Genomic DNA, 72,089 nt, shown 5'->3' with positions numbered 1-72,089 from the left:
TAACAACACAGAAAAGGAGTTATACATATAGAAAGAAAGAGTTTGTTCACAAGAAGGAGGGAAATGGGGTAAGGAAAAGAAAAAGTTGAGGAAAATTAAGAGAGAAATTTTTCCAGTTGCAAATTAAATGAAACACGGACAAGAAATATACTGTATGGGGAATAGTCAATAACTATGAAATATCTTTAAATAGCAACAAATCATAACTACATATATTCTGGAGAAGAGTTTGAAATGTATTAAAAATAGTGAACTGTATGTTGTGTAGGGGAAACTAACGCAGTGTTATAGATTAAAGTACACTTCAAAAACAAACAAACATGCTTACGGTAAATGAAAATAGATTTCTAATTAACAAAGGCAGGGGTTGGAAAAGGAGAATTTGATTAATGCACTCAAAAGCTACAAACCTCCAGCCGTAAAATAATCGTGTTCTAGGGATGCCGCATATTAACTTGAAAATTACAAGCAATACTGATTTATGTTCAATATAAATGTTGTTAAGAGAGTAGACCATAAGATTTCTCATCACAACCAAAGACAAATTGTATTTCTTTAAAATTGTATCTAAATGAGATAATGAATTCTCCCTAAAGTTGCTATGAAATTTATTACATGATAGTTGTATATCAAATCACTATCCTGTGCACCTAAACTTACACAATTTTTTATGCCAATTATATCTCAATAAAAGCAGAAGGAAAAATGGAAATTCAATGGTAATTTTTCCCATGTCATTTCTCATGTTCGTATTTGCAGCAAGTAAACTTATGTCATGATATACTTATCCTAGGTAATGATACTAATAAATAGGTGATTCTAATAAGTTATAAATAAAGATAGTAATAAAATTAGTGTTTTACTATGTCTAAACTTTCTTCATTTTAACAGCCCACTGCTTCTGTAGGCATCAAAATTTCAATTTGTGTATTCGTCTGAGATTAGGGAATGGATACAAATTTTAAACTGGCTGCTCTTGCTGTGAGTGATAAAGTTCACTGTCTCTGACCGATGGTCTCATCTCCCCGACAGCATCTGTAAGAAATGAACATGCTAGGTTGCTAAAAATCTCAGCATGGTTAAATCTCATAACTCCTACAATTCTTAACTGTTTTGCAATGGGAATGCAATACTGACAAAGACTTGATTTTGGATAACAATGTGGTGTTTTCTCATGGTTGCATTACGGAATGTGAGGATAATCCCTGAGATCCACAACAAATATTCTTGCTCAAGTGCTGGGCAAAGAAGTGTAAAACTTCTGCATTATTAGGACTGAGGACTGCTTTCAAAATGATGACTATGCTCACTCTATTCCAGGTAGTCCAAGGGAAGAAAAGTTATTGCAATTTCTGTGTGAACGGGAATAATTCAGTGGTTGAGACTCTACAAAGTATTCAACTTGTGTTCAAAGCCAAAATATGTTGTGTAAACAATGAGAATTAAAAGAAAAAAGTTAGACATAAGCTTAAATTAAAAAGGTGATACAGTCCTGTGCTGGGCTCTGGGGACTGGAGAATGTGTATGCCTCAATCCCATTCAAGGGTTCAGAGGCATGGCCCTAACATCAGCTCGGGATTCAATGAGCAGATAACAATTAGTATACTGGGAGAAATATAATCTACCTCTCCCTGATCGGAAGAAAATCTGGTGGCTCAATGAAAGTCTTAATTCAGAGAGATTCTGACAGATGCAGAGGAAAAATTCACTGATGACTCAACTAAGACAAACTTAGTTACTGCTTAACAATCCATCTTCACACACACACACACAGTGTTTGAGAGATTTGTAGTATTTTGTGGGAAGAATTTAATGGGCAGAGCTCAGAGAATAGATTTCATAGCACCAGCAAACTTTTGTACTTTGATCAAAACTCTAATTTTCCCAGGTAGAAAATTATAGATGGACAAACAAACAATATTCTTCTTTACGATATCTAATTTTGAATGTATACTGTAGCTTTTAACTTATCAGTATAGAACCTTGTTAAGATGATCACGGTAAGACCCACTGTCTTATAAGTGAGCTGGAAACCAGCTGCTCAACCAGCCCATCTGAACCCCAGACTGCTAATGTAAGCAACAACATAGCCACCATCAGAGATCAGCAGACAAATTTAAAAGCTTGATGTATCTGTTGTAGGAAGAACCACGGCTGTCCAGACACAATTCTCCAGCTGCAAGTGGTCTCTATTGTTCTCTTGGTATAGGTCATATTGGTGAGATGTTGCTAGAGTTCACCCTGGCCCATTTGCCCATTCTCCAGAATATCAAAAGCTTTCTTCACAACAGGTGACAAATTTTCAGTACACAATTCTGCCATTCTAGACTTATCAGCTGACACTGGCTGCATCATCGTGAGTAGAAGTCTTAGGGTCCCTGACCTTACCTACAATTTTCCAGTAATTCAGGGTATTTCACATTCTGAAAATGCTTCGTGTTTTTTTTTAAATTAATGGGAAAGAGTCAAAGACTTCCATGAATATTTTAAATTTCCTAATATCTGCAGAAATTTGGTATTCTTGCAGTTGGACAAATTTTTAATTCTATTACCCTCACCTCCTTCTAGTCCATACATTTTACATCGCAATTTGATTACTGAATACCACCACCCCATCCAAGGGTCTAGTACATCTTAGAAATTTCCCGTGTGAAGGTAAGAAGGGGCAAATGTTATGTGGGGTATATAAACCTACATTAAATGTTTGCAATGGCACTGTCTCTTCTGGAAAAAGCTCTGATTCTAAGAAGTAAATTAATTTGGAGTCAGTATAGTTATTGGTATGGGGAAGAGTATCAGCTATTTTGGGATGGGTGGGTGATGAAAAGACAGGAAAATATCCAGCAAATGAGAAAGGAATGATTTAGACTTATGGAAGTATGAATTGAGAAGACAATGATACTTTGTCTTCTGTACCTACCTTCAATTACTGTCTTGAGTGACTAGTCCTTGCGCTGTGAAAAGAGCTAGTTTGTGGTATAGAGTAAAGAACATAACGAAATAGTTTGAAAACCATGACAGTTTTGATCTTTCAGGAAAGTAGATTTTGCTTAAAGTCAACATGTATTTTTCATTCACTAAATACTAAAATGCATCCTGTGGCATATGCTGTGCTTACTGTGCTGTTATCCAAGGCCGACAAGGAAAGCGGGATAGACATAAAACATCTGGAGGAGGTGGTTTCTGTGCTGAGAGGAGGATAGTCTAAGTAGGTAAAAGGAGGACACCCAACGTCCAAGGATGAGCTGGAATAAAACTGTTGAGTTTGGAGCTAACATTGTTGAGAAACATTTGGCTGGATATATATCCAGATACAGTGAAACATAAAGATATGCCAAGGTAGTCAGATGCCAGATTTATAAAGAAATGACTAAACTAAATTGAGTTAATTTTGTGTGACTAGAGTTGGAAATGCATTAAGTGCCACCCTGAGAACGTAAGCTTTTCTTTGGCTGGAAGATAATAGCAACATAAATTATTAACTAGAAAATATAGTGTAGACTGTTGAGGGCAGGAAATGAAAGCACCAACTGGAATGCTTTGAGAACAGCACAAAGAAGACCATAGATAAATTACTTCTTAAATTCTACCACATGCTGAATGTGCCATCTGAGACTACATCATGTGACCTTTTTGATTCCAGGGATGACATATTAGAGAACATGATCCCTGGGTGGTTCCTGCATGTATCTCCTGTTCCAAACTATCCTAACTTAACACATTTAATACTTTCCAGGAAGAACCAAAAACCACTTATTACTTTTCCCTCTCTCCATGTTTTATTATTTTTCCAAATTCTTCCATTTTTTTCTTCTTCCTTACAAGAAATTATTTAAATTTACTCCCATATTGTTCCATCAAAAGATTTTATCAATCAAATATCTCTTTTTTTTAAATGGCAAGTTAGTCTCCTGTTTAAATCTTAACTCTATTAAGAAATATTAAGGAAAATACAGGTACACATCTATGTTTATTGTTCAAATAAGAAAATAGCAGATAGTTGTCGACATTTGCCAACTTCATTTATAATTTTTGTTTCCTGCATAATCTGGTAGTTCTCTGGTAGATCAGTTGTAATTAGGATGACATTCATAAACTGAAGATGGCTGATGAGTTGGCCTTGAAAGAGAGTTAGCTGATGTATCAGCTATCACTGGCACTGGAAAGCGTGGGTTGCACCCTGGTTGAAGTTTAGGAAAACGACCTTCATTTGCAGATATGTTGTGATATGTATTTGGAAAAGTAGAAGGCTCCAACATCAGTCCATAATAATTGCCCTGTATGGGAGATAAGATACTCTACTGAGAAATAGAAGTTGTAGTTCAAATGGAGTTCACAACACGGCCATTTGTTTCATTGTAACTGCTTTGAGAGTGCCAGTGGAGAGTGGTCAACTTATTTAGAATAGCTCGTTGACCCACTGCAATTTGTTCTGGTGGTCTGACATTGATGATGGAGGAGAAAAATCACCTCTGATCGGGGTAGTTGTATCACCAATTATGTGGCTAGTAGAGGGCTTTCTTTTTAGAAATTTGCAGAAGGTAATCATGGACTTTCTCCAATAGTGTCAGCCACAAATCCAGAATTATTATTATCCACATTATACCCTGCTTTAAAGTGCTGCTCTTTGAAGTCTTCAACCAATGAAGACACCAGAGAGGCATTTTTAATCCCAACTCTTCTATTTATTCTCACTAAAAGCTGGGGACAGCCTCGTTTAAAATTTGGATTATGATAAAAGTGCAGCTACAACCAAAGGAGAAACATTTTAGTAATATTTATACCAAAATACAAGACTACAATAAGCCTAACGTATAAAACCTGATTCCACGTTTACTATGTAAGGATAATATCATCAAAATATGAACATTGCTAACAATATTTTGAAGTTCCTTATTTGGAAAATACACATTTAAATATTATAGTCATCAAATTTAAATGTTAGCATTTGCGGTAACGGTGAATGACACTTCTGAAAGCAGCTTTATTACCTTTATATGGATTTCTGGAATGATTCATAGTTGTAAGCAAAGTTTCTCATAATCTTGAATACTTAAGTCACTGTCCTCATTTTTTAGAATAAATAAAGAATTTTAGACTTAATAGTATAATACAATTTTCAAAATCTTGCTTTACATTTATATTACCATTGATTGATGTGCAAAATAAAATTTTATATATAAGTTACCAAGTGGTAACTAAAATTTTTTATATCTTTCTTAATACAGACACTTCTTTTTCTTCTGCTGGAAAGTCAGCTAGACAAGCACACATTTGAAAATTCTGCCTCACTTTCCTAAACCCATAAAAGTTAAGCTGTCTAAGTAAACTTTTCATGCTTCCAGTTTCAAATATTCTGAAAGGGGCCTTTCTTTCCAAAACTTCCTTCTTCAAGACATCTTCATCAATCACTACGGAAGACCCATGAACACCCCACCAGATGGATTTAAATTGGTCACTCCAATCTGTTTTCCAGAATTTTCTTGGAAATGTCAGAGAACGAAAATCATTATCTTCTTCTGGTTCAGAGACACAATATGTGTAACATGGTGTTTTTATCAAGGATTCTTCAGACAAAGTCTGAAAGCATTTTCTTCAATCATAAAACTCATGTCCAAATCCCCAGAGAATGTTTGATCACACAATAGAGATCTACTGGAGTTTCCTGAGCCACTTGGTCCATCTTTATGAGACACATCTTGAATTTCTGAAGAAACATGTGCCATCTCAAATAACGTTTTCTACAGCTCCTTTTCTAATCTGCATGATTTTGACCACTGCAGCTTCATATGCTGCTTTGGCAGGCCTGCACAGATAAACTGCTAGGCCTTCAAAATGGTTCTCAACCTGAGTAGCTGTGACATCACAAAACGACTGGTATCCTAGCAACTCAAGTGTAACATTCAGCCAGTGTTTACTTGTCATTCATCCAGTTAAAATGAAACATATATGATGCTTATTTTTAAAGTGTAATTTGCAAATATTATCCCTACAAAATCTTTTTAAATAATTTAATTTTGGGGTCTATGAAATAAAACCAATCTCCATCCTTTTGTATTAAAATTTATACCAGATTTGTGAACAGAGTATAAATATTGCGCAAAATATATAGAATAATTTTAAAGTTTTGGAATTTAAAGTGAAATTCGTGTAAAACATGTACAGAGAATATATATCTATTTCTATATCATTTGTAATTAAAGTGAAACATAATTTGATTAGGAAATTGAAATACGTATTTATCTGTGTACTATATAATAAGTAATTCAATATTCAAAACATGAGCAGATTAAATGTCAGTTTATTTGTTTTGTATATAAATAAATGTTTAATAATTATGAAATAAAATAAGATAAAATAATGCATCAAATTAAGAAATCCCATAAGGCGAAATTTTTGTTTTAAATTGTAATCCATTTCTATAAGTAAAACAAATTTAATTTAATAATCTACTCTAAAATTACATAAGAGAAAATCTTATTGTATATTTACAAATGTTTATTTTTGCCATTCTTTCAATCAGAGGTTTTTCAGTCCCTAGAAGCAATAAATTTTCTTTTCATCTTTATAATCCATTCACTTGTGTCTTCTGTTAAGTGTTCCAAAATGATGTTGATAAGTACAATTATGCACAAGATCCTGGGTTCAATAAGCAGTGTCTCCATTAAGGGTCAAACAAACAAACAATCAAAAAACAAAGAAATAACACTATATGTGATTTGGGGTGGAAAAGGCCAGGTAATGCATTTTTGGAAGGAATATGTATCTCAGTCTTGAAACAGTTGACATTGTTAGTAAAATACGGCATTTTAAGGCAAATGTTTTGTTCACTAAATGTAAATAATAGCTATGTTCTGTATCAGTAAACTGTAGTAAATCCAGTTCTACCAAAATTATATTCTTTATTTAAAAATAAATTCCATTAAACATAAGCCAAATTCAAAATGAGGGATAAATTTTTTAAATAAATAAATGTAAACTCAAGCTGTAATGTAAATTTTTCTTTCAGTATGTGAACATTCCATTCTAAATAAACACTAGCAACCTGAATTCATTACATATTACAAGTATTATAAACTATAGTTTAGAGGGATTTAGGCCTGATTCATAAATATTACTTATCAAATTCAAATCAATATATGTGATACAATCCCTTAAATAGCAGAGAATTCAAAAACATCAATCTCAAAAATTGTAGGAAATTTATTGACCGATCTGATCTTTACATTTTATAAAAATATTCTTAACAAATTCACTTTTAATACATTTCAACTAAACATAATAAAAGTCATATATGAAAAACCCATGACTAACATCAAGTTCAATGTTAACGTACAGGAAACTTTTCCTCTGGTCCACTAATAAGAAAAGGTAGCCCATTCTCACAAGTACTAAATTACACTATTTGAAGACCTAGCCAGAACAACTAGTCAAGAAAAAAATATAAAAGGCATATAACTTGTAAAAAAGCAGTAAAATTTTTAGAAATGGCATAATTATGCATAGATAGAAAACTCCATAGACTCCTCCAGTGACTGTTAGAAATAATGAACAAACTTAATAAACTTGCAGAATACAAAATCAATATACAAATATCCGTTGCATTTTTATATATTAAGAACAAATTATCAGCAAGAGAAATTAGGATAACAATTGTGTATATATTTATACCAAAAAGAATAAACTAGGAATACATTTGATAAGTGAAATAAAAGATCTAAATATAGATCTATAAATTACAGGTGCAAGAAATGAAAGTAAACCAAATAAATAGAAAGATATTCTCTGCTTATGGATTGTAAACAATGTGAGGATCTATTCTAATCAATCTTTTATATGTTCAATCTCCCTTGCACTAATTATTGAGGAGAATGTCTATTTTCATTTTATACTCTTGCTTCCTTTTTCATGGGTTAATTGATCATAGGTGTGAGGGATTTTATCTGGTTGCTCTATCCTCTTCTATTGATTTGTGTCTGTTTTTGAGCTAGTTTCATGTTGTTTAAATTACTAAAGCTTTGTTGGACTGTTTAACTTCAGAGAACTATACACTATTAGATTTAATACACTTTTTCAAGATTATTTTTGCAACTCATGGTCTATGTGGTTACATAAAGATTTTGAAATTACCTGTTCTATTAAATGGAAAAATCTCATGGTTACTTTGACATGAATCACACTAAATGTAGATTGCTTTGTGTAGTATGTTTGTTTCAACCACATTGTATCACATCATTAACATAAGAGAAATTTTCATTTCTTTGGATCAGTTTTAATTTCCTTCATCAATGTTTTCTATTATTTAACATATAGGTTTTCTCCTTATTTCCTAACTTCATTTCTATGTATTCTATTCATATATATGTAATTATATATATTATATTTGTAAACATGTTTCCTACACAAATACAACAGGCAGAAGACAGTGGCATGACATATTCAAAGTTCTGAAGGAAAGAAAGCTGTAATCTAAGATAACTTATCAAGCAAGGCTATTCTTTAGAATAGAAGGAGAGATAAATAACTTCCACTAAAGCAAGTACTAAAAGAATTTAGCAACAGAAAAAGAAATAATGTAAATCGACTCTAAAAAAAAAGAAGCAGGATTCTATAGAAAGGAGAAAGGCATAATTAGAAAGGCAATAGCTACAATGTCTTACAATATAATAAACATGATGTTGCAGTACAGTACATTAAAAATTTTAAGAGTCAGTGAGTGAAACAGGACAATACAGAGTATTTTCTTCTTGTTTCTGTTCTCTATAGGAGGGGTTAGAATTTCTATTCTTATCAGTTAAAAGAAAAATATATAGTAATGTGTCAATATACATACAAGACAGGGTGGCCATAAGTCAAAACTTACAATGAAGTAACAAAGCCAAAAAGAAACCAAGATAATAAAAGAAAACTTATCAAGCAACAGAAAGAAAATGAAATGAACAAAAAGGAAATACCAAATCAACTGGAAAATGAAGTTCAAAATGGAAATAAACACCAGTCTATCAATAATTATCATAAGTGTTAATGGACTTAGTGCTTCAATCAAAAGATATATATTGTCAGATGGGATAATATAATGAGACCCTACATTATGAAGCATAAAAGAGTCCCACATTTGTAAGAGGAACACAAATTAATTGAAAGTCAGAAGATGGAAAATATATTGCATGCAACTGGACATGACAAGAAAGCAGGACTAGCAGTACTGACTTCACACAAAATAGACTTTACAAGAAAGGTCATAGAGAAAGATAAACAAGGACATGAAATAATGATTAAAGGAGCAATAAAAAATGAGGGTATTAAACTCATTAATATATATGTACTCAATATAGGAGCACCTAAATACATATAGCAAATACTAATAGATGAAAAGGGAGAAATGGATGGGAACACAATCACATTCGCAGACTATATCTCCCCTTTACCATCACTAGACAGGTGTTTCAGGCAGAAAATTATTAAGGGAAGAAAGATACAAAAGATACGATAAAATAATTAGAGTTGGTGATATTTTCAAAACAGTACTCTTCCCCAAAACAGAATATACATTCTTTTCCAGTTCACCTGGAATATTTTCTAGAAAAGATTATGTCCTCAGGCACAGAAGAAGCCTCAACAAATTTAAGAAAATAAAACTAATTTGAAGCATCTTTTCTGAGTATAATACTATGAAAATAGTAATCTTTCACAGAAAAACATTGTGAAAAAATGACAGCATGAAAATTAAACACCATGGTACTATAACAAGTAGGGGAGGTGAAGATGTAAAAGAATAAATTAAAAAATATCTTCAGAAATATGTCAAAATACTACACAAAATCTATTGAATACATTTAAAGCAGGCTTAAGAGGTATGTTTATTGTGACAACACTCCTCAAAGTAGAAGAGCAATTTCAAATAACTAATCAAAGGTTCTATGTACACTAATCATGAAAAGAAGAGCAAACAAAACCAAAATTCAGCAGAAAGAGAGAAATAAGAATGATCAAGGAAGAAAGAATTGAAATACACATTAAAAAATAGAAAAAAAAAATCAAAGTCTTGTTTGAAATACTAAACATAGTTGACAAAACTCTGGACAGGCTCACCAACAAGAAAAGAGAGAGAACACAAATAATATAAGAAATGAAAATGGAGAAACTAAAAAAAGTACAACAAATTTGCATATTATCATAAGTGAATAACATGAGCAACAGTATGGAAACAAAATGGATAACCAGGAATAAATGGAGAAGTATGTGGAAACAGTCAGCCCACCAATATTGCATCAAGAAGAAATTAACCATTTGAACAGTCAGATCACCAGAAATTAAATAGAATTATCAATAAAATAAAAAATATCTGCAAACAAAATTGAAACCCAACTAGCTTCACTGGGGAATTATACCAAACATACAGAGAAAAATACATACCAGTCCTCCTCAAACTCTTCCAAAAGATTGATATGGAAAGAGTACACCCAAACTCACACTGTGAGGCCAACATCAACCTGATACAAAAACCAGACAAAGACATTACCCCAAGAGAAAACTATAGTCCAGTATCATTGATAAATATAGATGTAAATGTCCTTAAGAAAGTATTAACAAACAGAATCCAACAGCATGTAAAAAAAGATTATGCACCATGGTAATGTTACTTCATTCCAGGAAAACAAGGATGGTTTAACTTATGCAAATAAATCAATTGTAATACACCATATCAATAACTGAGAGGACAAAATAACACATGATCATCTCAGTATATGCAGAAATAACATTTGAGAAAAATTAACATCTATTTGCAGTAAAAGTTCTTGTAACAGTGTGCATAGAGGGACCATATCTCAACATAATGAAAGCTATTTATGACAAACATATAGCCAGCAAAATACTCAATGGTGAAAAACTGAAACCCTTCCCACAAAAACCTGAGACAAGACAAGGTTGCCCATTCTCACAATTTCAATACAATATAGTCTTGGAATTCCTAGCCACAATGATCAGGCAAGGAAAATATATAAAAGGATTCAGACTGGAATAGAAGAGGTAGAATTGTCATGATAGGAAGACATGACACTATATATAGAAAACTGTAAAAGCTTCACAAAATATTACTTAGGCTGAAAAAGGAACTGGGCATGGTACCCAGAGCAATGTAAAAAAACCAATTACATTTCTTTACACTACCATTGAATCAACAGGAAAACAAATTATAGAGACAACCGCTTTTATAACTGCACCCAAAGCAAAAAAATGCTTAAGAAAAATTCTGACCAAGGAGGTGATGAAATATACATGGAGAACTAGAAAACATTGATTGAGGAAATCAAAAAAGAATGAAGAATTGGAAAGTTGCCCAATGGTCTCGTAATGGAAGAAACAAAATTGTTAAAATGGTCATATTGCCCAAGGCAATCCCCAGACTTAATGTGATTTCCTATCAAATTATGCCAAAATTTTCTTTTTGGGACTGAAACAACGATTCTAAGATTTACATGGAGTCATAAAAGATCCATAATTTCCAAAGCAATATTAATGAAAAAGAAAGAGGCTGGAGGAATAAACTACCGGTTCTCCATACACTATTGCAGAGCCACAATGAACAAAATGACAAGATATTCATACAGAAAGAGGCATATGGACCAAAAGAACAGAATACAAGGCCTAGGAATAAATTTACAGGCCTACGTTCTATTAATCTTTGACAGAGTAGCCAGGAATATGACAGAGAAAAGACCATCTCTTCACCAACTGGTTTTGGGAATCTGGATAGCAGCATGCAGAGCAATGGAGTTAGAACACTCCTTCACTCCATACACAAGAATAAACTCAAAATGGCTTGAAGACTTAAATGTAAGGCAAGACACAGTAAATCTCCTAGAAGAAAATATTGGCAAAACACTTTGAAATAAATCTCAGGAATGATCTCTTAGAACAGACTACCCAGGTAATGAATGTAAGAATAAAATTAATAAATGGGACCTAATAAAACTTATAAGCTTTTGCACAGCAAAGGGAACCATAAACAAAGCAAAATGACAACCTGCAGTATTAAAGAAAATATGTAGAAGTGTGCAACTGACAAAGGCTTAATTTCCAAAATATAAAGAGTTCATACAAACTAATAATAATACTTAAAAAAAACAAGAAACCCAAATTGAAAATGGGCAGAAGCCCTGAACAAGCAATTCTCCAATAGAGACATACAAATGCCACATAGATATATGAAAAAAAAATTTCTCACTATCATTATCAGAGAAGGGCAATTCGAAACTCTAATGAAGTATCACCTCACAATAGTCACAATGGTCATCATTCAAAATTCCACAAACATTAAATCCTGGGGTATCTGTGGAGAAAGATGACCCTCTTACACTGTTGGAAAGAATGTAGTTTGGTGCAGTCATTGCGAAAACCATTGTGGGGATTCCTCAAAAGAATAAAAATAGGCTTAACATACGATCCAGCAATCACACTTCTGGGTATAAACCAAAGTGAACCCAAATTCAAAAAGACACCTGTACCCCAATGTTCTTTGCAGTGCTATATACAACAGCCACGACATGGAAGCAACCTAATTGTCCAACAACAGATAACAGTATTCAGAAGTTATCCCGTATTTACACAATGGAATACATTTCTGCAATAAAAAATGATAAAACAATGACATATGCAGCAAAATGGATGTCCCCAAAAAGTGTCATCTAATTGAAGTAAGCCAGAAAAATAATACATGACATGACATATGGGGAACCTTAAAAAAAAATTTGGATGAGAACACTATGATTTCATCTACAAAATTGAAAGAAACTCACAGATCTACTAAGCAATTATATGATTACAACGGAAAGGGGCTGTGAGAGGATATATTTGGGAGCTGTAGATTCATAAATTTTTTCCTCTATATATAAAAGTAAATTTTTTCAAAATTTCTCTTTATGACACAGGGCAGTAAGTTAAATATTGTGAAGTAATGTTTAATAGGCACATAAATATATGCATGTAGGGGGACACTGTGCTATACACCACAGATTGACACATTGTAAATGGCAATAATTCAATGATAAGTAAATGAATAAACATGTAAATAAATAAATAAATAAATAAATAAATAAATAATAACTAAATAAAAAATATTTAATAATAAATCAAATACTAAGATTCACACTACTTAACTTTACACCTTATGGATTTAGGAGAAATCAGAAAGAATAAAAAGAAAATTGAATGAATGAGAGTATGGCAAATAACAAGAGATGCAATTGGAAAGCTAGAAAAAAATATACCTAAGTCTGTTTCTTTTAAACATAAACTGGACAAATGTTTAGGTTGGCTAATAAAATACAGACTCAAATAAAATTAGAAATAAAAGATAAGATATTACCACTGATGTTGTAGAGATGCAAAGCATCATAAGAAATTACCACTAGCCAATGTTTTGAATGACCTAGAACTAAAGACAAATACCCAGAAACATATGTCTTCCAATACTGAATCAAGAAGTAATTAGAAAGATAATAGAGCAAAAATGTGTTTGAGTAAGTCAATAATTCTAACTTCCAAAGCCAGAAAAAATTTACAAAACGACTTTACTGGTGAATTCTGTCATACATTTGAAGACAATTTTTCACCAATTCTTCCCCAAATCTTCCAAGAGTTTGAAGGGGGTGAAAGGTTCCAAACATATTTTATGATGCGAGCTTTATTTGCTTAACAAAACTAGAAAGGACATTATATGCAATAAATAGAATATTATCCCTGATGTACATATGTGCCAAAATTCTCAACAAAACACAAGCAAAATGAATTCAACAACACATTTAATGTATCATAAACATACATGAGTAAAGGTATATATCCCTGGGTTTAAGGATACTTCAAAATATTCAAATCGATAAAGATGACATGCCACACTAATTGAATGAGAAATAAAACTCACACAATCATCACAATAAGTGCGGAAAGAGCATTGTATATAATACAACATCCTTTTAAGATACTCCCAACAAATTAAATTAACCCTGTCAGTGGCACGATATAATTTACACACAAACACTGTGTGGATAGAAGCGAAGCAGTTCTCTGTTTTTTGATTCTTAGAAGAAGGGTTTATATAGGACATGCACAATGCCACACATATAATCTAGGTTATAACAATGTTAATAATCTTAAGCTATTTATGTTCCCATGATCCTGCAGTAAGCGCAGGATGTTAAATGATCAAGAATTGTTTTAAAGTTCACCACGGGTCTTCATTAAGTAGGCCATCTCTTATCCAGCCGGCTTTGCCTGTCTTAGGTTGTCCTCCTCTGACGATCTTACCCAGCATAGGCTATCCAGCTTTCCATACTGGATACATTGAGTAGGCCATTACTTATCCAGCCTGGATACGTGACATTCCTCACAGCTTGTTTATCAGTTCAGCCCAAGGGCTTATTTTCTAGAGCCTTCAGACAGGGGCCTACAAACCCAACATCCCTTGACAGAAAACTGGATGAAGAAAATTTGATGTATATATGCAATGGAATCAATACTTTGCATTCCTATCAACAGTGTACACGCTGTTCCTTTTTCTCCACAATCTCACCAACATCTATTTGTTTTCTTTTTGATGAGAGCCTTCTGAAAAGTGTGACGTCTTGTCTCATATTAGGTTTATGACTTTCCTAATAATTTGTAACTCTGAACACATTTTTATGTGTCATAAAGCCTACTCTATGTTTTCTACAGAAAATTGATTCAGATCTATCTATTTAGTTCCTATGGACTTTTTTTAAATTGGATTGTTTGCTCTTTTTTATGTTGTTTTGGGGTAAGAGTTTGCCATATATTTTGGATATTAACACTTGATTGTAAATTATCACTTAAAAATATATTCTACCATTGTGTTGGTTGACTGTTAATTTTATTGATCATTTCTTCTGCAGTGTAAATCTGTTTAGTGTGACACAATCATATTTTGTTAGTTTTATTTCTGCTTTCCTTGACAGAGGAGGCATATGCAGAATCAAATTAAGTCCAATATCAGAGTGTACTTCTTATGTTTTACCCTAGGATTCTTTAATTTCATGTTTTATGCTTTATGTGCCCATGAATGGGATTGCTGTGTCATATGATAGGTCTATTTTTATTATTCAAAGGAACTTCCATACTGTTTCCAAAGTTGTTTCACCAATTTTATTTCCCACCAACAGCATTGGAGAGTCCCTGTTTCTCCACAACCTTCCCCAGTCTTTATTATTTGTAGACATTTTAATGACAGCCCTTCTCGCTAGTGTGAGGTAAAACATTATTTTATTTTTGTCTTGTCTTTGTATAATGATTTGCATTGTGAGCACGTTTTTATATTCCTGTTTGTCATCTGTGTGTCTCTTTTTGAGAATTGTCTTCTGCTCATTTTCTGGCTGAGTTGTTTGTAGATTTTCAAAACGGTGTTGCATGAACATTCTGTGTATTTTAGAAATTAGCCTCTTGTTGATTGCAAAGTTTCCTAATGTTTTCTCCCATTTGGAAGCTCATCTATTGATTCTGTTTATTTTTCTGTGTAGAAGTTTTAAGTTTAATTAGGACCTACTTGTTTATTTTAACTTTATTGTTTTCAGCTTGGGAGTGTGACATAAGTAAATTTTGCTACAATTTTTGTTTTGTTTAACCTATGTTTGATTCCAGAAGTTTTATTGTGTCACGCATTAGATTCATATATTTAAAACATTTTTAATTTATTCTTGTACAGTGTGAGGGATTGTTCTAATTTCATTGATTTTCATGTGGCTGTCTAGCTTTCTCAACATCACTTGCTGGAGACTGTCTTTAAGGCATTGTATATTTTTGTTTCCTTTGTCATATTTTAGTTGACCATAGTTGTGATGTTTTATTCCTGCATCTGTGTTCTTTTCCAGTGATATAGATGTTTGTTTCTTTTCCAGTATTGTGCTGTTTTGATTGCTGAATTTTTGTAATATAGTCTGAGATCTGGAAGGGTTATGGGTTATGAATCCAACTTTGTTCTTTTTCCTCATTGTTTCTTTTGCAGTTCTGGTCCTTTTTAAGATCCATTCAAATCATAGGACTGTTTTTAGTTCTGTGGAAAATATCATGTAGTTCGATCTGAATCAATTTGTATCTGTAGACATATTTTGTAGTATGTATATTTTAACAATATTAATTCCTCTAAACGAAGACCTTGAGATTTCTTTCCATTTCTTTGCATCATCTTCAAATTTCTTTATAAGTGTCCTATAGATTTTATTATGTTGGATTTTCCTGAGGTTTTTCATGTTTTGATCTGATTTCATATGGATTTTTTAAAATAATGGAATATTTTATTGTTAGTGTAAAGAAATGTGACAGTTTTTTATATTAATCATGAATCATGCTACTTTGCTAAATGTCTTTATTAGTTTTAGTTGTTCTGGTGTGGAGAATCTTTAGGGATCTCTATATAGATTATCATGTCATCTAAAATAATAACAGTTTTACTGCATTCAATTCAACTTGAATAACTTTTTTTCTTGTCCTATTGCTGTTACTAGGACTTCCCATACTGTGTATAATAGAAATGGTGAGATTGGGCATCCTTGTCTTATTCCTTAATTTGGCTTTCAGTTATTCACTTTTGTATACTATATTGTCTGTGGGTTTGTAAGTAATGACTTTAGTTATGTTGAGATATGTTTCCTGAATCCTACTTTGGTAAGAGGCTTCTGTTGTTGTTCCTATTGTTGTTGTTGTTGTTGTTGCTGTTTTTGCTGTTTTAATGAATAAAATGTTCAATTTTCTGGAATACTTTTTATGTATTTTTTGAGATGACCACATCATTTTCTCTTTTCCTTTTGTTAGCGTGGTGTATCAAACTGATTGATTTGTGCATGTTGAACCTCTCTTGTGACCCTGCCATGAGTACAAGTTGATCATGGTGTATGATTGATTTTTGGCATTGCTGGATTTAGTTTGCTAATAATATTTTGTAGAATTTTTGCATCAAAATCTGTCAAATTTATTGGCTTGAAGTTCCCTTTGCCTGTAGTTTGTTTGTTGGCTTTGCTATCAGGGTGATAAATTCTTCATAGGATTAATTTGGGAGTTTCCCACATCTTCACTATTTTTGAATAATTTGAAGAGTATAAGTTATGCTTTGTATTTTTGTTCTCCACACAATTTGTTTAAATCTGCACTTCTATTTAATGACTTTTTTAAATGCAGATACTTTCTTCTAGAAAATAGTTTGTTCAAATTATTTGTTTCTCCTTATTTCTGTCTCTTTCTAGACATTTGTCTATTTCTTCAAAGTTGTCAAGATTATTCGAATGTAAGTGTTGACAAAATGATCCCTTTTTTGTATATCTGAGGTAACAATTGTTATTTCTCTTCTTTTATTCCTTACTTAATTTCTTTGGGGTATCTCTTTATTCTTCATGATGCACCTACCTAGAGGTTTTTTTTATTTTGCTTATCTTAAAAAAAACAAAAATAATCTTTGGTTTTACTGCTCTTTTGCATAGTTTTCTTTTTGTCTCTAATGTATATTTACACCTGTAATATTTAGGATCATTTTTTTTAATTTTTTTAAATTTTCATCGATTTACTGTCATTTTACAAATTTGTCTCCAATCCCAGTGTAGAGCACAATTTTGCAGTTGCAATGAACAAAAATACTTTTTTTGTCCCATTTTTTCCACTGTGGGCTTCCATAAGAACTTTTATATATTTCCCTGTGCTATACAGTACAATCCTGTTTATCTATTATAAAATTTAGACCTCCTAGTCTATCCCTTCCCACACCCCGCCCCCTTGGCTAACAAAAGCTTGTATTCTACGTCTGCATGTCTATTTCTGTTCTGTATTTGTGCTTTTTTTGTTTTGTTTTGTTTGTTTTTTTGATTCCACTGATGAGCCATATCATATGGTATATTACTTTCTCTTTCTGGCTTACTTCACTTAGACTGATTTTCTCCTGGACCATCCATGTTGCTGAAAATGGCGTAATGTTTTCGCTTTATATGGCTGACCAGTATTCCATTGTATAAATATACCACCTCTTCTTTATCTAGTCAACTGTCGATGGATATTTAGGCTGTTTCTATGTCTTGGCTATTGTAAATAGTGCTGGCTATAAATATTGGGGTACAGGTGTCATCCAGAACTAGGGTTCCTTCATGATTTATGGCCAGGAGTAGGTTTCCTTGGTCATATGGTAAGCCTATTCCTAGGTTTTTGAGGAATCTTCATCCTGTTTTCCACAGTGGCTGCACCAATCTGCATTGCCACCAGCAGTGAAGGAAGATTCCCTATTCTCCACAGAAACTCCAGCATTTGTCATTGTGATTTAAGAATGATGGCCATTCTGATTGGTGTGAGGTGATACCTCTTTGTAGTTTTGTTTTGTATTTCTCTGATAATCAGTGATATTGAGCATTTTCTGATGTGTCTTTTGATCATTTGTATGTCTTCCTTGGAAAATTGCTTGTTTAGGTCTTCTGCCAATTTTTGCATTGGGTGATTTATGTTTTCTTATTCAGTTGGATGTGCTGCTTATATACTCTGGAGATCAAGCCTTTGTCGGTTTCATGTTCAGATATTTTCCCATTCCTTAATTTGTATTTTTGTTTTACTTCCAGTTTCTTTGCTGTGCAGAAGCTTGTAAGTTTCATTAGGTCTCATTTGTTTATCCTTGCTTTTATTTTTTCTAGAAGAAAATTTATGAGACGTATGTCAGATACTGTTTTGCCTATATTTTCCAATAGGAAGTTTATTGTATCTTGTCTTATGCATAAGTCTTTGATCCATTTTGAGTTTATTTTTGTGTATGGTGTTCTAGCTTCATTGGGAGTGTTCTACGTTCATTGATTTACATGCTGCTGTCCAGTTTTCCCAACATCAGTTGCTGAAGGGATTGTGTCTCTTCCATTGTATTTTCTTGCCTCCTTTGTCAAAGATTAATTGACCAAAAGTTTGTGGGATTATTTCTGGCTCTCAATTCTGTTCCGTTGGACTCTATGTATCATTTCCTACCAATACAATGCTGTCATGTTGACTGTAGTTCTATAGTATTATCTGAATCATTAGCGTTAAGAAATGCCACTGATTTTTGAAACTTAATCTTGTAACCTGCTACATTGCTGAATTCTTCGATCAGCTGTAGTAGTTTTTGCCTGGATCTTGTACGGTTTTCTATATATAGTAACATATTTTCTGCATATAGTGAGACTTTTACCACTTACTTTCAAATTTGCAATCATTTTAACTCTTTCTCTTGTTTGATTACTGTGGCTAGGTCTTCCCAGACTATTTGAGTCAGAATGGTGATAGTGTGCATCCTTTTACTGTCCTAGATTTTAGTGTGAAGATTTTGACTTTCTCACCATTCAGTACAATGCTGGCTGTAGGTTTGTAATCTATAGCTTTTATGATGCAGAGATATGTTGCCTCTATGCCCAATTTGGTGAGATTTTTTATCATAAGTGTGTGTTGAATTTTATCAAATGCTTTTCCTGCATCTATTGAGATGATCATGCGGTTTTGGTCCTTTCTCTTGTTGACGTGCTGTATTACATTGATTAATTTGCATATGTTGGACCACCCTTGTGTCCCTGGCATGATCCCCACTTGGTCATAATGTATAATTTTTTCTGTGTTTTGGGGTTCTTTTCGCTACTATTTTGGTGAGGATATTGGCATCTGTATTCATCAGTGATATTGGCTAATAATTGTCTTGTTTGGTATTGTGTTTGCCTGGTTGTGGTATCAGGGTGATTGTGGCTTCATAGAATGACTTTGGGAGTATTCCTTCTTTTTCAATTTTCTGGAAGAGTTTGAGAAGGACAGGTATGAGTTCTTCTATGCATGTTTGGTAGAATTCCGTAGTGAAGCCGTCCGGTCCTGGACTGTTATTTGTAGGGAGGTTTTATATTGCTATTTTGATTTCATTTCTAGTGCTCTGCTTGTTCAAGGGGTCAGTTTCTTCTTGATTCAGTCTTGGTGCACAGTATGTTTCCAGAAACTTGTCCATCTCCTCTAGGTTATAAAGTTTGGTTCAATATACTTTTCATAATATCCTCATATGATATTCTGTATTTCTATTTTATTAGTTGTAAATTCTACATTCTCCTTTCATATTTTGGCAATTTGTGCTGTCTCTCTCTTCTTGTTTTTGAGTTTGGCCTGAGGTTTGTCCTTTTTACTTACTTTTTAGACAAACCAGCCTTTGGATTGGTTGAATTTTTCCTATGGTCATTTTAAACTCTATTTTATTTATTTCCTCCCCAATATTTATGATTTCCTTCCTTCTGCTGCCTTTGGGTATTTTTTTCTTCTTTTTCTAGTTCATTCTCCTGATAGGTTAAATTGTTTATTTGTGGTTGTTCTTCATTTCTGAGGCCTTTATTGCTATAAACTCCCCTCTCAACACTACTTTTGCTGTGTCCCATAAATTTTGTGTGGTTTTGCTTTCATTTTCTTTTGTCCCATGGTAAATTTTCATTTCAGCTTTGATTTCTTTTTTGACCCATAATTTTTTAATAACATATTGTTTAATCCCCATGTTTTCCTTTTGTTCTCCTTTGTTTCTCTGTTGTTGATTTCTAGCTTCATGGCATTCTGGTCAGTAAAGATGCTTGAGGTAATTTCTATCTTCTTAAAGTTGCTGAGGTTTCTTTTTTGCCCAAGTATGTGATGAATCATGGAAAAGTTCCACGTGCACTTGAAAAGAATGTTTGTACTATTTTGTGGGGGGTACAATGCTCTGAAAATATCCACCAAGTGTAATATTTCTATTGTATCATTTAACTTCTCTGTTGCTTAAGTTATTTTTGATCTCGATGATCTGTCCAGTGATGTTAATGCAGTGTTGAAATCTCCAACAATAATTAGAATCCCATCACTATCCCCCTTTATATCTGTCATTAATTATTTCATGTACTTAGGTAGTCTTCTATTTGTTGCCTATGTATTAACGAGTGTGCTAGCCACATCTTGTATCACTCCATCAATTATTATAAAATGTCCTTCTTTATCTTTCTTTATGACCTTTGTTTTAGAGTCTTCTGTCTGAATTCAGTACTGCAACACCTGCTTTTTGGCTTTTCCATTTGTATGGAATACCCTTATCCATCCTTTCACTCTCAATCCATATGTTCCCTTCTCGCTGAAGTGGGTCCCTTGTATGCAGCATATTGAAGGTTCTTGCTTTATTATCCAGCCTGCAACTCAATGACATTGACTGGAGCATTTAGTCCATTAACATTTATAATAATCGATGATATGTTTGTGTTTATTGCCATTTTGACCTTATCTTTCCAGTTGATTTGTTGTTTCCTCTTTGTTCGTTTAATCTTCCTTTTCTGGTTTGGTCATTTTCCTTTGTATTATCATGAATTTTATTTAGTTTTAGTGACTCCCTGAATATGTTTTTGTCTTGTTTTTGCCCTTTTATACAGTCTATTAGACCATTACTATAACTGATTTTATTAAACTGATAGTAACATGATCTCAAAACCATCCTACCAAGAACAAAATATTTTAAAATGAAAGACCCCCAGAAAAATTCTCTATTTTCCTGCCTTCCTCTCCCACTCTCAATGATTTCTATGTCTTGTTTTAAAATTTTGTGTTTATTTTATTAGTAGCTTATGAGTTATCTCTTTTCCAGCTGTGAGTTTCACATTTCTGTAGCATCCTGCTGCTTTTCTTTTTAGAGTAGAACTTTCAATATATCTTTTAGCATGGGTCTAGTGTTGCTAAACTCTTGTAGCTTTTTTTGTCTGTGAAATCTTTTATGTCTTCTTCTATCATAGAGTATAGCCTTGATGGTTAAAGTATCCTAATGTATATAATTGTTTTCATTCAGGACTTTGAATTTATCTTGCCACTCCCTTCTGTTCTGTAGTATTTGTTTTGTGAAATCAGCTGTGAGCCTTATGGGGATTTTCTTGTAACTCTCTGTTTGAGATTCACTTGCTGCCTTTAGAATCATTTATTTATCCTTGAATCTGGCCATCTTTATTATATGTCTTGCTGTGGGTTTGAGTTCTTCCTGTCTGGGACACTCTGAGCTTCCTGTACGTGGATATCTGATTCCTTCTTTAAGTTTGGGAAGTTCTCAGTCATGATTTTTTCAAACACCTTTGCAATCTACTTTGATCTTCCCTCCTCTTCTGGGACTTCTACCACGCCAAGTTTGGCATGCTTTTTATTATCCCATAGGTCTCTTGTGCTTTTTTAATTTGATTCTTGTTGTTTCTCATGTAGCTGTTCTGATTGGGTGCTTTCTATTTTCCTGTCTTGTAGATCACTAATTCATTCCTCTGCATTATCTAGTCAGCTTTGCAACACCTTTAGATCATTCCTCATCTCAGTTAACGGGTTTTCCTATTCTACTCGGCTCTTCTTTATAGCTTCCATTTCATTTTTAACATATTTTACATCTGTAAACACTATCTTTTATTTCCTCCAGTAATTTGATCACTCCTCTTTTGAAATCTTGATCTAGTATGATATTGATGTCTATTTCACTGATCACACTTTCAGGGAATTTCTCTTGTTCTTTTAATTGGGAATGGTTTGTCTGCTTCTATATCTTGCTCCTACCTCTCTGACACTGTGGTTTATGGAGTATATGTTAACTACTGTGGTCCTAAAGGAGTTTATCTACCTAATGCCTATGTAGTAATACAACTAAGAAAGAGAAAAGAGAGAGAGAGAGGCAAAGAATTTTAAAGAAGTGGTAATAAATGTTTGAAAACATTGTATAATACATAATAGAAGAACAAGCTGAAACAGAGTTTTGAAAAATGATAATAATAATAAAATTATTTTTATAAATTTAACTGGGATTTAAAAGGGGGGTATATACAAGTGCCCAAGAAATAATAATTAATAGGATAATAGAAAATGGAATAGGTAAAAACAGATTAAAACAAGGGGGTGGTCAGAGTGTCCTGGATACTGTGTACTGTTAATGTGAACTCTTTCTGTATTCATCCTGGTTTGGAAGCTCAGCTTGCTTTTTCCAGAATCCCTCCATTGGAGCCCACATCTGTTCAGCTCCCAGGGTCTGTCAGCAAGCAGAACACTCCTACTCCCAACACTGGTTCCAGAGCAGCTCTCTTTACTCTGGGCTGTCTTGTCACTGCCCTGACTGATACCTCAGTCACATGTTTCAGACTGACCAGGCAGTAGTGGGCATCAAGCCCTCTCCCAGCCACATGGTCATGGGCTGCATTACAGCCCAAAATTTGGCGGGCCATCAGCCCGCTCAGGGTGCCGGTCTCTCCACAGCTATGTGCCCTGTCACTGGTCTGGGTCAAAACCCAGCTCCTTGTTTGCATTGTCAGAGCAAGTTCTCTGAGGGAATAGGACAGTAATATCTTATATGTCTCAGACTGTAGACAAGTCCCCATTAGGCGCTTAAGGCTGCTAAGTCCTTAGGAGTGAATGGAGGTTTTGCTCTCGCTGCTGCCAGGGTGCAAAGCACCAGAGGCTATGGTGGCTGTGTCTGAACCCCAGGTCTCTTGTCCTAGATACTTTTGTGGATTTTCAGAGATTCGGAATGCACCTTTCCCCTCACAGGGCTAGTCTGCCTTGTTGTTTAATGGAGGGCCCAGGTTGTTTTCCCTTTGCAACCACAGCAATGGCACACAGCCCCCTCCATTCCCCTGGGCTGCCTCAGTGCAACCATCATCATCTTCCACCCAGGTCGGGCAGCATGGCCCTGCCCCCAGCTGCCAGGTTGCCTCTTGGGCTTGGTGTCAGAGGGATCCTCTGTGCCTGTTTAACTTAGTACTGTCAGTCAACTTATAACATATAGAGGTTCAATTCTTGGAGGCTCCTCCTCCATCCTGCCGACCTCTCAGTTGGAGAGGGGAAACTCAGTGAATGAGCACCAGTCCTTCTTTGCTGCTCCCTCACTATGGGACCTGTCCCAATCTGTTTTGCCTTTTCTTCTTTCTTTCTTCATTGTCTTCTTCCAGATTTTTTGCATCTTTACCTTTTGGGACCTGTCCCAATCTGTTTTGCCTTTTCTTCTTAATTCATTTTGTTTTACCAGATTTTTTGCATCTTTATCTTTGAAGAGGACAATGTTCTATCATAGTTCTGCAGGTTCTCTGGTTAGTTGAGTAGGTCTGTGGATGTGAGTCTTGATGAATTTGTGGGAAATGGTGAGCTACGAGCATCATTCTTCTCAACCATCTTCGCATCCCCCACAAAAAGTCTCACTTTATGGTGGAAGTTAAACACAATCAGTAAATAGATGGAAAAGATGTTTCATGGAAATGACAAGAAAGTGCAGTTTGCAGTGCTCAACTCATACAAAATACGTTTTAAAATAAGGGCCCCAGTGAAAGTGAAATATGAGATTATATAAAAAAAGAGATCAATATAAAAATACAGTATTACACTCATTAAATTATATATGGACCCAACACCGTAGATCCTAAGAATAAAAAGAAATATTAGACATGAAGGAATTAATTTATTATAAAACAATAATAGTAGATGTGTTGAACAACTCACTATTCTGATGGCCATATCATCACAAAAGAATATCTGTAAGGAAACAGAGGTATTAATGGCATATTAGATCATTTGAACCTAACTCAGGTATTGGACATTGCATCAAAAAAGGAGAACACATAAACTTCTCAAGTGTGCTCAGGATGTTATCTAAGGAATTAACCATGTATTATGTCATAAATTGAGCCTCAGGAACTTTAAGCAAATACAGATTACAGCAAATATTTCTCCATACATAATATTATGGAAATATGCATCAACTCTAGAAAGTAAAACAAGATAAGCACAAATATGAGATTAAACCTCATCCTTTAAAAAATAAAATAAAACAAGGTCAATGATGAAAACAAAGAGGTAATAAAATCATACCTGAAGACAAATTACAATGAAAACACAGGTTTATCAAATATATGGGATGCAGCAAAGCAAATCTAAGAAGGAAGTTTAGAAAAATTGAGGGCTTCTACAAGGAAAAAGAAAAACCTCACACAAAGGAAAATGTTAACCAGCCAAAATAAATAGATATAAGAATAAACAAAACACAAAGACAGTAGAGTGAGTAAAGTTTAATGATTAGGTTGAAAATAAATAAAATAAAAATTAAAAATTAAATAAAAATTCATAAAATCAACAGTTTTTTTCTTAAAAATATTAACAAATTGATAAGCATTTAGCCAGGATTATAAAGAAATACAGAGTCAACCCAAACAAAATAAGAAATGAAATGTTAGAAATAATTTCTGATAGTACAGAAATGCAAACAAAGATTATGAAATCACTCTGAGCAGTTACGTGACAACTAACTGGATGACCTTAAAGAAATGGACAAATTTCTTTAAAAGTACAGCCTGTCAACACTGAATAAAAAGAAAACTGAAAACTTGAAAAGAGCAATCAGCATAATTTAAATAAAATCTATAGTTTTAAAAACATCCTTTGAACAAAATGCCTGGATGTCTTCACTAATACCTCTTTCCTCTAAACTATTTCAAAAAATGTATTAGGAAGGAAAATTCCCAAATTTATTCTATGAGGCCACTAATAACATGATAACAAAACCAGTCAAAGACACTACCAAAAAAAAGAAATGAAAATGTAAAGCTAATATCCTTGATGAATATACATTAAAAAATTCTCAACAAAACATCAACAAATTAATCCAGCAATACATAGAATTTATTATACACGATGATTAGTTGGACTCCGTCCAGAGTCACAGGGATGTTTCAACATACACAAGTAAAACAGCATGACACATATTTTATAAAGGAAGTACAAAATTCACAGGACCATGTCAATACACACAGAAAAAGCATTAGACAAAATTCAACATACATTCATAATCAGAACTCTCATGAAAGAGAGTATAATGGGAACATCTCTCAACATACTATAGGTCACTTATAACAATTTATAATACTTAGGGGAAAAGCTGAAAGCCTTCTGGGTAAATTCGGGAATAAGACAAGGATTCCTACTCTCAGCACTTCTGTTCCATAGTAAAAGAAGAAAGGAAAAGGAAAGAAAAAGAAGAAAAAGAAATGCAAAATGGAAAGAAAGAGCAAAGTTGGCACCAGTACTGATGACATAACAATTTACATTGAGTCCTAAGTTCTCCACACAGACTAATATCAACAATAAGTTATTTCAACAAGGGAGCAGGGTACAATATTAATGTAAAGTTGTCTCTGCATTTCTACACGTTAATCATGAGATACCCTAAAATGGACGTTGAAAGCAATACTATTTAAAATCCCAGTCTCCCGAATATCTTGGAATAAATGTAACCACATATATGAAAGATCTAAACACTGAAAATTAAAAAACATTGACAAAGAAATTAAAAATGTTTCAATAAAATGGAATGATGTCTTGTGCTCTTGGATTGAAAGAGTTAATATTGTTAACATGGCCGAACTGCACAAAGAAACCTACAGATTTAGTGCAATTCCTGTTATGAAGCTGTAGTATTTCCCACAGAACCAGAAAATAAATAACTCTAAGTTTTACATGAAACCATTAAAAATTGTCAAAGTGATCTTGAGTAAAGACAACAAATCTGGAGGAATAAGCCTCCCAGATTCCTTACTATAGTACAAAGCTACAGTAATAAAAGCTGCATGGCACTGGCACAGAGGTATAATCAATAAAATCAGATAGAGAGCCTAGAAATAATTCCACACACCTATGAGCACTGAATAAATGATAAATGAGGCAAGAGTACACAATGGAGAAAAGACAGTCTTGTCAATGGATGGTGTTTGGAAAGCTGGACATCTACATGTAAAACAGTGAAATGAGAGCATTCCCTGACATCATATATAAAAATAAACTCCAAGTTTATTAAGGACCTAAATGTAAGACTTGATACTATAAAACTTCTAGAAGGGGATATAGGTGATACACTATAGGATATATATCACAGGAATATTTTCTTGTTTCAGTCTCCTAAGGCAAAAGAAATAAAAGCAAAAATAAGCAAGTGAGACCTAAATAAACTTGAAAACTTCTGCACAGATAAGGAAAATTTGAATGAAATGAAAACACTGCCTGTGTAATTGGAGAACATATTTGCAAATAATGCAAGTGACCAGGGGATAATAGATGCAAGTTAATAGATGTAACATGGATTTAGGTTACACAACTTAATGTGAAAAACAAAAACCCAATCAAAAAAAAGCAGAGTACCTGAGTTAATATTTTTCCAAAGCAAACCTACAGATAAGTAACATACTAATGATAAAAATGCTCAACATTACTAATTATTAGTTAATAGCAGTTCAAAACCACAATGAGGTATCACTTCACACTGGTCAAATGGCTATTATCAAAAAGTCATAAAATAGAAACTGTTGGAGATGACTTTGAAGAAACAAATCACTTGTATACACTTGGTAGGAATGTAAATTTGTACAACTTTTTTTTAAAACAATATTCAGATTTTTTTAACACCTAAAACAGAACTACCATAAGAAACACTAACACCTCTCCTTGGAAATATCTGGAGAAGAAACCCTAAATGAGTAAAACCAATGTTCACAACTGTACTGTTTATAATATGCAAGACAGGGAAGCAATCCAAGTGTCCACAGTAGACTATGGACTTAAGAAGATAGGATGATTCTGGAAATATGCAATGGAATATTACTCAGCCATGAAAAAGTATAACCCATGGCTATTTCAGCATCATGATTGGACCTAGTAAATATTGTGCTTAGTGAAGTAACTTAGACAAAGACAAAAGTATATAATATGATATATATGTGGAATCTAAAGAATAACAAATATATGTGTACATCTATATATAGATATCTGTTGATAGATGACAGATAAGTAGATACATAGAAGGATAGATACATAGACACATGATAGATAGACATATAGCTAGACAGTTAGATTGATAGATAGATAGATAGATAGATAGATAGAGACATCGTAGAGAGATAGAGAGATTAGATAGACAAGACTGAAAGATATGGGAAATAATTTATATTTACCAAAGGGGAAGGGAAAGACAATTTAATGGTAGGACACTGAGAGATAAAAAGTAGTATACAAAAAGGAGATAAGCATCAAGGATAATCTGTATTGATCAGGGAATTACAAGCAATAACTTAAAATAATTGTATGTTACAATTATTGTAATAATTTATAATGCAATCTAATCTAAAAAGTGGTTGGAGTCACTATATTGTACATCAGAAACTACACAATATAGTACATCTACTGTTCTTCAATTAAAAATAAAACATCTCATGTATAATTTAGTCCTTTTTCTGCTGATAGCATCTTCCTTTAATATTGTTTCAATTTTAGTCTTTACCTTTTATGAATACTGACTCAAATTATTTCTATTTCCGTTGTGAACATGTTACCAGATTGATGTACCTATATTTATTGCAAGTGAATTACTATTTTTCTCTCTTTAAATCATATAAAATAGAAGCATTTAAAAACATACCTAAGGAAACAGTTGCAACATTCTCATGGTCTTTGCTTAGTATTTTGTTCAATATTTTGCGTATATTTGCCATTTTATTTTTCATAGAATAGCTCTTTCCTGAACCTCTTGTAAGGTGTCTAGGTTTTGTTTTTTACATCTCATTCAGGTTTCTTTGTCTGGTAAAGTCTTTATTTTCACTTTACAAATAAGTGATAACTGTGCAAGTTAGAGTATTTTTGGGTGGGAGATTTCTTATTTTAGTAGTTTGAAAATGTCTTTATAATTACCCTCGGCGTATGTTTTCTGCTCAGCAATCTGCTGATAGCCTAATGGGGGTTTCTATGTAGATTAACATTACTTTTCTTGGCTGCTTTTAAAATTTTACTCTGTCATTGACTTGCCAATTTGCATATGACGTATCTTGAAGAAGGTCCCATTGTCTTAAAGTTATTGGTGTTTTGTTGGCTCACGGACTTGTATATCAGTTCCTTACCCAGGTTAAGGAAGTTATCAACTATATCAACTTTAAATAAACCATCAACTGCCTTCTAACTTTCTTCTCCCTCCAGGATTTCACTCTAATATGCACTTCCTGAAGAAGTCTGATGGCTATTGTAGAATATCCTCACTTTTTAATATCTGGAATCTCTGCCCTCTCCTATCATTTCTTGTTTTGTATTGGTGAGTTTGCTAATCTCTCTTCCACAAGAGAGTCTTCATCCAATACTTTCTGTTGCATTCTTCATATCACTTATTAAGTTCATGTGGTCCTCCAATAATGTTTGGTTGTTTCATAGTTTCAGTCTCTTAGGTAATGTATACATTATCAACATTTATTTTATTCCTGAGCTCACTAAACTGCTTTCTGAGTTTTGTTTTTTGTATTGAGTTTTTGTATGGCATCTCTTTGGATTCTCTATTAGTTATACGGCAATATTCCATGACTTTAAATTTGTTTGCTGCAGTGTTGATGTTTGTGTGTGTGTGTGTGGGTGTGTATGCATTTGCCTGTGCATGTGTGTCTTTGTCTGTGTCAGTGTCTGTGTGTGTGTATCTGTGGGTGTGCGTGCCCTATAATGTTACTGTGATTGGTCATGGTCCTGGTAAATTACTGCTCTGATGACACTAAAAAACAGATTGGGATTTGGAGTCCTTGCTTTTGTTTTCTGGTAGTTTGCAATATTGCACAATTTTTGGTTTTGCTTAACTGATCTACCTCTGAAAATATTTCAAAATGGCACATTCTAGTCGCTACTGTCTGGATAAAAGATTGTTTACATTGTCACTTCTTAGACTTCTCTGGTAGTTAATGCCACCGTTGTCACTTGGCCGGTGAACCCTTCCTTTTATCTGATATCCATTAAGACACAGTGCACACATTGAGGAAAGGTGTAAAGACAGATGGGTAGTTGAACTCAGGCAACTGCCTTTGCCATGTCCAATGTTGCAAGGTACATTGTCTCCACCACTGTGAATGGGAAGTAGAGAGAGTGTCATGAATGTCTGAGTGTCAAAAGGTTGGAAATTCTGTCTCCATTTTGGCTCCCTCCAAGTTACCTGTGACCATGAGTACTGGTGCAGTTGGAGGCTGATGCTGTGTGAACCAATGAGACCCTGATTCTACTGAGAACTCTGAAACTCTGGGCTCAGAAACCCTAGTAAGTGGACCATGGTCGCAGGCACCAACTCTGCTCTTCCCTCAGTTCAGCCAACTTTATGTGTTTTAGCCCACCAAACTTCAGCTGTACACATGTGTTCTGGAGTATTGTTTTGTGTTGTAGTTATTTTTCTTGAGATGTGATCGTTTCACTGACTGTAGATTTAAGGGGAGAGACAGAAATAGTTGAAACTTATGACACTCTTCTCAAAGAATATACTTTTACGTTTAAAATCTTAAATTCTAATAAGGACATTATAAGAAGAGCAAAGAAAGTGAACTAATCACCTCCCTTAATATCAGAGTACTACAAAATACTTTGTTTTTCCTGGGTTTTTTCTTCAATATTTTCCCACATGCATGCACATTTTAGTATAATATATGCCTATAATCTCTTTAAAATCAGTTAAATTATTAAAATATTTCTCTGTGCTGTAAATATAGCCCTGTTGGTTCTCTAACTTATTATTAGTAGCTTGCATATTTCTGTATTCCCCATCCTTCTTCCCTGTCCCCAGTGGAAACCACTACTTGGTACACTACACATATATATATGATTCTGTTTCTGTTTTTTTATGATAATTTCTCTTATACATTTAGTTTCCTCATGAAAGTGGTAACATAGAGTGTTTTTCTCTGTATGACTTATTTTGCTATATGCAACACTATCTGGGTCCAGTCACATTGTTCCAAATGGCAGAATTTTATTTTTTGATATGACAATGACTAAGTTTTTATTATGTTATCTATATCTCACATCTATCTCTGTCAATCATCTGTTGATGGGCAGTTGATTTGTGCTTCTATCCTTGGCTATTATAAATAAAGATGTTAAGAACATTGAGGGTAATATATCCTTTAAATTTAATGTTTTCATTTTTATCAGATTTATAACAAAAACTGGAATTGTGGCTACATATAATGTTCCTATTTCTAGTTTCCTTAGCACTGTCCACAGTTTTTTAATAGTGGATGCATCAATTTATATTTCCACCAACAGTGTACCTGGGTTCCCTTTTATTGACATTCATATTAATGTTTGTCATTTGAAGACTTTTTTTAATAGCCATTTTGGTTGCTGTGAGATTATAATTCATTCTGGTATTGATTTATGGTTTCTTAATTAATAGCAACAATATGTTTCTTTTTATGTACATGAAAATCATCCACATGTCTGTTTTTGAAAAGTTTCCATGAAGATCCTTCAACTGTTTTTAAGTTGTGGTCTTTTTTTTTTTTAATAATGAGTTTAATATGCTATATATACATAATGGATATTAATACCTTGTTGGTTTCATAGTATGAAACTTCCTTCTATTCTGTGTATTGTCGTAAGTCCTGCTGAAGGTTTCCTTTGCTCTGCAAATGGTTTTGCATTTCACAATTATACAAGAAGTGGAATCACTGTATCCCATATTACATCTATTTTTTCCTCAGTATAATTAAAAAGTTATTGTTAGTTTTCCTTTTTTTGTTACATAGTAGATAGATCAAAAATACATATTGCAAAGATTTATCACAAAGGCACTTCTGCTCCTGTTTTTTCAGAGATTGTACAGTTTCAAGTTTTACATTTAGGAAATTAATCCATTTCTATTTTATTTTGTATTCTATGGAAAGAAGGGCTCTTCCATTTACCTTTTACATGTAATTTCCAGTTTTCCCAAAACTACTTGTTGAAGAGACTGCCTTTTTTCCATTGTATACTCTTGCCTCCTTCATTGTAGACTAATTGACCATATGTGTGTGTGTTTATTTTAGGGCTCTTTATTTTGTTCCATTGATCTTTGTGACTCTATTAGTGACATATTTTGATGTTTTGATTACTGTAGCTTTGTAGTATGTTCTAAAGTCAGGGAGGATAATACTCACAGCTTTGTTCATTTTTCAAGGATAATTTTTGAAAATTTGTGCCTTTCAGAATTTAGTGTAAATTTTATTATTTTTCTCCTTGTTTTGTGAAGAAACATATGGATTCTGTGAGAATAGCAATTTACTAAAAAGAAAAACATGAGAAAAATTGTAAAGTGTGGAGGATAAATCATACAACATTAAACAAGCAATGGATTGCTGCATAAATAAAAAAATACAAAAAGAAATATAACAACAAAAACAAAGACCTTGAGATATAGCAAAAGCAGTATTAATAGGGATGCTTATAGGAAAACAATCCCACTTATACAAATAAGAAATATCTATCTCTTATAACATAATCTTACAAACAAAAGATGAAGCAAAATAATAAACAAACTTGTTAGTAGAAAGAAAGAAAGCTGATAGTTTGGAACATAAATACATAAAATAAAGATTAAAAGTAGAAATATCTAAAGAAACTACATAATGGCCTTTGAAAGATAAATAAAACTGATAAACTTTAATGAGACTCATGAGCAAAAAAGAGAATGCAGGTTAAAAAGCTGCAAAATATATGAGAAGTTACAGCTTATGTCAACGGAAAAGAAAGCATCATAAGATGATACAACAAATTATATGCCAATTAAAATGGAATCCCTAGAAGAAATGGACAATTTCCTAGAAAGATCTAATCTCCAAAATGGAATGAGAAATAGAAAATATTAACTGATTATCACTAATGAAATTGAATAAGTAATTAAACAAAATCTCCCAAGAAACAAAATTCCAGGACTTGACAGTTTCACAGGTGACTTCTGCCAAACATATACAGAAGAGTTATCAACTATACTTCTCAGAGAATTCAAAAAATTTGCAAAGGAAAGAAGGTTTCCTACCCCACCTTTCTGTATCACACTATTACTAAAACAGGAACAAATATCTCATAAAATTACAGTTTAAATACTACTGATAAACATACATGAAAAAACATCAATAAATATTAGCAAAGCAAACAAAACATTAAAAGAATTATATAGTATGATTAAGTCCCTTTTATCCCACTGATGCAAAAGTGATTCATCACCCAGAAATTAATCAATATGATACACCAAACTAACAAATTGAAAAATAAAAATTATATGGTAACCTCAAAAGTCTCATAAAATGTTTTGACAAATTCAGTATCTATTTATGATTATATTTCTCCTCAAAATGGGTATGAGGAAACATACCTCAACACATTTAAGGTCGCATATGACAAGAACTCAGCTAACATGACACTCACTGATTAAAAGCTGAAAGCATCTACTGTAAGAGCAGGAAGAAGACAAGAATGTTCACACTTGCCACTGTTATTCAGTATAGTATTGGAAATTCTAGCCATAGCTATCCAAAATAAAAGTGAATAAAATATAGTTATTTCTGAAAAGGAGTATAAGAATCTGTTTGCAGATGAAATACTTAAACAGAAATCGTAAAAAAGACACCACAATGCTATGAGTGCTTTTCAATGCATTTGGTAAAATTTCAGAATGTAAAATTAACATACAGAAATCTTGCATTTCTACACACTAACAACAAGTTAACAGATACAGAAAGTGAGGGAACTGTCTCATTTACAGTTGCATTACAAAAAAAAATCAAGAAATGTATACAAAAAAGGAGGTAAAAAACCTGTACTCAAAAAACTATAATATATTTATAACAGAAATTGAAGATAATGAAAACAGATGAAAGGATATACAGTGTTCATAGATTAGGAGAAAAATATTGTTTAAATGACAATACTAGCCAAGAAAATACACAAATTAAATTCAGTGCTTTTCAAAATAAAAATGGCATTTTCAGACACTTTTAAAAAATAATTATTACATTTACATGTAAACACAAAAGAGTTGAAATCACAAAAAAAACAAAAGTAAAGATAACAAACAAACTAAAAACGCAAACAACTTTGACAAAGAACAAACAGGATGTAACACTTTCCCTGATTTTTAACTGTAATACAAAGATACAGTAATGAATATGGTAGTGGCATAAAACAAACAGAATAATGGAACACAACAGAATGCCTAAAAATGAAATCAGACAGTTATGGTCATTTAGCCCATTACAAAAAAATGAATATACAGTGGGGGAAAGGTAATCAAAAGACACATGAAAATGGTCAACATGACTAATCATGAGAAAAAGGCAAGACCATAACTTAATGAGATATTATGTCACTCCTGTCAGAATGCCTATGATCAAAAAGGTAACAAATATAAATATTGTTGAGGATGTAAGAAAAAGCACCCTGCTGCACTGCTTGAGTGAATGTAAATTTGTGCTGCTTCTGTGGAAAAGAGTATGGAGTTTTAGCTAAATATTAAAAATGAACCAACATTTCCATAACTAAATACTTATCCCAAGAAAACATAAACACAAATTTGAAAAGATAAATTCACCCCTATATTCACTGTGGCATTATTTAAAATAGCCAGGCTATAGAAGCAAATTAATTGCTTTTCAATAGATGATGGATAAAGAAATGTGTGTTTATAGTATATATATCTACCCATCTATTAACTACAGATTTATCTATATTTATATATATATATGCACACTAAATTTATATATATATATATATATATATATATATATATATATATATATGCACACACACACATAAAAATACAATGGGTTATCACTCAGCTATAAAAAGAATAAGTTCTTGTCATTTGCAAAAAATGGGTAGAACAAGAGGGTAATATGTTAGGTGAAAAATGTCAGACAGAGAATGACAAATTTAGAATAGTTTTACTCATATTTGGAATTTAAAGAAATGAACATAACAAAACAGAAAAGAAGTTATATATATAGAAAATAAAAGGTTGCTCACATGAAGGAGGGAAATGTGGTGAAGAAAAACAAATAGTTGAGGAAAATTAAGAGAGAAAATTATCCAGTTGCAAATTAAAAGATCAGGGACAAGAAATTTACTATGTGGGGAATAGTCAATAACTATGAATTATCTTTAAATAGCAACTATCAAAACTATATTTATTGTTGTGATCAGTTTGACATGTGTTAAAAATAGCAAACATTATGTTATGTAAGAGAAACTAACACAGAGTTATAGATTAAAGTGCACTTCAAAAACAAACAAACACACTTATAGAAAAAATAATTTGATTTGTACATAACAGAGGCAGTGGTTGGGAAAGGAGAATTTGATTAATGCACTCAAAAGCTACAAACCTCCAGCAGTAAAATAAACCTGTTCTAGGGATGCCCTGTAAAAACATGAAAATTACAATTATTACTGCTTTATGTTCTATATGAATGTTGTTAAGGGGATAGACCATAAGATTTCTCATCACAACCAAAAGACAAATTGTATTTCTTTAAAATTGTATCTAAATTAGATAATGAATTCTCCCTAAACTTGCTATGATATTTATTTCTTAATACTTATAAATCAAATCCCTATCCTGTGCACCTAAACTCACACAATCTTTTATGCCAATTATATGTCAATAAAAGCGTTAGTAAAAATGGAAATTTAATGATCATGGTTTCCCATGTCATTTTTCATGATTCGTTTTGCAGCAAGTAAACTTGAGTCAAGATATACTTATCATAGGTAAATATACTAATAAATAAATGATTCAAATAAATTATACATAAAGATACTAATAAAATTAGGGTCTTACCATGCTTTAAGTTTTCTTCATCTTAGCCCACTGCTTCTGTAGGCATCAAAATTTCACTCTGTGTATTCATCTGAGATTAGGGAATGGATACAAATTTAAAACTGGCTGCTCTTGTTGTGAGTGATAAAGTTCAATGTCTGTGACCAATGGTCTCAACTCCCCGACAGCATCTGTAGGAAATGAACATGCTAGGTTGCAAAAAATCTCAGCATGGTTTAATCTCATAACTCCTACAATTCTTAACTGTTTTGCAATGGGAATGCAATACTGACAAAGTCTTGATTTTCAATAACAATATGGTGTTTTCTCATGGTTGCATTAGGGTATGTGAGGATAATCCCTCAGATACACAACAAATATTCTTACTCAAGTGCTGGGCAAAGAAGTGCAAATTTCTGCATTATTAGGACTGAGGACTGCTCTCAAAATGATGACTATGCTCACTCTATTCCAGGTAATACAAAGAAAAAAGTTTATTGCAATTTCAAGGTGAACGGGAATAAGTCAGTGTTCCAGTCCCTATAAACTAGTCAACGGGTGTTCAAAGCCAAAGTAAGTTGTGTCAACAATGAGAATTAAAAGAAAAAAACTTAGACATAAGTTTAAATTAAAAAGAAGACACAGTCCAGTGCTGGGCTCTGGGGACTGCAGAATGTATATGCCTCAGTCCAATTCAAGGATTCAGTGGCTTGGCCCTAGCATCAGCTCTGGATTCAATGAACAGGTAACAATTAGTATACAGGGAAAAATATAATCTACCTCTCCCTAATCTGAAGACAATCTGGTGGCTCAATGAAACTCTTAATTCACAGACATTCTGACAGGTGCAGAGGAAAAATTCACTGATGACTCAACTAAGACAAACGTAGTTACTGCTTAACAATCCATCTTCACACACACACACACAGTGGTAGAGAGATTTGTAGTATTTAGTGGGAAGAATTCAGTGGGCAGAGCTCAGAGTATAATTTTCAAAGCATCAGCCAACTTTTGTACTTTTGCCAATAGTCTAGCTTTTCCCAGGTAGAAAACTACAGATGGACAAACAAATAATATTCTTCCTTAGAATTTCTAATTTTGAAAGTAAACTGTAGCCTTTGACTTATCAGTATAGAACCTTGTTAAGATGATCACGGTAAGACCCACTGTGTGATAAGAGAGCTGGAAACAAGCTGCTGAACCAGCCCATCTGAACCCCAGACTGCTAATGTAAGCAACAACATAGCCACCATCAGATTTGAGCTGACAAACTTAAAAACTTGATGTTTCTGTTGTAGGAAACACCACTGCTGTCCAGACACAATTCTCCTGCTGCAAGTGGGCTCTTTTATTCTCTTGGTGAAGGTCATATTTATGGGATGTTGTTAGAGGTTACACTGGTCAATTTGCCCATTCTCCAGATTATCAAAGGCTTTCTTCACAAATGGAGACACATTTTCAGGACTCAATGTTGCCATTACGGTCTTATCAGATGACACTAGCTGCATCATTGTGAGTAGAAGCCTTAGGGTCCCTGAAATTGCCTACTATTTTCCCAGCATTTCAGGGTATTTCACATTCTGAATATGCTTCACCTTTTATTTTAAATTAATGGGAAACCATCAAAGACGTCCATGAATATTTTATATTTCCTAATATCTGCATAAATTTGGTATTCTTGCAGTTGGACAAATTTTTAATTCCACCACCCTCACCTCCTTCTAGTCCACATATTTTAGATTGCAATTTGGTTACTGAATACGAGAACCCCAACCAAGGGGATAGTACCACTTAGATACTTCCTTTGTGAAGGTTAGAAGGGGCACAAGTTATGTAGGGTGTATAAACCTACATTAAATGTTTGCAACGTCACTGTCTCTTCTGGAAAAAGCTCTCATTCTAAGATGTAAATTAATCATAAGTCAGTATAGTTATTGGTATGGGGAAGAGAATCAGCTGTTTTGTGTTGGGTGGGTGATGAAGAGACAGGAAAAACTCCAGCAAATGAGAACGGATTGCTTTATGCCTCTGGAGGCATGAATTAAGAAGTAAATATTACTTTGTCTCCTGTAACTACCTCCACTTACTGTCTTGAGTGACTAGTCCTTGGGATATGAAAGATCTAGTTTGTGGTGAAGAGTAAAGACCATAATGAAATAGTTTGAAAACCATGAGAGTTTTGTTGTTTCAATAAAGTAGATTTTGCTTAAAGTCAACATGTGTTTTTCATTCACTTAATACAAAAATGCATCCTGTGACATGTGCTGTGCATACTGTACTGGTATCCAAGTTAGACAAGGAAAGGGGGATAGACAGAAAACATCAGGAGGAGGTGGTTTCTGTGCTGAGACTGGGAAAGTCTAAGTAGATGAAAGGAGGACACCCAAAGTCCAAGGATGAGCTGGAGTATATGTGGTGAGGTTGAAGCTAATATAGTTGACAATCGTTTGCCTGGATATATTTCCACATACAGTGAAACATAAAGATATACCAAGGTAGTGAGATGCCAGATTTATAAAGAAATGACTAAACCAAGATGATTCGTGGGCTTAGATTTGGAAAGGTATTAAGTGCCACCCTGAGGATGTAAGCTTGTCTTTGGCTTGAACATAAAAGCAACATAAAGTATTGACTTGAAAATATAATGTAGACTCTTGAGGGCAGGAAATGAAAGCACCAATTTTAATGCTTTGAAAACAGCACAAAGAAGACCATAGATAAAATTACTTCTTAAATTCTACCACATGCTGAATGTGCCATCTGAGACTACATCATGTGACCTTCATGATTCCAGGAATGACATAATAGAGACCATGATCCCTGGGCCGGTTCCTGCATTTATCTCCTGTTCCAGCTTATCCTAACAACACTTTTAATACTTTTCAGGGTGAACAAGAAACTACTTAGTGCTTTTCCCCCTCTCCATGTTTTAGTCTTTTTCCAAATTCTTCCATTTTCTCTTCCTCCTTACAAGACAGTATTTAAATTTACTCCCATATTGTTCCATCAAATGATCATATCAAGTATCTCATTTTAACTGTAAATGTTAACTTTGTCTCCCATTTAACACTTAACCTAATTTAAAAAAATATAAGTTAAATACAGGTACACATCTATGTTTCTTGTTCAAATAAGAAAATTGCAGATATTTGTCAACATTTGCCAACATCAATTTTAATCTTTGTAATCCTGCATAAACTGGTAGTCCTCTGGTAGATCCCTTGTAATTAGGATGACGTTCATAAAGTGAAGTTGGCTGATGAGTTGGCCTTTTAAGAGAGTTAGCTGATGTATCAGCTGTCACTCTCACTGGAAACCGTGCGTTGCTCCCTGGTTGAAGTTTAGAAGAACGACCTTCTTTGGCAGATATGTTGTGATATCCATTTGGAAAAACAGAAGTCTCCACCATCAGTCCAAAATAATTACTCTGCATGGGAGACAAGATGCTGTACTGAGATGTAGAATTTGTAGTTTTAATGAGTTCATAATATGGTCATTTGCTTCAGTGTATCTGCTTTCAGTGTGCCTGTGGACAAGGTTCAACTGATTTAAAATAGCATGCTGATCCACTGCAATTTGTTCTGGTGGTCTAACTGACCTTGATGATTGAGCAGAAAAATCACCGCTGATTGGGGTATTTTTATCACCATTTATTTGTCTAGTAGGGGGCTTCTAATTAGAGGCATATTTAATTTTGCAACTGGTAAAAATGCACTTTCTCCACTAGTGTCAGTCACAAAAGCAGAATTATGTTTATCCACATTACCCCCTGCTATAAAGTGCTTCTTGTTGAAATCTTCAGCCAATGAAGATAACAGAGAGGCATTTTTAATCCCAACTCTTCTTCTTATTCTGATTAAAAGCTGGGGAAAGACTCGTTTAAAATTTGAATTATGGTAGAACTGCTGCTACAAAAATAGAGAAAAATTTTAGTAATATTTTAAACCAAAATACAAGACTACAATAAGCCTAACGTATAAAACATCAGATTTCACGTTTACAATTGAAAGAAAATATCATCAAAATATGAACATTGCTGACTATTTTTTAAATTTCCTTATTTGTAAAATACACATTTAAGTAGTATAGTCATCAAATTAAAGAAGTTACCATTTGCAGTAACGGTGAATGCCACTTTTCACAAGCAGCTTTAAATACCTTTATATATATTTCTGATAACATTCATAATTGCAAGCAAAGTTTCTCTGAATCTTGAATACTTATGGCACTGTCCCCAATTTTAGAAAAAATAAAGAATTTAAGACTTGGTAATTTTATTCAATTTTCAAAATCTAGCTTTAAATATATATTACCATTGATTGATGTACAACATAAACTTTCATATATGTTACCAAGTGGTTACTAAAATTTCTGAATACCTTGCTTAAAACAGAGACTTCTTTTTCTTCTGCCAGAAAGTCAGCTAGACAAGCAGATCTTTGAAATTCTGCCGCAATTTACTAAACCCATAAAGGTTAAGCTGTCTAACTAAACTTTTCATACTTCCAGTTTCAAATATTCTGAAAGAGGCCTTTCTTTCCAAAACTACCTTCTTAAAGATATCTTCATCAATCACGATGGAAGATCCATTATCATCCCACCAGATGGATTTATATTGGTTACTCCTAGCCATTTTCCAGAGATTTCTTGGAAATGTCAGAGAACGAAAATAATTATCTTCATCTGGTTCAGAGACACAATGTGTGTAACATGGTCTTTTTATCAAAGATTCTTCAGACAAACTCTGAAAAGCATTTTCTTCAATCACAGACCTCAAGTCCAAGTCCTCAGAGAATGTTTGATCACACAATAGATATCTACCAGAGTTACCTGAAACAGTTGGTCCATCTTTATGAGACACATCTTGAAATTCTGAAGAAACATGTGTCATCTCAAATAACTTTTTCTACAGTTACTTTTCTAATCTGCATGATTTTGAGCACTGCAACTTCAAATGCTGCTTTGGCAGGACTGCACAGATAAACTGCTAGGCCATCACAATGGTTCTCAACCTGAGTAGCTGTGGCATCATAAAATGACTGGTCTCCTAACAACCCAAGTGTAACATTCCGCCTGTGTTTACTTCTCATTCATCCAGTTAAAATGAAACATAAATGTTGCTTATTTTTATAGTGTGATGTGGAAATATTTTCCCCACAAAATCTTTTTAAATAATTTAATTTTGGGGTCTATGAAATAAAACCAATCTCCATACTTTTGTACACAAATTTATACTTGATTTGTGAACATGGAATCAATAATGCAAAAAAAAAATAATTTAAAAGATTTGGAATTTAAAGTGAAATTTGTGTAAAACCTCTACAGAAAAAGTATAACAATTTCATGATCATTTTATACTCTAGATTTCTTTTTCATGGGTTAATTGATCATAGGTGTGAGGGATTATATCTGGGTGCTCTATTCTCTTCTATTGATTTGTGTCTGTTTCTGAGCCAGTATCATGTTGTTTTATTTACTAAAGCTTTGTAGGAGTGTTTAACATCAGAGAACTTTACACCATTACATTTAATACTCTTTTTCAAGATTATTTTGGCAACTCATGATCTTTGTGGTTACATATAAATTTTGATATTATTTGTTCTATATAATGGAAAAATCTCATAGGTATTTTGACATGAATCACACTAAACATAGATTCCATTGGGTTGAAAGGTTGTTTCAACCACATAGTTTCACATCATTAACATAAGAGTTCTTTTCATTTCTTTGGATCAGTTTTAATTTCCTTCAACAATATTTTCAGTTTTTTAACGTATATGCTTTCAACTTATTTGTTAACTTCATTTCTAGGTGTCCTTTACATATATATATATATATATATATATATATATATATATATATAATTATATACATAATAAATGTAAACTCGTTTCCTACACAAATACAGCCGGCAGAAGGCAGTGGCAAGACATATTGAAATTCCTGAATGAAAGAAAGCTGTAATCAAAGATACTATATCAAGCAAGTCTATATTTGAGAGTAGAAGGAGAGGTAAATAACTTCCACACAAGCAAATACTTAAAGAATTTGGCAAGAGAAAATGAAATAATGAAAGATCTACTCTAAATACAAAAGAAGCAGGATTCTATAGAAAAGAGAACGGCATAATTATAAAGGCAATATCTACAATGACTTACAACAGAATAAATATGATGTTGTAAAAGAGAACATCAAAATTTTTAAGGGTCACAGAATGAAACAGGACAATACAGAGTATTTTCTTCTTGTTTCTCTTCTCTGTAGGATGGGTAAGAGTTTGTATTATTATCAGTTAAAATAAATAGATACATTATGGGTCAATATAAATACACAACAAGGTAAACATAAGTCAAAATCTTACAATGAAATCGCAAAGGCATAAAGAAACCAAGATAATAAAAGAAAACTATCAAGCCACAAAAAGAAAAAGAAATGAACAAAAAGGAAATACCACATCAACTGGAAAATGAAGTTCCAAATGGAAATAAACACCAGTCTATCAATAATTCTCACAAATGATAATGGACTTAGTGCTTCAATTAAAAGATATATATTGTCAGATGGGATCATATAACAAGACCCTACATAATGAAGCATACAAGAGACCCAATTTAGTAAGTGGAAAACACAATTGAAAGTGAGAAGATGGAAGAATATATTGCATGCAAATACACATGACCAGAAAGCAGGACTAGCAGTACTGACTTCACACAAATAGACTTTACAAGAAAGGTCATAGAGAAAGATAAACAAGGACATGATATGATGATTAAAGGAGCAATACAAAATGAGGGTTTTATACCCATTAATACTTATGCACTCAATATAGCAGCACCTAAATACATAAAGCAAATACTAATAGATACAAAGAGAGAAATCGCTAGGAACAAAATCACAATAGGAAACTATAACACCCTATTACCATCACTGGACTGCTCTTTCACACAGAAAATTAATAAGGGAACAAAGATACAAAAACATGATAAAATAATTGGAGATGGTTGATACTTCCAAAAGAGTACTTCTCCCAAAAACAGAATATACATTCTTTTCCAATACACATGGAACATTTTCAAGGAAAGATTATAAACTCAGGCACAGAAGAAGCCTCAACAATTTAAGAAGATAAATATTATTTCAAGCATCTTTTCTAAGTATAATACCATGAAACTAGAAATAAATCATAGAAAAACAGGGAGAAGAAATGACAGCATCCAGATTAAAAAACATGGTACTATAACAAAGGAGGGAGTTGATGAATTAAAAGAAGAAATTAAAAAATATCTTAAGAAATATGACAAAACACTTCAAAAAGTCTATGGAATACAGTGAAAGCAGGTTTAAGAGGGAAGTTCATAGTGACAAAGCCCTCCACAAAGGACAAGTACAATTTCAAATAAATAATCTGACGTTCTATGTAAACTAATCATGAAGAGTAGAGCAAACAAAACCAAAAGTCAACAGAAAGGGGGAAAAAGTAAAGATCAAGGAGGAAAGAATTGAAATAGGGTTTAAAAAATAGAAAAAAATTAATCAAATTCTCTTTTGAAACTTTAAACAAAATTGACAAATCTCTGGGCAGGATCACCAACAAGAAAAGAAAGAGAACCCAAATAATATAAGAAATGAAAATGGAGAAAATACAAAGAGCACAACAAATTTACAAAATATCATAAGGAAATATCAAGAGCAACTGTACGGAAACAAACTGGATAACCAGGAAGTAATTGAGAAGTTTTTGGAAACATTCAGCCCACCAATATTGCATCAAGAAGAAACTAACCATTTGAACAGACAGATCAACAGAAATGGAATACCATTATCAATACAATAAAAAATCTCTGCAAACAAAATTCAGACCCAAATACCTTCACTGGGGAATTTGACCAAACATACAAAGAAAAATCCATACCGGTCCTCCTCAAACACTTCCAAAAGATTAATATGGAGAGAGTACTCCCAAACTCACACCATAAGGCCAACATCAACCTGATACCAAAACCAGACAAAGACAATACCCCAAAAAGAAAACTATAGGCCAATATCATTGATAAACATTGATGTAAATGTCCTCAAGAATTAATTAACAAACAGAATCAAACATCATGTAAAAAAAAGATCATGCACCATGGTCAAGTTAGGTTCATCCCAGGAACACAAGGATGGTTGAACTTATGCAAATCAATCAATCAATTGTGATACACCATATCAACAAAAGAGAAGACAAAAACGATATGATCATCTCAGTAGATGCAGAAAAAGCATTTGATAAAATTTAACATCTATTTGCCATAAAAGTTCTTATCACAGTGGGCATAGAGGGACCATATCTCAACATAATGAAAGCTATTTATGACAAGTATATAGCCAGCAAAATACTCAATGGTGAAAAACTGGAACCCTTCCCACAAAAACCTGAGACAAGGCAAGGATGCCCATTCTCAAAATTTCAATTCAATATAGTCTTGGAATTCCTAGCCACAACGATCAGGCAAGGAAAATAAACAAAACTTTTCAGACTGGGAAAGAAGAGGTAAAATTGTCATGTTATGCAGACATGACACTGTTTATAGAAAACTGTAAAAGCTTCACAAAAAATTACTTAGGCTAAAACAGGAACTGGGCTAGGTAGTCAGATTAATCTACAAAAACCAATTACATTTCTTTACATTATCATTGAATCATCAGGAAAACAAATTATGGAAACAACCACTTTAATAACTGCACCCAAAACTATAAAATGCTTAAGTATAACTCTGACCAAGGTGGCAAATGACTTGTACATGGAGAAAAAGGAAATATTGATTGAGGAAATCAAGAAAGATTTTAAGAATTGAAAACATACCCAATGGTCTCGTAATGGAAGCAATAATATTGTTAAAATGGCCATAATGCCCAAGGTAATTCACAAACTAACTGAATTCCTATCAAATTATGCAAAACATTTATTTTTAGGACTGAAACAAATGATCATAAGATTTACACAGAATCAGAAAAGATCCATAATTTCCATAACAATATTGAAGACAAAGAGGCTGGAGCAATAACCCGCCTGGTCTCCATACATTATTGCAGAGCTACAATAGTTAAAACGACATGATATTGGTACAGAAACAGGCATATGGATCAATAGAAGAGAATAGAGAGCCTAGGAATAAATCTACAGGCCTATGTTCAATTAATATTTGACAGAGTAGCCAAGAATATGACAGAGAAAAGGCCATCTCCTCACCAACTGGTGTTGGGAAAACTGGAGAGCAGCATCAGAGCAATGGAGTTAGAACAATCCTTCAATCCAGACACAAGAATAAGCTCAAAGTGGCTTGAAGACTGAAATGTAAGGCAAGACACAATATATCTCTTAGAAGAAAATATTGACAAAACACTCTGAGATAAATCTCAGCAATGATCTACTAGAACAGCCTATCCAGTTAATGGGTGTAAGAGCAAAATTAATAAATGGGACCAAATTAAACTTATAAGCTTTTGCACAGAAAATGGAACCATAAACAAAGCAAAATTACAACCTACAGGATTAAAGAAAATATTTAGAAATGATGCAACTGACAAAGGCTAAATTTCCAAAATATAAAGACTTCATACAACCTAACAATAATAAAAAAACAAAGAAACCCAATCTGAAAATGGGCAGAAGCCCTAAACAAGCATTTCTCCAATAGAGACATACAAATGCCACACAGATATATGAAAAAAAAATAATTGCTCACTATCATTATCAGAGAAGGGCAATTCAAAACTATAATAAAGTATAACTTCACAATAGTCACAATGGCCATCATTCAAAAGTCCACAAACAATAAATGCTGGGGAAGCTGTGGAGAATGGGAACCCTCCTACACTGTTGGTAGGAATGATGTTGGTGCAGTCATTGTGGAAAACAGGATGGGGATTCCTCTAAAGTATAAAAATAGACTCAGCATATGATCCAGCAATCCCACTTCAGGGTATACATCAAAGGGAACCCTATTTCAAAAAGACACCTGCACCCCAATTTTCTTAGCAGTGCTATATACAACAGCCACGAAATGGAAGCAACCTAACTGTCCAACAACAGATGACAGTATTCAAAATTATGCTGTATTTACAGAATGGAATAATATTCTGCAAAAAAAAATGATAAAACAGTAACATTTGCAGCAAAATGGATGTCCCCAAAAAGTGTCATCGTAATTGAAATAAGCCAGAAAGAGAAAGAAAAATAACACATGACATGACGTATGTAGAACCTTAAAATAAAAATTTGGATATGGACACTATGATTTCGTCTACAAAACTGAAACACAGTAGCAGATCTACTTAATAATCTTATGATTACTGCAGAAAGGGACTGGTAGACGATATATTTGGGAGATGTAGATTTATAAATGTTATCCATTATATATAAAAATAGATGTTTCCAAAATTTTTTTTGTATGACACAGGGCAGTAAGTTAAATAACGTGAAGTAATGTTTAATAGGCACAGAAATATATGCATGTACGGGAACTCTGTGCTATACACCACAGATTGACACATTGTAAATGGCATACTTCAATGATATATAAATGAATAAATATGTAAATATATAAATAAATAAATAAATAATATTTAATAATAAAAGAAATACAAATATTCACACTTCTTATATTTACATATCAAGATTCTAGGAGTAAACACAAAGTATAAAGAAGAAAATTGAATGAATGAGAGCAAGGCAAATAACAAAAGAAACAATTGAAAAGATAAAAAAAATCCTAAGTCTGTTTCTTTTCAACATAAAGTAGACAAATTTTACGTTTGTTAAGAAAATTATGACTCAAATTAAATTAGAAATAAAAGAGCAGATATTACCACTGATGTAGAGGTGCATAGCATCATAAAAGTTTACCACTAGCCAACGATTTGAATGACCTAGAACAAAAGACAGATTCCCAGAAACATATGTCTTCCCATACTGAATCAAGAAGAAATTAGGAAGTTAAATTCAGCAAAAGTGTTTAAAAGTAAATCAGTAATCCAAACCTCCCAAACCAGAAAAAATGTACAAGATGACATTACTGGTTAAATCTGTCATATATTTGAAGACAATTATTCACCAATTCTTCCCTAAAACTTTCAAGAATTTGAAGGGGGTGAAAGATTCCAAAGAAGTTTTATGATGCCAGCTTTATTTGCACAACCAAGCTAAAAAGGATATTAGATGCAAAATATAGAACATTATCCCTGATGAACATATGTGCCAAAATTCTCAACAAAACACAAGCAAAATGATTTCAACAACACATTTAATATATCATACACATATACGAGTTAAGGGATTTATCCCTGGTTTTAAGGATACGTCAAAATATTCAAATCAATAATGGTGACATGCCTCACTAATAAAATGAGAAATAAAACTCACATAATCATCTCAATAGGTGCAGAAATAGCATTATATATAATGCAACAGCCTTTAAATATACTCCAAACTAATTAAATTAACCCTTCAGTGGCACGATATCATATACACACAAACACTGTGTGGAGAGAAGCGAAGCAGATCTCTGTTTATTGATTCATAGAAAAAGGGCTTATATAGGACATGAACAATGCCTCACATATTATCTAAGTTATAACAATGTTAATAATGTTAAACTGTTTATGTCCCCACGCTCCTGCAGTAAGCACAGGATGTTAAATGATCAAGGATTGTTTTAAATTTCATCATGGAATTTCATTAAGAAGGTCATCTCTTATCCAGCCGGCTTGCCTGTCTTAGGTTGTCCTCCTCTGACGATCTTACCCATCATAGGCTATCCAGCCATCCGTACTGGATACATTGAGTAGGCCATTACTTATCCAGCCTGGATACGTGACATTCCTCACAGCTTGTTTGTCAGTTCAGCCCAAGGGCTTATTCTCTAGAGCCTTCAGACAGGGGCCTACAAACCCAACATCCCTTGACAGAAAAATGGATGAAGGAAATTTGATGTATATATGCAATGCAATCAATACTTTGCATTCCTATCAACAGTGTTCACGGTGTTCCTTTTTCTACACAATCTCACCTACATCTATTCCTTTTTTTGATGAGAGCCTTCTGACAAGTGTGAGGTCTTGTCTCATTTTTGGTTTATGACTTTCCTTATAATTTATAGCTCTGAACATATTTTCATGTGTCATTTTGCCAACTCTATGTTTTCTACAGAAAATTGATTCAGATCTTTCTATTCAGTTCCTACGGACACATTTTTTAACTGGATTGTTTGGTCTTTTTTTTGTATTTGTGGTGTATGAGTTTCCAATATAGTTGCATATTAACTCTTGATTGGAAAATATCACTTGCAAATATATTCTCCCATTGTGTTCATTGACTTTTCATTTTATTGATCATTTCTTCTGCATTGTAAATCTGTTTAGAGTGATACAAACATATTTTGTTTGTTTTCCATCTGCTTCCCTTGCCAGAGGAGACATATTTAGAATCAAACTAAGTCCAATGTCAGAGTGTACTTCTTATATTTTACACAAGGATTCTTTGTTTTCAGATTTTATGCTTTATATGCCCAGGAGTGGGATTGCTGGGTCATATGATAGGTCTATAGAAAATTGCCTTCTGCTCATTTTCTGGCTGAGTTGTTTGTAGATTTTTGAAATGGAGTTGTATGAACGATGTGTGTAATTTAGGAATTAGCCTCTTGTTGATTGCATTGTTTCCAAATGTTTTCTCCCATTTGGAAGTTCATCTTTTCATTCTGTTTATTTTGCTATATAGACTCTTTTCAGTTTAATTTGGATCTATTTGATTATTTTGCCTTTATTGTTTTCAGCTTGGGAGAGTGACATAAGAAAATTTCACTACAATTTATGTCTTGTTTTTCCTATGTTAGTTTCCAGGAGCTTTATTGTTTCATGTATTAGATTCAGATATTTAAAACATTTTGAGTTTATATTTGTACAGTGTGATGGAGTGTTCTAATTTCATTGATTTACATGTAGATGTCTAGCTTTCTCAACATCACTTGCTGAAGACTGTCTTTTAGGCATTGTATATTTTTGTTTCTTTGTCATAGTTTAGTTGACCATAGGTGTGATATTTTATTTCAGCCTCTGTGTTCTGTTCCAGTGATATAGATGTTTGTTTGTTTTCCAGCATTGTGCTGTTTTGATTACAGTTTTTGTAATATAGTCTGAGATCTGGGAGGTATATGCATTATGCAACAAAGTTTGTTCTTTTCCCTCATTGTTTCTTTTGCAGTTCTAGTTCTTTTGCATTTCCATACAAATCTTAGGACTGTTTTAAGTTCTGTGGAAAATATCATGTAGTTCGATCTGAATCACTTTATATCCGTAGACATTTTTAGTAGTATACATATTTTAACAATATTAATTCCTCTAAAATAAGACCTTGAAATTTCTTTCCATTTCTTTGCATCAACTATAAATTTCTTTATCAGTGTCCTATTGATTTTGTTATCTTGAATTTTTCATACGTTTTTCATTTTTGATCTGATTTCATATGGATTATTTAAAATAATGGAATATTTCATTGTTAATGTATAGAAATGTGACAGTTTTTGTATATTAATCATCAATCATCCTACTTTGCTAAATGTCTTTAATAGTTTTAATTGTTTTCATGTGGAGAATATTTAGTGTTCTCTATATAGATTATCCTGTCATCTAAAATAATACCAGATTTACTTCATTCAATCCAACTTGAATAACTTTTTTTCTTGTCTGATTGATGTTGCAAGGACTTCCCATACTGTGTTTAACAGAAATGTTGAGATTGGGCATCCTTGTCTTATTCCTTAATTTGGCTTTCAGTTATTCACCTTTGCATATTATGTTGTCTGTGGGTCTGTAATTAATGACTTTAATTATGTTGAGATATATTTCCTGAATCCTACTTTGGTAAGAAGTTTCTGTTTTTGTTGATTCTACTGTTCTTGTTGTTGTTGTTCTTGCGGCTGCTATTTTAATGAATGAAAGTTGAAGTTTGTGAAATGCTGTTTATCGATTTATTGGGATGACCAAGTCATTTTCCCTTTTTCTTTTGTTAATGTGGTGTATCAAACTGATTGATTTCATGTAATTTCAACCTCTCTTATGATCCTGCAATGAATTAACGTTGATCATGTTGTATGATTCATTTTAGATATTGCTGGATTTAGTTTATTAATAGTACTTATTTTGAATTTTTGCTTCTATTTCAATCAAAGTTATTGGCTTCAAATTCTCTTTGCTTGTACTTTGTTTGCTGGCTTTGCTATCAGGGTAATGAAAACTTCATAGAATTAATATGGGAGTTCCCCACATCTTCACTATTTTTGAATAGTTTGAAGAGTATAGGTCCTGCTTTGTATTTTTGTGCAATTCTCCATGGGAGCAGTTTAAATCTGCACCAATGTTTAATGATTTTTTTAAATGCAGATTCTATCTTTCTTCTAGTAATCAGTTTGTTCAAATTATTTGTTTCTCCTTATCTCTGTCTATTTCTAGGCATTTGTCTATTTCTTCTAAGTTGTCCAGTTTATTGGCATGTAATTGGTGACAAAATGTTCCCTTTTCTGTATATCTGAGGGAACAATTGTTATTTCTCCAATTTTATTTCTGAATTTATTTCTTTGGAACATCTCTCTTTTCTTCATGATACACCTGGATAGAGGTTTTTTGATTTTGCTTATCTTAAAAAGAAAACAAAAAACAAAATCTTTGGTTTTACTACTTTTTGATTAGTTGTTTTTGCTCTTTACTTTATATTAACACCTGTAATATTTAGGATCATGTTTTTCCTTTTTTTTAACTTTTTTTAATTGTTTTTTAATCATTTTACAAAGTTGTCTCAAAGTCCATTTTCGAGCACAATTTTTTAGGTACAATGAACATATATACATTTTTTGTCCCATTTTATCCCTTATGAGCTGCCGTTAAGATCTTTTATATATTTCCCTGTGCTATAGAGTACAATCCTGTTTATCTATTTTACAATTTTGACCTCCCAGCCTATCTCTTCCCACACCACACCTCTTGGCAACCAACACTTTGTATTCTCTGCCTGCGAGTATATTTCTGTTTTGTATTTATGCATTTTTTCTTGATTTTGTTTTGTTTTTTGATTCCACACATGAGCCATCTCACATGGTATTTTTCTTTCTCTTTCTGGCTTACTTCACTTAGACAGATTTTCTCCTGGACCATCCATGTTGCTGAAAATGGCATTATGTTGTCAGTTTATAAGAATGACTACTATTCCATTGTATAAATATACCACCTCTTCTTTATCCAGTCAACTGTCGTTAGACATTTAGGCTGTTTCCATGTCTTGGCTATTATAAATAGTGCTGGCTATGAACATTGGGGTGCAGGTGTCTTCCTGAAGTAGGGTTCCTTCTGGATTTATGCCCAGGAGTGGGATTCTTGGGTCATATGGTAAGTCTATTCCAAAGCTTTTGAGGAATCTCCATCCTGTTTTCCACAGTGGCTTCACCAACCTGCATTGCCCCCAGCAGTGAAGGACGGTTCCCTTTATTCCACAGGCTCTCCAGCATTTGTCATTTGTGGATTTTTGAATGATGGCCATTCTGACTGGTGTGAGGTGATATCTAATTGCAGTTTTGATTTGCATTTCTCTGATAATCAGTGATTTTGAGCATTTTCTGATGTTCCTTTTGATCATTTGTATATCTTCCTTGGAGAATTGCTTGTTTAGGTCTTCTGCCCAATTTTGGATTGGGTTGTTTATTTTTTCTTATTCAGTTGGATGATCTGATTATATACTCTGGAGATCAAGCCTTTGACGGTTTCATATGCAAATTTTTCCCATTCCGTAAGTTGTCTTGTTGTTTTACTTCCGGTGTCTTTACTGTGCAGAAGCTTATAAGTTTCATTAGGTCTCATTTGTTTATTCTTGCTTTTATTTCTTCTATGGGAAAATTTTCGAAACGTATGTCAGATAACATTTTGTCTATATTTTCCTCTTGGAGGTTTATTGTATCTTGTCTTATGTTTAAGTGTTTTATCTGTTTTGAGTTTATTTTTTTTCTATGGTGTTCTAGCTTCTTTTGGAGTGTTCTAGCTTCATTGAATTACATGCTGCTGTCCAGTTTTCCCAACATGAGTTGCTGAAGACACTATCTCTATTCCATTGTAATTTCTTGCATCCTTTGTCTAAGATAAATTTACCAAACTTTCGTGGGTTCATTTCTGGGATTTCTTTTCTGTTCCATTGACATATATGTTTGTTTTTCTACCAATACACTGTTGTCATGTTGACTATAGCTCTATAGTATTATCTGAATTGTTAGCGTAAAGAAATGCCACTGATATTTGAAGCATAATCTTGTAACCTGCTACCTTGCTGAATCCTTTGATCAGCTGCAGTAAATTTTGTCTGGATCTTGTAGGGTTTTCTATATATTGTTACATATTCTCTGTATATAGTGAGACTTTTACCTCTTCCTTTCCAATTTGCATCCACTTTACTTCTCTCTCTTGTTTGATTGCTGTGGCTAGGACTTCCAAGACTATCTTGAGTAGGAGTCGTGGTAGTGTACATCCTTTTACTGTCCTAGATTTTAGTGGGCAGGATTTCACTTTCTCACCGTTGAGTATTATGCTGGCCATAGGTTTGTTATCAATAGCTTTCATGATGTTAAGATATATTCCCTCTATGCCCACTTTGGTGAGAGTTCTTATCATACGTGGGTGTTGAATTTTATCAAATGCTTTCCTGCATCTATTGAGATGATCATGTGGTTTTGGTTCTTTCTCTTGTTGATGTGCTGTATTACATTAATTGATTTGCATATGTTGAACCACCCCTGTGTCCCTGGCATGATCCCCAATTGGTCATGATGTATAATCTTTTTTCGGTGTTGTTGGATTCTATCTGCTACTATTTTGGTGAGGATTTTGGTGTCTGTGTTCATCAATGATATTGGTCTATAATACTCTTTTTTGGTAGTGACTTTGCCTGGTTGTGGTATCAGGGTGATTGTGGTTTCATAGAATGACTTTGGGAGTATTCCTTCCTTTTCATACATCTGGAAGAGTTTGAGAAGGACTGGTATGAGTTCTTCTGTTATGTTTGGTAGAATTCCTCAGTGAATCCATCCGGTCATGGACTGCTATTTGTAGGGAAGTTTTATATTGCTATTTTAATTTCATTTCTGGTGCTCTGCTTTTTCAAGGGTTCAGTTACATCTTGATTCAGTCTTGGTGGACAGTATGATTACAGAAACTTGTCCATCTATTGTAGGTTACACAGTTTGGTTCAATATATTTTCATACTATTCTCATATGATATTCTGTATTTCTAATTTTTTGTGGTAATTTCTGCATTCTCATTTCTTATTTGGTAATTTGTGCTCTCTCTCTTTTCTTCTTTTTGAGTTTGGCCAGAGGTTTGTCGATTTTACTTACTTTTTGGAAAAACCAGCTTTTGAATTGGTTGATTTCTTCCTGTGTTCTTTCTGATCTCTGTTTTATTTATTTCCTCCGCAATATTTATGATTTCCTTCCTTCCGCTGTCTTTTGGGTATTTTTGTTCTTCTATTTCTAGTTAATTCTGCTGGTGGGTTAAATTGTTTATTTGTGGTTGTTCTTCATTTTTGAGGAAGGCCTGTATCACTATAAACTCCCCTCTCAGCACTGCTTTTGCTGTGTCCCATAAATATTTTGTGGTTTTGCTTTCATTTTCTTTTGTCTCAAGGTACATTTTCATTTCAGCTTTGATTTCTTCATTGACCCATTTGTTTATTAATAACATATTATTTAATCCCTATGCTTTCCTTTTTTTCCCTTTGTTTCTCTGTTGTTGATTTCTAGCCTCATGACATTGTGGTCAGTAAAGATACTTGAGGTAATTTCTAACATCTTAAAACTGCTGAGGTTTCTTTTGTGCCAAAGTGCATCATGAATCCTGGAAAATATTCCACGTGAACTTGAAAAGAATGTATATCCTATTTTGTGGGGGGTGCAATGCTCTGAAAATATTCACGAAGAGTAATATTTCTATTGTATTATATAAATTCTCTGTTGCCTAATTTATTTTCTGTCTCGATGATCTGTCTAGTTATGTTAATGCAGTGTTGAAATCTCCAAATATGAATCCCCCTTTATATCTGTTAGTAATTATTTTATGTACTTAGGTGCTCCGATATTTGGTGCATATGTATTAACGAGTGTGCTATCCTCATATTGTATCACTCCTTCAATCATTATAAATTGTCCTTCTTTTTCTTTCTTTATGGCCTTTATTTTAAAGACTATTTTGTCTGAAGTCAGTACTGCAACACCTGCTTTTATGGTTTTTCCAATTATATGAAATGCCCTTTTTCTATCCTTTCACTATCAATCTATATGTGCCCTTCTCTCTGATGTGGGTCTCTTGCATGCCACATTTTAAAGGTTCTTGCTTTATCATCCAGCCTGCCACTCTATGACTTTCGACTGGAGCATTTAGTCAAATAACATTTACAATAATTGATGATAAGTTTGTGTTTATTGACAATTAGACCTTATATTTGCAGTTGATTTGGTATTTCCTCTTTGTTCCTTTCATCTTCCTTTTATGGTTTGGTAATTTTGTTTTGTATTATCATAAATTTTTTTTAGTTTCAGTGACACCCTGATAAGTTTTTTTCTTCTAGTTACCCTTTTATATAAGTCCATTAGACCATTAATATAACTGTTTTTATTAATCAGATAGTAACATGATCTCAAACCCATCCTACCGAGAACAAAAAATTTTAAAAAGAAAGACCAAAAAATAAATTCTCTATTTTCCTGTCTCCCTCTCCCACTCTCAGTGATTTGTATGTGTTGTTTTAAAATTTTGTGTGTATTTTATTTGTAATTCATGGGTTATCACCTTTCCAGCTGTGAGTTTCACATTTCTGTAGCATCCTGCTACTTTTCTTTTTAGAGAAGACCTTTCAATAATTCTTTAAGCTTGGGTCAAGTTTTGCTGAACTTTTGCATCTTTTTCACGTCTTAAAAAATCTTTATGTCTCCTTCTACCAAAAAGGATAGCCTTGCTGGTTAAAGTATCCTAGGATATAATATTTTTTTCATTCAGGACTTTGAATACCACTCCCTTCTGGTCTGTAGTAATTTTGTAGTGAAATCACCTGGGAGCCTAACGGGGATTCCCTTGTACTCACTCTTTGCTCTTCTCATGCTGTCTTTAGGATCAGTTTTTATCCGTGACTCTGGCCTTCTTAATTATATGTCTTGGTTTGGGTGTATTTGTGTTCTTCCTGTTTCGTACACTGTGAGCTTCCCGTATCGGATATCTGATTCCTTCTTTAAGTTTGGGAAGTTCTCAGTCATGATTTCTACAAAAATATTTGTAATCCCCTTTGATATTTCTTCCCCTTCTGGGACATTTATCATGCCAAATTTGGCATACTTCTATTATCCCATAGGTGCCTTATGCTTTTTTCATTACTTTCCCATTGTTTCTCTTGTAGCTCTACTGATTGGGTGCTTTCTATTGTCCTGTCTTCTCAGTCACTATTTTGTTCCTCTGCGTTATATAGTCAGCTTTGCTATGCCTTTAAATCATTCCTCATCTCAGTCAACAGGTTTACCTATACTACTCGGCTCTCCTTTATAGCTTCCATTTCATTTTTGACATATTTTATATGTCTAAACACTAACTCTTTTATTTCCTTCAGTACTTAGATCACTCCAATTTTGAAATCTTCATCTAGTAGGATATCGATGTCTATTTCACAGATCATTATTTCAGGGAATTTCTCTTGTTATTTTAATTCGGGATAGTTTCTCTGCTTCTTCATCTTTCTACTATCTCTCTGGTACTGATTTTTATGGAGTATTTGTTATATACTGTGGTCCTAAAGGAGTAGATCTACCTAATGACAATGTAGTAATACAACTTAGAAAACAGAAAAAAGAGGGAGAGAGATAAGGAATTTTAAAGAAGGGAGAAATAAAGCTTTGAAGACATTGCATAATGAATAATATTAAAGTAAATTGAAGCAGAGTTTGAAAAATAATAGTAATAAAAATATTTTTAAAAATTTCAAAGGGATTAAAATGGGGGTATATATAATTGAATAAGAAGTATAAATTAAGAGGTTAATAGAAAATGGAACAGCTAAAAACAGATTAAAACAAGGGGGTGGTCTGTGTCCTCCTGGGGACTGTGTAATTTTAATGTGAAATCTTTCTGTATTCATCCTGTTTTGGAAGCTCAGCTTGCTGTTTCCAGAGGCCCTCCATTGAAGCCCTCATCTGTGCTGCTCCCAGGACATTTTGGCAAGCAGATCCCTTCTACACTAAACACTGGTTCAGGTGCAGCTCCCTTTACTCTGGGCTGGTTTGTCACTGCCCTGCCCGATGCTGCAGACAGATGTTGCAGACTGACAAGGAAGGATTGGGCATTATGCCCTTTCCCAGCACCATGGTCAGGGGCTGCATTCCAGCTCAAAACTTGAGGGGCAACCCGCCCTCTCAGGTTGCCAATCACTCTGCTGCTCTGTGCCTCTGTACGCTCTGCCTCGGGTTTGCACACCAGACGTGGGCTCAGGGAAGACTGAGGAATAGCCCTGTCTCTGGTCTGGGCCAAAATCGAGCTCCTTGTTTGTCTTGGCAGACATGTTCTCTAAGGAACCAGACTGTAGTATCATATTTGCCTCATACTGTCGACAAGTCTCAGTCTGGCCCTTGATGCTGCTAAGCCCCTAGGTGTAGATGCAGGTTTTGCCCCCACTGCCACCTGGGGGCAAAGCACCAGAGTGTATGGTGGCTGTGTCTGAGCCCCAGCTCTCTTCACCTAGAAACTTTTGTGGATTTTCAGAGATGGGGATGGCACCCTTCCACCAATAGGGCACATCTGCCCTGTTGTTTTATGGGGGGCCCAGGTTGTTCTGCCCTGTGCACCCACAGCAATGGCTAAAGCACACTCCATTCCCCCAGGCCACCACAGTGCACCGATTCCCATCTACCACCCAGCGCGGGCAGCATGGCCCTGCCCCCAGCTTCCGGGCTGCATCTTCGGCTGGGTGTCACAGGGATTCTCTGTGCCTGTTTAATTTAGTTCTGTCATTCAACTTATACTATGTACAGGGCCAAGCCTCGGAGGCTCCCCCTCCGTCCTGCCGATCTCTCAGTTGGAGAGGGGAGACATAGTGAATGAGCACCAATCCTTCTTTGCTTCTCCCTCCCCGTGGGGCCTGTCCCTTTCTGTTTTACCTTTTATTCTTTCTTTCTTCCTTTTCTCCTACCAGATTTTTCACATCTTTATCTACTGAAGAGGACAATGATCTGTCAGATTTCTGCAGGTTCTCTGGTTAGCTGAGTGGGTCTGTGGATATGAGTCTTGGTGCATTTGTGGAAAGGGTGAGCTACAAGCATCTTTCTACTCCTCCATCTTTGCCTCCCCCAAAGAAACTCTCACTTTATTGTGGAAGATAAACATAGTCTGGAAAAAATGGAAAAGATATTCTATGGAAATGACAATAAAGTGCAGATTGCAATGTTCAACTCATACAAAATACGTTTTAAAATAAGGGCCAAAATGAAAAAAAATATGAGATTATATAAAGAAAAAAGGATCAATAAAAAAATAGGATATTACACTCATTAAATTATATATGGACCAAACACCGTAGATCCTAGATATAAAAAGAAATTTTAGTAGACAAAAAAAAATTAATTCATTATAAAACAATAATAGTAAATGAGTTTAACTCCTCACTATTCTCATGGCCAGATCATCCAGAAAGAATATTTGTAAGGAAACAGAGGTCTTAATAGCATATTAGATCATTTGAACCTAAGTGAGCTATTGGACACTACACCAGAAAAGCAGAACACATAAACTTTTCAAGTGTGCACAGGATGCTGCCTAAGGAATTAACCACATATTATGTCATGAAATGAGCCTCAGGGAGTTTAAGCAAATATAGATTACAGCAAGTAGTTTTCCATACACAAAAGTATGATACTGTGCATCAACTTAGAAATAATAATAGGAAAAGCACAAACATAAAGCCAAATCACATCCTTTAAAAAAAATAAAGAAAGGTCAATGATGAAATCTAAGAGGTGATGAAATCAAAGAGGTTATAAAATCATACCTGGAGACAAATTACAATGAAAACACAGCTAGATAAAATGTATGGGATGCAGCAAAAACAAATCTAAGAGGGTAGATGAGAACAAATCATGACTTCCACAAGGAACAAGAAAAACCTCATAGAAAGTACCAAGCATTCTACACAAAATAGAGAGAAATAAGAACAAACAAAACACAAAGGTAGTAGAATGACAAATCTTTAATGATTATGTTGAAAATAAATAGAATAAAAGTTGAAAATTAAATAACAAATCATATAATCAACAGCTTTAATTTTCTTAAAAATATTAACAAACAGGTACACATTTAGCCAGCCTTATCAAGAAATACAGAGACTGTACCCTAACAAAATAAGAAATGAAACAATAGAAATAACATCTGATATTACAGAAATACAAAAAATGATTATGTAAGCACTATGAGCTGTTACATGACAACCAACTGGACGACCTAAAGGAAATGGACAAATTTCTAGAAATGTACAGCCTGCCAACACTGAATAAAAAGAAAACTGAGAACTTGAAAAGAGTAATCAGTATAAGTTAAATTAAATCTATTATTTAAAAACACCCCTTGAACAAAATGCCGAGATGCTTTCAGTAAAACCTCTTTTCCCCCAGCTATTTTAAAAATGAAGGAGGAAGGAAAATTCCCAAAGTTATTCTATGAGGCTACCATTACCCTGATAACAAAACCAGTCAAAGACACTATCAAAAAAAAATGAAAATGAAAATCCAATATCCTTGATGAATATACATTCATAAATCCTCAAAAAACATCAACAAATGAATCCAGCAATACATAGAAAAGATTATACATGATGATCAGTTGGACTCCTTCCAGAGTCAAAAGGATGGTTCAACATACACAAGTCAATCAGCGTGACATATCTCTAATAAGGGAAGGACAAAATACACAATACCATGTCAATACACAAAGAAAAAACATTTGACAAAATTCAACATACGTTCATAATCAGAACTCTCATGAAAGTGAGTACAATGGAAACATCTCTCAACATAATAAAGGCCATTTATAATCATATATAATTCTCAGGGAAAAGGCTGAAAGCCTTATGGGTAAATTCGGGAACAAAACAAGGATTCCTACTCTCACCACATCTGTTCAATAATAATAGAAGAAAGGAAAAGGAAAAGAAAAAGAAATGAAAGAAATGCAAAATGGAAAGAAAGAGGTAAAATTGTTACTAGTACTAATGGCATAACAATCTACATAGAGAGTCCTAAGGGCTTCAAACTGACTATTATGAACAACAAATAATTTCATCAAGGGAGCAGGGTACAAGATTAATGTAAAGAAGTCTCTTGCATTTCTACACATTAATCATGAGATACCATAAAATGGACGTTGAAAGCAATAATAATTAAAACCCCATACCCCCGAATATCTTGGAATAAATGTAACCACATACGTGAAAGATCTAAACACTGAAAATAATAAAACATTGACAAAGAAACTAAAGATGATTCAAACAAATGGAAAGATGTGGTCTTGGATTGAAAGACTTCATATTGCAAACATGGCCGTACTACACAAAGAAACCTAATGATTTAGTGCAATTCCTGTTATGAAGCTGTAATATTTTCCACAGAATCAGAAAATAAATATCTCTAAGTTTTACATGAAACCATTAAAAATTGCCAAAATGTTGAGGAAAAACAACAAATCTGGAGGTATATCCCTCCCAGATACCTTACTATACTAAAAGCTTAAGTAATACAAACAGCATGGCATTGGCACAGAGATATAATTGAAAAAAAAAAAACAGATAGAGAGCCTAGAAATAATTCCACACACCTATGAGAAATGAAACTATGATAAAAGAGGCAAGAGTACACAATGGAGAAAAGACAGTCTCATCAATGAATGGTGTAGTGAAAGCTGGACATCTACATGTAAAACAGTGAAATGAGAGCATTCCCTGACATCATATACAAAAATAAACTCCAAGTTTATTAAGGACCTAAATGAAAGGCCTGATACTATAAAACTGCTAGAAGGGAATATAGGTGATTCACTTTTGGATGTATATCATAGGAATACTTTCTTATATCAGTCTCCTAAGGCAAAAGAAATAAAAGGAAAAATAAGCAAGTGGGACCTAAAAAAACTTGAAAATTTCTGCACAGTTAAGGACACTATAAATGAAATGAAAACACTGCCTGTGCAATTGGAGAACATATTTGCAAACAATGCATGTGACCAGGGGTTAATAGATGTAGGTTAATAGATGTAACATGGATTTAGGTTACACAACTCAAGGTGGAAAACAAAAATCCAATCAAAAACTAGAGCAGAGTACCTGAGTTAATATTTTTCCAAAGAAAACTTACAGATGAGTAACAGGCAAGTGATAAAATTGCTCAACATTACTAATTATTAGATAATTGCAAATCAAAATCAAAATGAGGTATCACTGAAAACTGGTCAAATGGCTATTATCAAAAATTCTACAAATAGAAAGTGTTGGAGACAATGTGGAGGTAACAGATATTTTGTTTTCTCTTCGTAGGAAAGTAAATTGTTGGGACTTATATGGAAAACAGTATTTAGATTTGTTTAAAAACTAAAAAGTTAACTACCATATGACTCAGAAGTAACTCTCCAAGAAAAAATCTGGGGAAAAAAACCTAAATTGAGAAGAACCAATGTTCAGAACAGCACTGTTTATAATATGCAAGACATCGAAGCAATCAAAGGGTCCACAGTAGACTATGGACTTAAGAATATATGATGTTTCTATAAATATACAATGGAATATTACTCAGCCATGAAAAGTATAATACATTGCTATTTCAGCATCATAAAAGGACCTACTAAATATTGTGCTTAGTGAAGTAACTAAGACAAAGACCAAACTATATTATGTAATTTATATGTGGAATCTAAAGTATAACAAATAACTGTGTATAGCTATCTATAGCTATCTATTGATAGATGACAGATAATTAGATAGAAGGATAATACATGATAGATAAATAGACAAACAGACAGATAAATAGATAAATAGATAGATAGATAGATAGATAGATAGATAGATAGATAGATAGATAGATAGATAGATAGAGAAATGATGGATAGGTAAAGAGATTAGATAGACAAGACTTAAGCAGACTCAAAGATATGGGAAAAATTAATGTTTAACAAAGTGAAGGGAAAGAGAATTTAATGGTAGAACATTGACAGATACAAAGTAATATAAATAAAGAGAAGAAACATTGATAATCTGTATAGGTCATGGAATTATACACAATAGTTTAAAATACTTGTATGTTACAATCATTGTAATAATACATAATGCAATATAATCTAGAAAGTTGTTAGAATATCTATGCTGCACATCTGAAACAACACAATATAGTACACCTTCTGTACTTCAATTAAAAAATACATCTCATGTATAATTAAGTCGTCTTTCCGTGGATAAAAGCTTCCTTTAATATTGTTTTATTTTTACTCTTTTCTTTTTATGATTACTGACTCAAATTATTCCTTTTACTGTTGTAAACAAGTTACCAGTTTGAAGTATCTATATTTATTGCCCGTGTTTTCCTATTTTTCTCTCTTTTTATTCATATAGTATAGTAGTATTTAAAAACATACCCAAAGTAACAGTTGCAAATTTCTTGTGGTATCTCCTTAGCATTTTGTTCAATGTTTTGCATATATTTGCCATTTTATATTTCTTAGATTTCTTTTCTACACCTCTTATTTGCTGTCTCAGTTTTGTTTTCTTCATCACATTCAAGTTTTGTTTGTCTGATAAAGTCTTTATTTTCACTTTATATCTAAGTGATAATGGTGTAAGTATTATTGGGTTAGTTATTTCTAATTTCAGTAGTATGAAATGTAATTTTATTTAACATTTGCCAATGTTTCCTTCTCAGAAATCTGCTCATAGCCTAATGAGGTTCCTTTGTAGATTATCATAACTATTTTTGGCTGTGTTTTAAATTTTTCTCTGTCATTGCCAATTTGCATATGATGTACCTTGAAGGAGGTCCCTTTCTCTTAAATTTATTGGTGTTTTGTTGGCTCACGGAATTGTATATCAGTTCCTTACACAGGTTCAGGAATTTATCAACCATTACATCTTTAAATAAACCATCAGCTGCCTTCTAACTTTCTTCTCCCTCCAGGTTTCCACTCTAATGTACACTTTCTGGGGAGATCTGATGGCTTCTGTTGAATTTCCTCACTTTTTAATATCTTGTATCTCTGCCCTCTCCTATTATTTCTAGTTTTGTATTGATGAGTTTGCTAATCTCTATTCCACAAAGACAGTCTACTTCCAATGCTTTCTGTTGCATTATTCATCCCATTTATTAAGTTCTACTGGTCCTCAAACAATAATTGGTTATTTCATAGTTTCAATCTCTTTGGTAATGTATTCCTTATCATCATTTCATTTATTCCTGAACTCACTAAACTACTTTCTTAGTATTTTTTTTGTATTGAGTTTCTGTATGACACCTATTCGGATTCTCTATTAGATATATGGCAATATACTATGACTTTAAGTTTGTTTGCTTCAAGGTTGACATTGTGTGTGTGTGTGTGTGTGTGCACAGGTGCATGTGCGTGTGTGACTGTGTTTGTGTCAGTGTCTGTGTCTGTGTATCTGTGTGTGTGCATGCCCTATAAATTTACTGTGATTGGTCATGATCTTGAAAATTTATTGCTCTGATGACACAAAATAACAGGTTGGGAGTTGGAGTCCTTGCTTTTGTTTTCTGGTAGTTTGCAATATTGCACAATTTTTGGTTTTACTTTTCTGAGCTACCTTTGATAATATTTCAAAATGGCACTTTCCAGTCACTACTGTCTGGATAAAAGATGTGCTTTAATTGTCACTTCTTAGACTTCTCTGGTAGTTAATGCCACTCTTCTCACTGGAACAGCAAACCCTTCCTTTTATCTGATATCCCTTGAGACTCAGTTTACACATTGCAGAAAGGTTAAAGACAGGTGGGTATTTGGAATCAGGGAAGTGCCTTTGCTATGTCCAGTGTTGCAAGGTACTTTGTCTCCACCACTGTGAATGGGGAGTAGGGACAGTGTCATGAATGTCTGAGTGTCTGAAAGATGGAATTTCTGTCTCCATTGTGGCTCCATCCCAGCTACATTTCACCATGAGTACTATTGCAGTTGGGGGCAGAAGCTGTGTGAATTACTGAGACCCTGACTCTACTGGGTTCTCTCAACATGTGGGCTCAGATATCCTAGTCAGGGTGCCATGGTTGCAGACACCAAATCTGCTCTTTCCTCACTCCCGCCACCTTTGTGGGTTTTAGTCCACCAAACTTCACCTGTTCACATGTATTCTGGAGTATTGTTTTGTGTTGTTATTTTTGTTGAGATGTGAACGCTCTACTGACTGTAGATTTAAGGGGAGAGACAAAAATAATTTAAACTTATGTCACTTTTAAATGTATATACTTTTTCAATTAAAAGCTTAAATTCTACAAAGGACAATATAAGAACAGTAAAGAAAGTGAACATATCACCTCCCCTAATATCATAGTACTACAAAATATTTTGATTTTCCTTGGTTCTTTTCTTCAAAGTTTTTCCCATCTACATGTACATTTTACTATAATATATCCCTATAATCTCTTTAATATCAATTAAATTATTTAAATATTTCTCTGTGATGTAAATATAGCCCTGCTGGTTCTCTAATTTACTAGTAGTAGCTTACACATTTCTGTCTTCTCCATCCTTCTTCTCTTTCCCCACAGGAAACCACTACTTGGTACAGTACACATATCTATGTGATTCTTTTCATGTTTTTTTATGATTATTTCTCTTATATCTTTATTTTAACCATTTAAGTTACAACATCGATTGTTTTTCTCTGTATGACTTACTTTCCTACGTGCAACACTCTCTGGGTCCAGTCACAATGTTCCAAATGGCAGAAGTTTATTTTTTAATTTGACAATGATGAAGTATTTATTATTTTATCTATATCTCACATCTACTTCAGCAAATTATCTGTTGATGGCAGTTGAGTTGTTCATCTATCCTTGGCTACTATAAATGATGATGTTAAGAATATTGGGGGTAATGTATCCTTTAAAGTTAATGTTTTCATTCTTTTTTGAGATTTATACATAAAACTAGAATTCCTGCAGCATATAATGCTTCTATTTCTAGTTTTCTGAGCACTGTCCACACTTTTATAATAGTGGATTCATCAGTTTATATTTTCACCAACAGTGTACCTGGGGTCCATTTTATCGACATTGTTATTAACGTTTGTCATTTGTAGACTTTTTGTTAATAGCCATTTTGATCCTGTGAGATTATATTTCATTCTGGTTTTGATTTATGATTTCCTAATTAATAGCAAAGTTATGTTTCTTTTTATGTGCATGAAAATCATCCACATGTCTATTTTTGAAAAATTTCAATGAAGATCTTTCAACTGTTTTTATGTTGGGGGTCTTTGTTTTATTAAATATTGTGTCTAATATGCTATATATACATTATGGATATTAATAGCTTGTTGGTCTCATTGTCTGAAACTCTTCCTTCTATTCTGTGTATTGTCATAAGTCTTGCTGAATGTTTCCTTCACTATGCAAAAGGTTTTTCACTTCACAGTTATACAAGAAGTGGAATCCCTATATCACATATTATACCTATTATTTCCTCAGTAAAATTAAAAACTGTTTTTGTTAGTTTTCCTTTGTTTTTTTACTTAGGAGATAGATCAAAAGTAAAAATTGCTATGATTTATCTCATAGGCAGTTCTGCTCCTGTTGTTGGTCAGAAATTTTATAATTTCATGTTAACATTTAGGAAATTACTCTATTTTTGTCTTACTTTGTATAACATGGGAGGAAGTGCTCTTACATCTTCCTGTTACATGTACTGTCCAGTGTTCCCAGAACTACTTGTTGAAGAGACTGCCTTTTTCCCATTGCATACTCTTGCCTCCTTCATTGTAGACTAACTGACCATATGAGTGTGGGTTTATTTTAGGGCTCTTTATTTTGTTCCATTAATCTATGTGACTCTTTTAGTGATATATTTTGATGTTTTGATTACTGTAACTTTGCAGTATATTCTTAAGTCAGGGAGGATAATACCCACAGCTTTGTTCATTATTCAAAGATAATTTTATAAAATTTGGGTCTTTCACAATTTTGTACAAATTTTTTCATTTTTCTCCTTGTTTTGTGAAGAAACATATGGATTCTGTCAGAATAGAAATTTACTACAAGGAAAAAACCTGAGAAAAATTGTAAATTGTGTAGGATAAATCATAGAATATTAAACAACCAATGGATTGCTGCAAAAATCAAAGAAAAAATACATAAAGAAATATGACCACAAAAACAAAGTCCATGGGGTATAGCAAATGCAGTATTTATAGGGATGCTTATAGCAAAATAATCCCACTTATACAAATAAGACACATCTCACTCTCATAAAATAATCTTACAAACAAAAGATGTAGAAAAGTAATAAAGAAACTTGTTAGTAGATGGAAAGACAGCTGGAAGGTCAGAACAGAAATAAAAAAATAAAGATTAAAAATAGAAATATCTAATCAAACTACATAATGGCTTTTGAATGATAAATATAACTGATAAACTTTAACGAGACTCATGAGCAAAAAGAGAGTACAGATTAAAAAGCTCCAAAATAAATGAGAAGTAACAGCTTATATCAAAGTAACAGAAAGCATCATAAGATGATACAAGAAATTATATGCCAATTAAAATCAAATCCCTAGAAGAAATGGACAATTTCTTAGAAAGACATAATCTCCAGGATGGAATGAGAAATGGAGAATATTAACAGATTATCACTAATGAAATTGAATAAGTAATTAAACAAAATCTCCCAGAAACAAAATTTCAGGCCTAGGCAAATTCACAGGTGATTTCTTCCAAATATTTACAGAAGAGCTATTACCTATATTTCTCAGAGAATTCCAAAAATTTGTAGAGGAAGTAAGGCTTCCTACCCCACATTTGTTTATCACACTACTACTAAAAGAGGAACAAATATTTCATAAAATTACAGGTTATATACTACTGATAAGCATAGATGCAAAAATCATCACTAAATTGTTAGCAAAGCAAACAAAACATTAAAAGGATTATACAGTATTTTTAAGTCCCTTTTATTCCAGGGATGCAAAATTGTTTCATTACCCACAAATTAATCAATATGATACACCAAACTAACAAATTGAAAAATAAAAATTATATGGTCACCTCAAAAGAGTCATAAAATGTTTTGACAAATTCAATATCTATTTATGATTAAGTTTCTCCTCAAATTGGGCATGAGGAAACATACCTCAACACAGTTAAGGTCATATATGAGAAAAATTCAGCTAACATGACACTCACTGATTAAAAGCTGAAAGCGTCTCCTGTAAGAGAAAGAAGAAAACAAGAATGCTCACTCTTACCACTGTTATTCAGTATAATATTGGAAATTCCAGCCATAGCTATCCAAAATAAAAGTAAATAAAATATAGCTATTTCAGAAAAGGAGTAAAAGTATCTGCAGATGAAATACTTTAAAAAGAAATCCTAAAGAAGATGCCACAAAACTACTAGGGCTTATCAATGCATTTGGTAAAATTTCAGAATGTAAAGTTAACATACAGAAATCTTGCATTTCTACACACTAACAACAAGCTAACAGATAGAGGAAGTGAGATAACTGTCTCACTTAGAGTTGCATTACAAAAAACAAAAAAATCAAGAAATGTATCCAACCAAGGAGGTAAAATACCTGCACTCAGAAAACAATAAAATATTTATAACCGAAATTGAAGATAATGCAAACAGATGAAAGGATATAATATGTTCATATATTAGGAAAAAATTTTGTTTAAATGACAGTACTAGCCAAGAAAATACACAAATTAAATTCAGTGCCTATCAAAATACAAAGTGCATTTTCAGACACTTACAAAAAATAAATCTTAAATTTACATGTAAACACAAAAGAGTTGAAATCACTAAAAAAGAAAACAAAACAAAACAAAACAAAACAAACAATCTAAAAATACAATCAACTTTGACAAAGAACAAAGAGGAAGTATCACTGCCCCTGATTTTAAACTATAATATAAATCTACAGTAATGAATATAGAAGTGGCACAGAATAAACAGAATAGTGGAACACAACAGAATGCCTAAAAATTAAATCAGACAGTTATGGTCATTAAGCCCATTACAAAAAATGAATATACATTGGGGGAAAGGTAATCAACAGGCACATGAAAATGGTCAACATCACTAACCATCAGAAAAATGCAAGTCCAAAACACAATGAGATTTTATGTCACTCCTGTCAGAATGACAATGATCAAAAAGATAACAAATATAAATTTTGGTGAGGATGTAAGGAAAAGAAGCCTGATCCAAAGCTTGAGTGAATGTAAATTTGTACTGCCACTGTGGAAAACACTCTGGAGTTTTATCTAAAAATTAAAAATGAAATATGATCCAACATTTCCAAATCTGGATACTTATTCCAAGAGCATAAATCACTAATCAGAAAAGATATATTCAACCCTATATTCACTGCTGCATTATTTACAATAGCCAGGATATAGAAGAAAATTAATTTCTCATCAAAAAATGATGGATAAAAAAATGTCTGTTTATAGTGTATATATCTAACCATCTATTAACTAAATATTTATCAATATTTGTATATATATATGCATACACTCTAAATATGTATATATATATATACTCATTGTATATATATATATATGCACACACACACATAAAATTTCAATGGTTTATAACTCAGTTCTAAAATGTATAAGTTCTTGCCATTTGCAACAAATGGGTAGACCAAGAGTGTAATATGCTAAGTGAAAAAAGTCAGATAGATAATGACAAATGTTAAATTATTTTACTCATATTTGGAATTTAAAACAAATTAACATAACAAAACAGAAAATGAGTTATAGGTATAGAAAGAAATAAGTTGTTCACAAGAAGGAGGGAAATGTGGTGAAGAAATAGAAAGAGTTGAGGAAAATTAAGAGAGAAAATTTTCCAGTTGCAAATTAAATGAGTCAGGGAAAAGAAATTTCCTGTATGGGGAATAGTCAATAATTATGAAATATCTTTAAATAGCAACATATTATAACTATATTTATTCTTGTGATCAGTTTGAAATGTATTAAAATTTGCAAACATTTTGTTATGTAAGAGAAACTAACACAGTGTTATACATTAAAGTACACTTCAAAAACAAACAAACATACTTATAGAAAAAAAACAGATTTGTAGTTAACAGAGGCAGGGGTTGGGAAAGCAGAATTACATTAATGCATTCGAAAGATACAAATCTCCAGCAGTTAAATAAACGTGTTCAAGGGATGCTACGTATTAACATGATAAATACAATTAATACTGTTTTATGTTATATATGAATGTTGTTAACTGATACATGTAGCTCAAATATCTACCCTGTGAACCAAACCTTACACAATGTGTTATGTCAAATATATCTCAATAAGAGCAGAAGGAAAAATGGAAAGACAATGATCATTGTTTCTCATGTTATTTCTCATGATTGTTTTTGCAGCAAATAATCTTCAGTCATGATAGACTTATCCTAGATAAAGATACTGATAAATAAGTGATTCTAATAAATTATACATAAAGATACTAATATAAATAGTGTTTTACCATGCCTTAAACTTTCTTCATGATAACAGCCCACTGATTCTGTAGGCATCAAAATTTCACTCTGTGTATTCATCTGAATTTTGGGAATGGATACAAAATTTAACCATGGCTGCTTTTGCTGTGAGTGATAATGTTCACTGTCTCTGACCAAAGGTCTCTTCTCCCCAACAACATCAGTAAGAAAGGAACATGCTAGGTTGCTAAAAATCTCAGCATGGTAAAATCTCAGAACTCCTACAATTCTTAACTGTTTTGCAATGGGAATGCAATACTGACAAAAACTTGATTTTGGATAACAATATGGTGTTTTCTCATGGTTGCATTAGGGGATGTGAAGATAATCCCTGGGGTCCACAAGAAACACCCTCGCTCAAGTGCTGGCAAAGAACTGTAAATGTTCTGCATTATCAGGACTGAGGACTGCTTTCAAAATAATGACTATGCTCACTGTATTCCAGGTAGTCCAACGAAAGAAAGGTTATTGGTATTTGTAGTTGACGGGAATACATCAGCAGTTCAGACTCTATAAATTAGTCAGCAGGTGTTCAAAGCCAAAATAAGTCGTGTCAACAATGAGAATTAAAAGAAAAAATTTTGGACATAAGTTTAAATTAAAAAGGAGACACAGTCATGTGCTGGGCTCTGGGGATTGGAGAATGTATATGCCTCAGTCCAATTCAAGGTTTTAGTGGCTTGGCCCTAGCATTAGCTCGGGATTCAATGAAAAGTTAACAGTGAACTGGGAGAAATATAAACTACCTCTCCCTGATCGGAAGAAAATCTGGTGGCTCAATGAAACTCTTAATTCGCAGACCTTCTGACAGGTGCAGAGGAATAATTCACTGATGACTCAACTAAGACAAACTTAGTTACTGCTTAACAATCCATCTTCACACACACACAGAGTGGTAGACAGATTTGTAGTATTAAGTGGGAAGAATTCAGTGGACAGAACTCATAGAATAGTTTTCAAAGCACCAGCCAACTTTTGTACTTTTGCCAATAGTCTATTTTCTAAGGTAGAAAACTAGAGATGGACAAACAATATACTTCTTTAGGATTTCTAATTTTGAAAGTAAACTGTAGCTTTTGACTAATCAGTGTAGAACCTTGTTATGATGATCACGATAAGACCCACTGTGTGATAAGAGAGCTGGAAACAAGCTGCTGAACCAGCCAATCTGATGCCCAGGCTGCTAATTTAAGCAACAACATAGCCACCATGAGATTTCAGCTGACAAATTTAAAGCTTGATGTTTCTGTTACAGGAAATACCACTGCTGTCCAGACACAGATCTCCTGCTGCAAGTGGGCTCTTTTCTTCTCTTGGTAAAGGTCATATTGGTGGGATGTTGCTAGAGCTTACCCTGGCCAATTTGACCATTCTCCAGATTTTCACAGTCTTTCTTCACAACTGGTGACACATTTTCAGGAATCAATGTTGCCATTCCAGTCTTATCAGCAGACACTGGCTGCATGATTGTGAGCAGAAGCGTTAGGCTCCCTGACGTTGCCTATACTTTTTCCAGAATTTCAGCTCATTTCAAATTCTGAAAATGCTTCACCATTTATTTTAAATTAATGGGAAATAGACAAAGTCTTCCATGAATATTTTATATTTCCTAATATCTGCAAAAATTTGGTATTCTTGCAGTTGCACAAATTTCTAATTCTACCACCCTCACCTCTTTTTAGTCCACAAAGTTTAGATTGCAATTTAGTTACTGAATATGACCACCCCAACCAAGGGGCTACTACCTCTTAGATACTTCTTGTGTGAATGTTAGAATGGGCACAATTTATTTGGGGTGTATAAATCTACATTAAATGTTTGCAATGGCAGGGTCTCTTCTGGACAAAGCTCTGATTCTAAGAAGTCAATTAATTAGAAAACAGTATAGTTATTGGTATAGGGAAGAATATCAGCTATTTTGAGGTGGATGGATGATGAAGTGACAGGAAAAAATCCAGCAAATGAGAATGGAATGCTTTATGCCTCTGGAAGCATGAATTAAGAAGGAAATAATACTTTGTTTCCTGTACCTACCTCCAATTACTGTGTTGAGTGACTAGTCCTTGGGCTACGAAAAGAACAAGATTGTGGTGAAGAGTAAAGACCATAACGAAACAGTTTGAAAACCATGAGAGTTTTATTGTTTCAGGAAACTAGATTTTGCTTAAAGCAAACATGTATTTTTCATTCACTAAATACTAAAATGCATCCTGTGGCATTTGCTGTGCTTACTGTGCTGGTATCCAAGTTAGACAAGGAAAGGGGGATAGACAGAAAATATCTGGAGGAGGTGATTTCTGAGCTGAGACTGGGAAAATCTAAATAGGTAAAAGGAGGATATCCTTTGCCCAAGGATGAGCTAGAGCAAAAGTTCTGAGGTTGGATTTAATATGGTTGATAAACATTTGCCTGGACGTTTATCCAGAAACAGTGAAACAAAAAGATATGTCAAATTAGTCAGATGCCAGATCTATAATGAAATGACTAAACTACGTTGAGTTTGTGGGATGAGAGTTGGAAAGGCATTTTGTGCCACCCTGAGGATGTAAGCATGTCTTTGGCTGGAACAAAAAAGAAACATAAAATATTCACTTGAAAATATAGTGTAGACTCTTGAGGGGAGGAAAAGAAACCACCAATTGGAATGCTTTGAAAACGTCACAAAGAAAACCATAGATAAAATTACTTCTTAAATTCTACCACAAGCTGAATGTGCCATCTGAGACTACATCATGTGACTTTTATGATACCAGAGATGACATAATAGAGACCATGATCCCTGGGCCGTTTCCTACATTTATATCCTTTTCCAACATATCCTAACTAAACACTTTTAATACTTTCCAGGATGAACCAGAAACAACTTAGTAATTTTCCCTTTCTCCATGTTTTAGTTTTTTTACAAATTCTTCCATTTTCTTCTCTTCCTTACACAAATTATTTAAATTTACACCCATATTGTTCCATTGAATGATCATATCAATCAAATATCTCTTTTTTTCTTTAAATGGTAACTTAGTCTTCCGTTTAACTCATTAATCAATTTTTAAAAAATGATAATAAATGTATACAACTCTGTTTATTGTTTAAATAAGAAAATTGCAGATATTTGTTGACATTTGCCAACATCAATTTTAATCTTTGTTATCCTGAATAATCTGGTAGTCCTCTGGTAGATCAGTTGTAATTAGGATGACGTTCATAAACTGAAGATGTCTGATGAGTTGGCCTTGAAAGAGTTGTAGCTGATGTATCAGTTATCACTGGCCCTGGAAACCATGGGTTGCTCCTTGGTTGAAGTTTAGAAAAATGACCCTAATTGGCAGATATATTGTGATATCTTTTTGGAAAAGTACAAGGCTTCACAGTCAGTCCAAAATAATTGCTCTGTATGGGAGAAAAGATGCTGTACTGAGAGTAGAATTTGTAGTTGTAATGAAGTTCACAACACGGCCATTTGCTTCAGTGTAGCTGCATTGAGAGTGCCCGTGGACAGTGGTCAACTGATTTAGAACAGCACTCTGATCCACTGCAATTTGTTCTGGTGGTCTAACTGACATTTATGATGGAGGAGTAAAATTAACTCTGATCGAGGTAGTTGTATCACCCATTATGTGGCTAGTAGAGGGCTTTCTTATTAGAGGCATGTTTAAA

At 33.4% G+C, this 72,089-nt stretch overlaps 2 long non-coding RNA genes across 2 annotated transcripts; both read right to left on the bottom strand.

Moving 5' to 3' along the window:
• Positions 1–24,434: 24,434 nt before the first annotated feature.
• Positions 24,435–40,646, bottom strand: LOC140693289 (uncharacterized). Its single transcript, XR_012069010.1, has 3 exons — positions 40,454–40,646; positions 35,645–35,814; positions 24,435–24,528 (listed from the first exon to the last, which is right to left on the bottom strand). It is a non-coding gene; the product is annotated as an uncharacterized lncRNA (long non-coding RNA).
• On the bottom strand, positions 38,906–40,272 carry LOC140693290 (uncharacterized). The gene is made up of 3 exons (XR_012069011.1): positions 40,003–40,272; positions 39,390–39,531; positions 38,906–39,050 (listed from the first exon to the last, which is right to left on the bottom strand). It is a non-coding gene; the product is annotated as an uncharacterized lncRNA (long non-coding RNA).
• Positions 40,647–72,089: the final 31,443 nt, after the last annotated feature.

The sequence above is a fragment of the Vicugna pacos genome, unplaced genomic scaffold (genome assembly GCF_048564905.1).
Source record: "Vicugna pacos unplaced genomic scaffold, VicPac4 scaffold_19, whole genome shotgun sequence".
NCBI classification, from domain to species: Eukaryota; Metazoa; Chordata; class Mammalia; order Artiodactyla; family Camelidae; genus Vicugna; species Vicugna pacos.
Note: the sequence above shows the minus strand (reverse complement) of the source record. Positions and strands in the feature narration are given on the sequence as shown.